General features: G+C 35.7%; 1 long non-coding RNA gene across 1 annotated transcript; it reads left to right on the top strand.

Annotated features, from left to right (window-relative positions):
* Window positions 1-3,938: 3,938 nt before the first annotated feature.
* On the top strand, window positions 3,939-50,079 carry LOC126825753 (uncharacterized). The gene is made up of 3 exons (XR_007682168.2): window positions 3,939-4,351; window positions 49,209-49,304; window positions 49,966-50,079. It is a non-coding gene; the product is annotated as an uncharacterized LOC126825753 (long non-coding RNA).
* The last annotated feature ends 22,010 nt before the right edge of the window (window positions 50,080-72,089 follow it).

A 72,089-nucleotide genomic window follows, 5' to 3' on the forward strand; every position in this document is an offset into this window, starting at 1 on the left:
AATAGGGTGCATTCGGTTAATAATATTTGTGCGGGAGGATTCGCCCGTTTGTTTTGCGTCAGTGTGAGAGTGTGTGTGTGTGTGCGTGGGTGTGTGTGTTTAGGTTTATTCAGTTACCGGTATTTTAATATTCCTTAGAGATATTCATAGTATTGCATGTCTCCTAAAATATTCCTCACAGAACACTTATTTTCAGCATTAGATGGCATGGTAACCTTTCTGATAAAGTATAAATTTGTACAATATCTTATAATTTTTTGGACTTAAATAGTTTTGGTCAACGGTATCTATTTTTATTTATATTCGCGTTTCACAGGCACACAAGATTTATTTCAGATATTGATGTAGAATAGATAGAAAAAACGAATTGTAGAAAATATAATCCCTTGAGTGATGGATCATTCTTTCATCACATGCATTTGCAAGTGCACGATGGTGTGTGTATATAACATGTGTATAAAAATGTGGTTCTCAACCTACCTTGGAACGTATGAAAACTTAGTGGCACACCTGGCTAAATACATATGAAAAATATTTGAATTTTGCAAAATAAAAACATGGTAAGTGAGACGGCATACAACATAGACACAGACTAGTCATAGTGTGCCGTTTAAAATTCAGCTGCACACTTAGGAAATCTTTGGTATCATTGGTATATAAGAAGGTGGAGACTGGATAAGTGATTATTGTTATTTACAATTTCAAGATGAAGATTACGCAAGATGTGAACCAATGTATCAATCATTTATTTACTTATTTTGAGAAACAGAGTAAAATGAATTATAGACGATATAAAAGTTCCCCAAAAAAGAGATTGCCTACACATTGAATAGGGGGGTGGGTGGCTGAATGGTTAGCGTATGCGCGCTGTATCATAAAGTCTGCAGGAAAATAAAAAAAAGCAAGGTTAACAAATGTTCAACAAAATTAGATAATTTTGACCTGATGACAATAAGAGAGACCATCCATAAACTACACGGCAATGGCCAGTATGTAAGTGCAGTTCATTTAAATATGTTTCATCATTGCTATTCGACTTTTACATATATGTCATGTTCTGCATTACATAACCTTGATTTAATAATTGTTTATATAGTCAAGATTAGTAATAGTTATGCCCTCAATACAGTAAATATTTTTTTGAATTTTGAATACAATTCACAAAATCTTGATGTCCAATAAGTCATTTTCCAGAGGATATGACAGCATATATGGGTAAACCCTATCAATATATAGTGTTCCACAACCTTCCATCACCTTTCTGAAAACCTTTTTAACGTGATAGAGGTTATTGTTTTTATAATGGATTTTTATACGCCCACATTTTCATGTGGACATATATTTTCGTCGCCACTGTGTGTTTGTGTGTCCGTCCGTTCACATTTGTTTGTGGACACTCTACGGGTCACAATTTTTATTCAATTTTGACGAAACTTGAAATATAGGTCTATCTTCCAAAGATCTTGGTTCCTTACGATATTGGCATGTATCACTATCAGACCATAACTTCATGGATTATGGCCCCTGATTGTATGAAAAATCATGTTTTTAGTTTGTGGATGCTCTAGAGGTCATAATTTTCATCTGATTGTGATGAAACTTGAAATGCATGTTTATAACCCAAAGATCTTGGTTCTTTTCGATATCTTCTCATATCAGATCGTAACTTCTTGTACGAAAAATCGCGTTTTTAGCTTGTGGTCCCTCTAGAGGTCACAATTTTTTTCCGATTTAAAAGAAATGTGTGAACATATCACTGTTACACCCTAATGATGGTTCCTTTTGATATTTGCACATATCGGACCTTCACTTCCTGGATTATGTGGACGTACATGTATATTGCCGTCACCCCTGTCTGTGTGTGTGTGCGTGTGTGTGTGTCACCTTTCCCCAGCATAGCCTCAGTCTCGTGCTTTATCCTACACATAATTTACATGAAATGTAGAGTTAGGTGTATGTTATTCACAGAGTTATTGCTGTTGAACTTGAAATATTAAAATCGCTCTACAGGTCTAAGTTTCTTAAGAAATTTTTTATACAGGTCTGAGGTTTAACTAATAATGAGTATGAATTGTATTGAAATTGATTTTTTTTCAGAGTTATTACCCATTCCATTGAAACTTTTTAATCACTTTATATAGCACAATCTAGGTGATGCCAACAGGTTAATTGAATACCTGTATAGGTATTTACTTTAACAGGGGTGAAATTTCTAATTGTCCCCCGCCTTTCGAAGAAAGCAGGGGACTATTAAAATGGGTTCGTCGGTCTCTCCGTCCGTCCGTCTGTCCATCACACTTTTTGGGACACAATAACTCTCCTTCTAATTGAACTAGAATGTTCAAACTTGGTGTGGGTGTTTATTAGGTCAATGCCTTGATGGAGTTCGAAGAGGAGCATTTTCTAATTAAGTTCTAATTAAGTGAGAGTGATGAAACTTGGTGATAGTTTCATTACATCAATACCTTGACTAAGTTCGATAATGAGTATTTTCTGCTCGGGGAAATCAGAGCAATAACCAATTTGATTGGCCGAGACTTTGGAACACAATAACTCTCTTTCGAATTGACGTAGAATGTTCCAACTTGGTGTAGGTGTTTATTAGGTTAATGCCTTGATCAAGTTTGATGATAAACATTATCTGCTTACGATAAGCAGAGGTAAGCAATCTGATTGGTTGATGCTTTGGGGCACGATGACTTTGGTTATAATTAAGTGAGAGTGATGAAACTCCAAGTATAGATTCATTATATCATTACCTTGACTAAGTTCGATGATAAGAATTTTCTGCTTAGGCTAAGGAGCAATAAGCAATTTGATTGGTCAAGACTTTGGAACATAAAATCTCTGCTTTTAATTGAGGTAGAATGTACACATTTAAACTTGATATTGATGTTCATTAGGTGAATGTCTTGACTGAGTACAATGATTAACATTTCGAGCTAAAGCTAAGCAGGGCTAAGCTATTTCATTGGTCAATGCTTTAGGACAAGATAACTTCGATTCTGTCTGATAGAGAGTGATGAAACTTAGTGTATAGTTGATAATCAGTTTAATTGATTGATACTTTTGAAAAAAATAAATGTGCGATAAATTAATATGTGTCATTTTTTTATTTTGGGATTTCGGCGGGAGACATCAGCCTCCCTTTTGGCTTGTTCTCCATTAAATGGAGGAATACGCAGGTGATAAGTAATTCCTCCAACCATCTTTTCTTTTGACAGATGGCTTTTTTGTACTTTCCTGGTATGTGTTTGTATGTATTGTGCTGACAAACAAGGCAAGTATTTTTTATGTTAGTAGCTTTGATCTTATATTTAGTTGTTGCTAAATATAATAATAATAATTTATTCATTTATTCAGCGCAACAAAAAAACCCCAATGCTTGCTTTAATGCATTGTTTAGCTCATAACTGCTCATATCATGTAGCTGCTAGTAGGCATATGTTTCATTGACTGGCAACCTATTATAGCTTCAATGCTGGTATAGGGCATATGATCAGTGGTGCTGTGTGTACAAATACAAATGTAAGTAAGCTTATACCTCAGACAATAAGCTGCTATTATGCTTGTATATGTTGACATCCAATACTGCCAATGTAAATCACTGCCCGCACCTAACACAAACAACAAATTTCAACATGCATGTTGTCAACTATTTATAGGCCTATAAAGGTAATTCTAATTCCAACATGATAAGAAATACTGTGTATAAACATAGAACTAAAACATAATGTTTGGATAAAGTCTCATTATCATCCTTAAACTAATTTTAGAATACTTGTCTTTTTTATGTAGAATAATTTTTTTTAAAGAATGTGAATATAAAGAAAAGTATTTTAATCTAGCAAATAAAAGTAAGAAAAGAAATGAGAATTTAAAGCTGTGAACTTTAGCTGCAAGGTTTCGTCATTTAATTGGAAAGTCGAGTTATTATTCTAGCATTGCTTGCAATAGACTTTCATATAAGGGTGTTTCTTTTCTTCTCAAGTATCACAATTAGTTTGTAGCCTGAAAATATTTCCAGGGTAATCTTGCCCATGGGCAATGGAAGATGTGGACTCAAAATAGTTGTGACTTTGATATAACACTCTGCCAAATCGTGTGATGCACATTCTACGTGTAATATTGGTTATATCAAGCCTTCATTTACTGCTTAAAGATCTATGTTCAAATGGAAATACCTGACTGAGTCTCAGTGCCAATATATCGTCTGCTTTCCTGATATCCTACTTCCGTTAATGGTATTATGTGGATACATGAAGTCTCTCTAATGACAAGAATTGAAAGAAGCGTGGAACTATTTGTTAGTCTAGGATTTAACTGTTTTATTTCTGTGTAATCATTAATGGTGAGTATTTAATCCATAGGAACTTTTTGTCATTTAGGTGAGCTCTTAAGATCAGTTTTTCTTCAAAAAAAAGATTCACAAGAATATATCCATGAATTTGTTTTTACATTTTCTTTTTCGTAAGAATAGCTGAAACAATTTCAACCAAATCTTGTGGGCATTGGCTATTTTGATCATATGAAGAAACTTACACCATTGGCAGGGCAGGGCAAGGTAATGGCTCTTGAAAATGTGAAAATTTACCAGTACTCTTATCCGCTAATTGTTTAAACATAAAGTGTGGTAATTCAGATAATCAGTGTCTTTGAACTGAAAAGGATTTTTATCTTAGCTTTTGTCTGACAGTAAATTACAGTCATTATTTTAATAAGTTTTAATATCATGAATTCACATATTCTTACTTTGAAATCTTGAAAGCCTCTGAACAGTTACGAGCAGGGGTTTAGGAGTATATTTGTTTAAATTTCATTTTGTTTTAGTGGTTGTTTAATTGTTTTGCTGGAATTGCGAAGTAACTCTATGTATTAAAGAGTGTTGCCAGAGGCAGTGGCTTCAGTTTTCAAGATTTTTGGATTTTGCAAAATGCAGCTTTAATTTTGCCAATTGCAGCAGTTATGCTGGCATGCCATCCAAGGGTTGATAGTTGTACTTTGCTATATCTCATTTGCTTGACATGTTCTAGTGGCAAATTCCACAATCTACATGTATTACATAGATTTGTCATTTTGTTTTTCATAGTACTATGTTTAATTATACTTTAATATTTGGGATAAATGTTACTATATTTCAAATAACTTCAATCTTTGGGATAGAATCTTAAGGATACATGGAACTATATTTCATTATACATCAATCTTTAAGAAAGATGGTACTATATTTCATTATGTTTTTCATATGCGCTATGAGCATAATTAAGACAGCTAAAACTAGCTTTTGTTCTACTGTTGTATTTCCAGATTAGTTGAATATTATCAAAAAATAGAGAAAATCCACATTAAAAAATCATAAGTAGAAAATCTGAAGTAGAAAGTCAAAAGTTAACAGTAGAAAGAAGAATGTTGAAAGTCAAAAGTTGATGGTAGAAAATATAAATTCTGTCCATGAAAGTAGAATCCTGACATTTTAAAGTTTAAAAAATTTATGTTTTTGGAGATTAAATGCCTAAGGTTATAGGTTGGAACCACAATAATACCCTTTTAGCTCATAATTTTCTCTTTTTGGTAAGAATTTTTCTTTTTACTTTTGCTTTTCTTCTTTTTTACTCTAGATCACATTTTCCACCCAATACCCCACCATAAAATGGTACTTATATTTCATTATACTTCAATCTTTAGAATAGAGGGTACTATATCTTATTATTCTTCAATCATTAGGATGCATAGCACTATATTTCATTATAAATTCAAGCATTAGGATCGGTACTATATTTTATTATAATTATAATTCATTAGGATATAGTACTATATACATGTGACACTTGCTGGCATAATGAGTCACATTGAGGAAATTTTAAAAATTGAGCTATTATAATTTATCATATTCTTCATCTTAATACCCTCAAAATGGCGTATGTTTTGTTTGAATCAGCCAAAAATCGACTGAGCTGTGTCTGTTTAAAGCTGACTAAGTCAAGGAAATAAGTTTTGAGAAAAGCAAGTTAAAGATGTCATTATGTTCCCAAACAAAATCACATAGCAACCATGTCATTTATTTGCTATTGTATCATTTTTGTTGTATCATTTATGTATTAACTATTGGCTGATGAAGGGCGAATAGCCCGAAACATGTTCCTGAACTAGAATACAGTTTTAAAAATTCTACACAGTGTTTTCAAGTTTGTTGCCAGGGATATTCTTTTTTGATATTTTTCACGGATCGGTTCCTGCTCATCCCCGGATGTATCACTGAGATCCAGACTTGCCTTCGCTGTTTCAGGGAATCTTCCGCCCTCCTTTTTTCGAGCGTGGGGTTTTTATCGTCCTTCTCTTGGATTATATTTGCTATTTTGTCGATTAATATATCTTTCTATAGGTTTTCAGGGGTGCTGAAGATGATATTCGTAGTAAAAATTTGATTCGACAATTTCCGCCATATTTTTTATATAAAATAATGTTTATATATTTTGTCCGCTAACCGGTATATTTCTCTCACGCAATTAATACACTATTTTTGTAACAAAACATTCACATATTCTCATTTTCTAGCGAGTGTTACAATTTAGAACAAATAAGAATACTCCATACATTAGTAATCTGTGTTTTGTATAATATACTCTTCAAAAAAAAGTAGGGGATATTGAAATGCAAATACCTATTCAGGTTGTGATATGATAAATAGTCATGGACACTTGACATGCTTTGAGGGTATGTTCACAGATGAAGAACTTATCGCCCCAACAGAACCACTGAGCTGCACATGCGACACGCAATAGCGCCATAATCGTGGGAGGGGTTCATTGTCAAATTTGACACGTCAAGGAAGGGTTGATGAAAACTGCTGTGTGCTGGTTTATCTATCCATGTTTGCTTTCCTTTTGGTTGTTGCATAAGATTTACTGTTTAGCATATCATTGCTTTAGTGTGTTATGTTTAATTTGATCGGGAGACGTGTTCATCGACGTTAACGTCAACCGACAACACTGCAGATTGCCCCAAATCGTGATTGGACAGTTGATAAGGAGCAAAATCAAAAATGTCCATTTTCACTTTTGACGGTGTATCTCTTTGCGAGTGAAAGGGGGCCGTCAGATATGGCGCCCATATGAACTGTTTATGTTCATGCGTTATTAACATACACTAGTTACAGCAAATAAAAACAGCAGTGTATTTCCGCAGTTTTGTATTGTTTCAGAATATCCCCTACTTTTTTTGAAGAGTATATAACTTTGGTGAGAATAACTTCTGTTAATCTCATCAATTAATTAGCACCTTGGTCAGGAGATTAAGATTGTTTATTGGGTAATCAAGTTTAGTTTCTTGCTCATTAATTTAGCCGACATAGCTATATGTGTGCCCTGTTATCTTCGTCACACGACAAAATTAAAATAAAGTTTTGCGTGTATAATAGGTATTTTGTTATTTAAACAATATCCATGTATATTTTACATGCCGTATAATGCCACAGTAAACGGAATTTAACTATCAAAATTTGATTTTTTTTTAAAAGGCAAATCGAAATATCAAATAAACACCACTTGGATTAATTGTTCAGAGTCAATAATGACTCAGGGAAGGCTTCATATATATTACTGGCAATTATCAATCAACGAAGTGTTAATCTATGACAATTGATTAGTATTACTCAATTAATCAGAAGTACCCCAAAACATTATTGCAAAAATCAAATTTTTATCGCCACTTTCATTTTTTTTAACGTGAGCCCTGGACCCAGCCATGTTACCACAATGCACACCATGGGATATCTTAACCAATCAGCGAATGAGTTGCTATGGATTAAAAGCAACAAGCTGAGTTTACGTAATGTACAGGTTTAAAAACTCATTTGAATTCGTTGAACATTTGGTCATCAGTAATACTTTGGTCATATTTATAAACTAGAGATTCATCTCTTCACAGCAATGCCAAGCATTAATTAGGGGGATTGACTTGTCGTCCCGCTGCCAGTGAAGAAAGATAACTAATTTCGCTGAGAATATTAAGAGAAAAGAAAGATTTATGAAACAGTACTCTAACAAAATGTCAAAATAAAGGTGTTTTAAAATGTTTTGGTTGATAGACAGTATATTTTTGTGAAAATCTCAATTACGATCAAAATCAATATTTTCACTTGTTTTGTCTGTAGCTCAATATTAGACTTTGCGCATTCAGACTCATTTTGTACTCCAGTCTTGAGGGTAGATGGTAGGCCCTACTATATTGTATTATACTCCAGTCTTCAGAATTCAACAGACTGTCGATATGCCATGTTGGAAAGTAACAATGAAAAGGAAAGGAAAGTCAGAGCAGCCTAAAATTTCATCCAAAACCTTTTATTCTCCTCCTGGTAAAAGCCATGCCCTACGTCATGCAGAAAAAAAAAAAAAAAACTGTACAAGGGATCAGGACTGCATTCACTATAATACGTGCAGACGTTGGTTTCATTCCACATGTGCACATATTGAAGACTTACTTCCAGCCTGGGGAAAGGCAGGTTATTTATGTGTGGACTTGAGTGATGACTTTACTTTCAACTATGGTGGATCAATACTTAAATAAGTACCGGTAGATTACTAGTTTCATTTGAAACTTTAACTCTTGTAATCCCCGAGTGAAAGTTTCAGATGTTAGCCATAAAATTTAGCTGGATTAAATCAGTACAATGCTGGTGGAGCATGCTCGCAAAAGGGTCTGTGGATAAACTTAAGTGGTTATCTCACCGCCTGCTATTGAGAGACCATTTAGAACCATGAAAGTGTCAAAGTCTTATAGAGCAGTCAAGATAAGACATATATGACCGATTCCACATTGATAGCGGGCTCAGTTGTGGAAATATGGACTTTTAAAGTTACCCTACTCAACCCGATTTCAATTATGGATGCAATATTCAGGCGAACTGATCAACTTTTAAAATCAGCTTTGGCCTTTGTGCACTAGATTATATTCAATCAGCTTATACCTCAAATTATTTATTTTCTAATTTTGCCTGAAAGTGATGTCACAAAATACAATCAATGGTGGACTGGAACACATACAACAATTGGTGGAATGTGCCACAGACCATCATTGTGATGTTTTATAACTAGTTCATAAAGAAAATGCAGTGCCGAATGGTGTAAATGGGAGAAATTGTTGTCTGCAAAACCCCTAATCCATGACCAAGCTAGAGTGCCCCACAATTTTTATAAGGGGCCTAGCCTGATCCTGTCACCCAACTAAACAGTGCCCTGCAAGTCTTATGCAGGACCTATTGTGATCCATGACCAACCTAGATTGTCCCACTATATATATGTGTTGGCTAGCGTGACTCATTACCCACCTAAAATGTCCACCATTTCATGCGTGACCTAGTTATAGAGTTCTCCACATTTTTTATGCATGGCATGGGGGTAATTAGTGTTTTTTCAGTATTTAGGTTTTTTTGGAATTTTCGGAAATTAGTATTAGTATTTTTCAAATCTTTCCAGAGTTTTTCTGTATTTAGTACAGCCCTGTTTTATATTATGTCAATCTTTAGGATAGAGGGTGCTATATTTTATAATACCGGGTGACATAAAAAAAGCGTTCATCACCTAAACTTGAATAACGAAGAGGGGTCGTCAGGGACCTCCAGTGGTTCCAGCGGGATGGTGCCACCCCCCACACCTCAAACGAATCATTGGTACAGGGTATGAAATAAGCCTCTTATATGGTAACCTCAAAATAGGTTACGCTAATCTGCATCAAATTTGAACTGGTAACCTATAGGTTACGATGCCATATTTGTTTAGAGCCGACCCTCGAATTACCTAGGGGGATTTGGGGCCAATTAAAAGATCAGCCAGCTACCCCTAAGCTTATTAAATCAGCAGGGCCCATATCCCTAAGCGAATTAGTGGATTATTGTTAATCCTAAAACTCTCTACAAAATTGCAAATAACTAAATAAAAAAAATTTTTATACAAAAATGTACAGATTGTCGTGTTCTTTCCAATGATATAAAATTCAATTGTACAAACTAACAATTACCGGTATATTACTATAAATAATATTGAAAAGTCAGTTCCACTAAAATTATGACTTTTCTCTGTCATAATAAACGTGAACATTTTATTTTAAAAAAAAAGAACAGTGTTCAAAGTAAATATAAATATATAACTTTTAGAAAGAAATATCGCCCCAAATGACCGTCACTTCATCGCTATGTGACATTTCTGCCTTTGTTGGATATATGGTGGGAATTGTCGTCTTCTTTGCTTCATAGCATCGAAAATAAAAATATATAGTTGAAATCTTCGGCAATGTAATATTCCTCTATGTAGCTTGTATTAAATCCTAAAAGTTTTGATTCAATTTAGCTTTCCAAACTCTAGAATTATTATCCGTAAGTTTTGTGGTATCGTCTGTCTGGAAACGTATCCAAGATATGGCGGCCGACACGCTTGATCTCGGCTGCCTCGCATCATTCATAACGTCCCCCAAAAATAACAAATAGTTGATTTCTTCGACATTATCATGTTCTACGATATGCCTGGCAGTAAATCATAAAAAATCTGATTCCATTTCACTTTCCATGTCATAAAATTATTAGCCTTGAGTGACAACGTGAAAATATTGGAATAATGCCAAAGTCATTGACACGGTGTGAATTTTCACCTCTGACCTATTACGTAAATACCGGAAGATCCATTGTTGAAAAGTATGTTTTTTATTTGATAATTTGCGAATATAACATTCCTTTTCATTGGGTGTTTTATTTTTATTACTCAATCACCATTAATTTAAGAAATAAAAACAATAGAAATCAGTTGATTGATCTGGCGCTTTCGTTCGCTAAAGAGGCAAATGAGTATGTCGTTGCCAGGTATGATGGGTCCGCGAGTTGATTTGCTACCGACAAAATGACAGGTGCGAACTTAACGATCTTTCAGGCATTTATTTATAATTGTAAAATGTTTTAATGTAGTAGTGGAGGGAATATTTTAACTGAAACCTTTAGTTTATAAATTATAGCTCGGTGGTCGAGAACGGAAGTCCGTTCTGGTGTTTCCAGGTCATGGTAACCGATGCGTAACCTGAACGACCGTTCGCGTGTTATTTCGTACCCTGTTGGTATGGCTACAGCAGCGTTTCCCTGACCGACTGATTAGCCGCAGGTGTGACCCGGAGTGGTCGCCGCATTCACCGGACTTGAACGCCCCAGATTTTTATCTGTGGGGATACCTTAAGGACAGGGTGTATGGCAACAACCCTCAGACTATCCCTGATCTGAAGGCAGCAATCACAGCAGCAATAAAAGCGATCCCAAGGGAAGAATGTGGGAGGGTCATCGAGAACTTTGCCCGCCGGATCCAAATGTGCTGGCAGCACCGGGGAGCTCATTTAGAGCACATTTTTTGAGCGCCAGTTAAACAAAGAGTTTTTGTGGTACAGACTTGAAACTTTGGAGATGTCTGCTACATAGACTTAACCTAATGTAGCTCAATTTTTGTGTTAATCTAAATAAAATTTTGGAAGTTATTCGATTTTTATTGATGAACGTTTTTTTTGTGTCACCCTGTACTTCAATCTTTGGATATTGGTGCTAAGCTAAACTGCAATCAACTGTGAGGCCAACATTACCAGCTCATTTTTAGAAGCAAGTTTTAGTGTAGGTTTCCAAGATACTTGATAATCAATTGTCAGATACCTGTTTTGAGATTCATTTAATTGTGTGACTAGGCTACTTCAAGTTCGACTATCAATAATTCAGTGAGGATTTCTAGACCAAACGATGTTGGACTTTTTAGCATAGATCACAAATAAATGACACATGAAATTATCTGAAACATGAAATGTGTGTAAAACATTTATAGTACATCAACCAGAAAAATTATGATGATATGTGGCACAAACAGAATCTAAAATAAAGGAGAGGAAATCATTTAACATATGGCGTATGAACTCTAAATCATACTCAATTTATGAAATCTTATCGGTTCCCACTGCCCCCTGTCACTAATAATTTAAGATCATTTATTTGAAATCAGCATTCCTTTTTCTTTATTTCTGAGTACTTGCAGATCGAAACAGAATTAACACCATTAATTGCCTTACAAATATGGCAAAACAAGAATGATGGCAGTTAAACAGTTGTTAGATTATTTCGATATCCTGTTAAGATCATTTATATCTAAGCATAAGAAATTAAACTTAGTCATATTTTTTATATATGCCAGACACTTTTTCCTAGAAAATGAAATAAAAATGATAATTTTGCTATATTTATGGTCAATCGCGGTTTGATGTATGACCTTTTCCATTTTAAATAATGAATTATTATAGGATAATTTTATGTTAAAAAGATTGTCAGCGATATCTGCAGTACCAGCAGACAATTATCTTCAACAAACCATCAGGGTTTTTAAAGCTATTTTTAAGTATACATGCTTTGGTAATTGTGATTGTCTATTTATAGTCCCATGCCTACATGTATAGATTTAGTGCATTTCACTGGTTCACATGGGTGAGGTTGGATCATATCATTGTGTTACGCTACTGCAGCATCTATATGATATCATCGATGTAAATTTACAATATACTATAATTTACACTATGATATACATTTTTATACGCTTACATTTTGATGTGGATGTATATTGTCGTCGCCTCTGTCCGTTGGAATTTCGTGAATATTGGACCGAAAATGTCCAACAAAATGGGCGCTCCCTGTACGCAATAGTGTGAAAGTATGTACTATCAAGGTTGTGGACCCTCTAGACATCACAATTTTTATCCGATTATGATGAAACTTAAAACGTGTTTACATCCCAAAGATTTCAGTTCTTTTAGATATTCACACATAACAGACTGTAACTTCCTGGATTATGGCCCCAGATTGTATGAAAAAATTATGATTTTAGCTTGTGTACCCTCCAGAGATCACAATGTTTAAAAATCATTTAAATATATCACTGTTACAACTTGATGATTATTGAGTTCGAATTTTTTAAAAATCGGACCAGAATTGCCGGACAAAATGGCCACTCCATGTACGCAAATAATGTGAAAGTGTCTAATATCAAGGTTGTGGACCCGCTAGAGGTCACTATTTTTATCCGATTTTGATAAAACTTGAAACATTTGTTATATCCCAAAGATCTCGGTTCCTTACGATATTCACGCATAACAGACTGTAACTTCCTGGATTATGGTCCCTGATTATATGAAAAGATCGCAATTTTAGCTTTTGTACCTAGATGAATATTAGACCATAATATATGTTTATGTTCCAAAGGTCTTGGTTCCTGTTGGAATTTACGCATATTGGATCGTAACTTCCTGGATTATGGCCCCTGATTATACGAAAAATCACATTTTTAGCTTGTGGTTCCACTAGAGGTCACAATTTTTATTTGATTTTAGAAACCATTTAAGTATACATATCACCCTTACACCATAATGAAGGTCGAGATTGAATTTCAGGAAAATTGAAATGAAACTGCTTGACAAAATGGCCGCTCCTTGTATGCAATTGTGTAATTAAGTGTGTAATACAAAGGTTGTGGACCCTCTAGAGGTCACAATCTTTGTTTGATTTTGATGAAACTTATATCTTTATATACTGCTTTTAATGTTTGCACATTTCAGGCCATAACTTCCTGGATTATGGCCCCTGATTGTACAAAAAATTACATTTTTCTTTAGCTTGTTCTCTATCCATCTCTTGCAAAATGTGGGTGTATTTTGACTGGCAACCGCTGGTTAATTTTTGGGAACATTCTTATTTCGTAACTTTGGCCCATTTTGACTATATATGTAATTTAATGATACCTTGTGAACGTTCATGTAGGGATGTGAATAATATGATGCTCATGAAGACAAAATTTGACCGGATTCAATATAATATTACTTTAAATGTACATTTAATGTAATGTAAATGTACATGTAAATAAATATAGTAATAAACCATGCAGTAATATAACGTCCCCACCCTGACACTATAACCCGACTATATTATAAGAAAGTACTAAATAATAATTTTGGATGTTTCAATAGTTCACAATTGCTATGTGTTTACAAAGGAGCAGAAATATATAGTTATGTTGGTAATTTATATATCTGTATCATCAAATTGATTTCCAGATGTAGTTATTTTTGTAAAACTACATTACTATATTTACAAATCTGATTACTATATATTTGGCAGAGATATTAGATCAGAACTGTACATTATATCTCAGACAGAAAACTGAATGTCAGTGGTTGTGAGGCCTCAAGTGAATAAAAATGGTCCGTATTCATACATATAGGAAAGGTTGATTGATTTTATAATAAAGTAATTTAGTCGAACTGTGTTTTAATATATGAGCAATCAAGCCATGAGTATGATATGATATGTAGCCTGTTTTGGTTTTAATTTGTGTGCAATCAAGCCTTCATAATGGTTTAGTTTAGGTCAAAGCTCTTTACAAATTCATTTCAAATTTGCAGGGATTGTTCATTGGGTCATAAACTGGGCTTGTTCATTAGGGTATTTGGAAGAAATGTAGTTGGCCTTCCGTTGGGTGAAAAATAGTTTGACACCAGCCCTGCTTTCTGTACTTGTACACATTCTAGATGTAATTATGTATCACATTTTGCACACAATGGATATTTCTTTCATCAAAAAGTAATGGATGATAGGCCTAGCTTTGTTCATAATGGACAGTTTGAGGATTTTATCTTATTTAAATTATAACCTTCCTTTGTCGTAATAATAGACAGCTCACATTTACTGAGTTGATTCTCAAATTACTGTCTGTTCCAGGCAACACTATGACACAAATGTTCCTTGATATTTCTTCAATTTTTGATTAAAATGGTTAAAACTTAACGGCATACCTGGAATTGTCATCCCATTACTTTCTTCATCGAGCCGTTAAGTTTGATAAAACACATTATTGGTTAATAATGTCTAGTGAACGAGAATTCGCATATTTCTTTTGAGGCAGTAATACTAATTTTTGATTATTTTCAGAGCTGTTTCTAAACGTTTCTTAAAATATCAATGGGGTATTTGGTTACCACTATTTTAATATTCTTTACAAATATTCATAATATTGCATGTCTCCCAATATGTTCCTCACAGTAGGCTACACTTTCAGCATAAGATGACATGGTAACCTTTCCGATAAAGTGTACATTTTGTATAAAAAAAAAAGAGCCTTATCCTTAAGCTACATAGACAATTTCTTTGATTTTGATCATAATGCTAGCCAACACCTTAGATTAAAATTTCCAAGAGTTCTCAAGGCATAATTTAATTGAAGTAATAATTATGCAAACAGCCATTACTATTGCATATAGTCCGGTGGCTTAAGAATGGGGGATGGGGGGCATTGCCACCCAAGAGGAGAATTTATGAGACCATGTTTTACAAGAGCTATTTTTTGTGTAGATTTCAATTCTTGGGGGAGATCAGGTGTTTGAGGTGGCTTTTACAAGATGTGGGGGAGGAGTACGTCCAGTGACTTTAATTGCCTGGAAATGTGATACTGTTGATTATCATTTTGTAGGACTTTACATCTCTAAATAAGTATAAAGGACCATCTTGGATGACTGTTTTGTTTTGTGTGCCGGCCCACGAGGAGGGTGGGGGTTGTAGGCAGATGGTCTGATGCCCTAAAAATGACGGGAACTGTGATAATGTTAATATAAATGATCATCATATAAATTAGTAAAACATTAATATATAGCACTGTACATCTCTAAAGAAGTGTATATAAAGCTATTGTTTTGCTTTGTGAGGGGTTGGTGGAGGGCTGTAGTATGTCTGTGGAGGGTTGGGGGGGGTGAGGGCAATGCTAAAAATTGGTGTTAACATTGATAACATGGATACAAATGATGATTATTAGTAAAGCATTAATTTTGTATAAAAAATGCACTGTGAATCCTAGTATATAGTATATAGGATGCCCTTAGACAACTGGGTTGCTTCGTGGGGGAAGATTAGGGGCAATGCCTACAATTGCGGGAAATGTTATAATGTTGATATCAATGATGATTATCCTGTAAAACATTGCTTTCTAGCACTGTGATTGTACATATCTAAAGACGCTTATAGGTTGCCCTTTGGACAACTATATAGCCTTGCTGGTCGAGGACAGTCCCCCTACCCGTACCCGCTCTCTGGTTCCCACAGGGAAATATTGTCCAAGGAGACCCTATACACTTATTTAAAGATCCCCACTGCTGAAAATTAAGGTTTTCCTAATCTATAAGATGATAATTAGAAGATTATCAAATGCCAAAACCTTTTATGTCATTGCCCTCCTACAACCTCTCCCATTCACTAGGAAAGGCTGTGAAAGATGTTTTGTCCCCAAAAATACAAGTAATTGTCCAAGTGACATCATATTACATTTATTTAGAGCTATGCAGTGCTATAAATTTTATGTTTTACAAAACTGTAAGATGATCATCATGTATATCAACATTATCACATTTCTCGTGGTATTTTATAGACACATGTTTTGGCTAAATAACTCCATCGCCAATTGTTTAAGGCATACCTGACATCAGTATTAATGCAAGGAGGAAGATCCCATCACTAATTGTGGAAGCCATATCTGACAGGTATTAATGCAATGAGGAAAATCCCATCGCTAATTGCGGAAGGCATACCTGACATAAGTATTAATGCAAGGAGGAAGATCCCATCACTAATTGTGGATGGCATATCTGACATAGGTATTAATGCAACGAGGATGATCCCAACACTAATTGCGGAAGGCATATAACACAATTGTACATGCTTTGCGGAAGGCATATCATACATCAATATTAATGCAACGAGGAAGATCCCATCACTGTATTACCGAAGGTACATCTTACAAAAGTATTAAAATACCCCAAGCATGACATACCACAAGAAGCAGACTAATCATTACATGTATACAAGCGTGGGAAACGTAGGCCTATATTCTAACCGTCTAGAAAATTACCCCAGACAAATGCCTGCACATAAATGATCCTATCCCTTAATTGCACACTATTACTTAATGAGGAACGTCTGACATAGGAGTTACCCATCTAGGTGACATAGAACAGAAGACCTTTGGATGAAGCCTTGAACATAATAAACATGCATGTTTATATCTACAATTTCCAACACATGTGTTGTTCATATTATACTTAAAGGGACTGTCCCGAATTGAACTAAATATCATAAATAAAAGTCTGAGTACGTATGAAATTTAAGCGCCGAAATATAGAGGAATGGTGTATTTACCCTGTCTCAAAATTTCTGCTCAAAATATTGAGTCATTTGGACGTGAACGTCAAAACTGCTTATCCGGACACGTAACCCTTTTAAGATTTTAAGTCAATTCTTTCGTTGGGTGACCTGATAATCGATTCCCGTTCCTTTAGAGGTTTATACAGTGAATCACCCATCAGCTGTACTTAATAACGAAAGGTAAATTTCACCTGCACATTATTTTTATAAAATATAAGTCTGGTTATATCCAGACACAGTATATAATACAGCTTGGGGCAACAGTCCCCACTTCCAGATTAAGACTGACGGGTTTAAGTGGTTTGAAAACGTATCAAATATATTGAGTTAGTTGCTCGGCCCCTAGGTAGAGGATTTTAAGGGATTTTAACACAAAATTAACCAGTTTTATTCTCCAAAATATTATCGGGATTGGCCCTTTAAAACAAAATCCCAGACTATTTTGGATTGGAGAAACTGAGGTGGTAGGTTTCGATAAAGTTGCCAATTTATTCTTGCTACAACACTCATGCCACAACCCCCACTCCAGGACAGGTGGGGTTTATTGGCTTTCATCCTGTGAAAATGTTGATCATAAAATCTCAATTCTCCATCCATGTCTGCCATTTTGCGTATTAAAGTTATGTACTTCAACGAACTACATGCCTCATCTGGGTATTTCTGAAGGCGAACAGCCATATAAATATAAAACAAATTGATCCACTTGTTAATACTGAGAAGTTTGCTTTTTGACCTTTCAGCCCAATGAAGGGTAGGGTGACCATCATCATTTGTGGTCAGTTGGAGATCAAAAGAATTTTGTGAGTCATTAATACAAAGACTGCTCAAGACAACAAATTGGTTGGACCCAATTTTTTGCTTTAATTGCTTGGGGACCATGTCTTGAAGTGGGACCGAGGAAGACATGAAGGTGAGGTTCTCAGTACCATGCCCGGGAGAAATGTCAGATACCAAATTATTTACAAATTCTACAGCAGAACAATTAGAATTGGAAGGCAAACTACTACCATTCATATCAGTAGCCGACGAGTCATTATTGGTAATATTGTTCACAGTAGCTTCCCTTCTTCCTCTCTCTTATGCTTTCTGAATGTGGTCCTCTATATTGGTAGATGTTAGCGCCGGGGTAGATGGCAAGGCTGTAGCTGGTGTGTGATGTATAGAACTGGCTGCTTTGTGTGTTCGAGAAGGGCGAGATTTAACTTTAAATGTTTTACCAGCTGAATGGTCTGTTGCCTTTGATGCCGACAGATCTGCACGAATCCATTTTTCAATGGAGAATACTGCAAGGTTGACCAAGGCTGCTTTCCGCTTAGGCATGAAGGCTCTACCCGGTTCTAAAGCTGTACTACTGCCGCTTGGTTCCTGAACCGATCCAATATTTGAATCAGCATTATTGGAGATGGTTAGATTTTCTTTTTCATGCTGCAACAGACTTAACAGTTAGTAATATGGGAACCGCCATGTGTAGGCCTACATTATTGACGCATTCTTGTCTAATTCGCATGCCTTTAATCATATAACTCCAAGCATAACCAATGCTTCCAAGTTTATTCACAACATAACTTACATAACCAATACTTTCCTGCTTATTTACAGCATAACAGATGATTTCCAGTTCATTCATGCTTCAATATTTATTAACAGGTTGTCATATTTATTCACAGCATAACCGATGCTTTCCTGTTATAACCGATGCTTTTCATGGTATTCACAGCATAAGCGATGCTTTCATGTTGATTCATGGTATAACCAATGCTTTCATGTTATTCACACCATAACCGATCCTTTTCATGTTTTTCAAAGCATGAGCGATACTTTTCATGTTTTTCACAGCATAACCCACGCTTTTCATGTTATTCACAGCATAACCAATGCTTTTCATGTTATTCACAGCATAACCGATGTGTTCATGTTATTCAGTGTGAAATGAAATAAAATGGGGTTTAACGTCCTATTGTTCTGCTCCAAACTGGGCTAGTGAAGACGGGCATACACCATACAATGTGCTATGAGGGGGATTTTGCCCGGGCAGCGGCGCTACAACCTACTCTTATATCGAATTACAACTGCCAAGGGATCTTTTACGTGCACGCCAATGTGTACACGGGACCTCGGTTTTCATCCCATTCGAACGACTAGACAGCGGTCCTTGTCAGGTCCTCCGTGCTGCATCACTGACAAGGGGAAAAAATAACCACGCCGGAAAATCTGGATGACCTGTTCATGGCGGAGAAGGTAGCCATTTTCCGACATGGGAAGACACAGTTAAGGAAGAAGAAAAATACGACCACATCTGCTGTAGCAATTCATATACATCCCAAATGTGAGCTTTATGGATTTGTCTAAAAAGTAGCCCCTGGTTGTCCAACAACATGAACACAGTCTGTGGAAATTTTAGATTGTTTCCTTCTAAATATTGGTACGGCCTCAAGTGATAAAAAACTTAGGAAAAAAAAAAATGACAATTTTTTGACAGTATATATGTGAGTAAGTAGCCCCTGGTTGTCTAACAACGTGAACACGGTCTGTGGAAAATTTAGATTGTTTTCTTCTAAATATTGGGACAGCCTCAAGTGATAAAAACTTGGAATTGACATCCCGTCGGTCTAACAGACCTGTTCATGGTGGAGAAGGTAGCCCTTTTTCCACGTGGGAAGACACTGTGAAGGGAAAAGGAAAAGAAAAAAAAAATGACAATTCTATGACAGTATATACGACTAACCTCTACCAGGATAACCGAGCTACTATAAACCCCACGGGCCGCAAAACAACCAGACGACTAAACTTAATAAGAGAATATAGCTATAGGCAAACTTGATGCCGAACCTGTTCATGGCGGAGAAGGTAGCCTTTTTTTCGTGGGCAGACGCTGTGAAGGGAACAAGGGAAAAATGACAATTTTATGACAGTTCCACCAACCTCTACCAGGATATGGCCAATATTCTCGTTAACCGAACTACTAAAACCCCGGGAGCTACTAAACAAACAGACGACTAAACTTCATAGAGAATATAGGCACACTTGATGCCGAGAAAGAAAACAAACCGCTCACACGCTTCAAAGGTTTTTCAAGAAGGGAGTCACGTGGTGTGGTGACTGATCACGTGACATGTTTAAAGATAGCTTAAAGCTGCATACTCACATAAAAATTCGTCTTTGGCAAGACGTTTTTTATATGTCAACTGTCAGTTACAGACTAAGTTGATTTAGTACACTCTATATATAATATATATGTGAATATGTGTGAAACTATTAATTTGCCAAATATATTAATTAATGAAATATAAAGTCATCTTATTTTTCTATTCTTTGTCTATAAATTTAAAAACAATGTCGCCACGACTATATTGCTACAGAGTGGGAAGTTAAGGGATGGTGTCTGGATTGTTGTTGTTGTTGATGTAATTGGTACCGCTGTTGCTGGTGGTTCTGATTGTTGTCCAAGTGAAGATGCTATGTGAGGCGGTTGTGAACTTGACGAGCTTGAGGGTTGTGACGGGTATTCTGGTGGTGGTTGAACAGAGCTTGGTGGCTGTAAGGGTGAAGGTTGAGTACGTGGAGGAGCAGCGACTTGGCACAACATGGGTGGTTTGAAAACAAGCCCACGTTGCAGCAATTTGTTGATCAGGATATCAGTCAAACGATCCTCCGCCGTTGACATAGGTACAACATCTGAGGTGTTAGGTACTGACACCTCGTCTGGAACGGTAGCAGGCTCATGATGTCTCTAAGGCATCCTGAAAAGAGAATTATAGATATGGGTCATTCTACAGATTGGGTGCCATTTTGAGATTAAAAATTTTCACAAATACTGTTACCCGATTTCACATAAATGAATTACATTTCAAGTGTTGAACCATTTTTTAATGTTATTTTGTATATGAGCAGTTTACCTAATGTTTACTTTCGTAATTGTATGTAAATTACGGAGACGTCTCAGGTACACTTCGTCATTTCCGCGACAGCATCAAAACAGCGAAAAAATAATATATCAATTTATAATTGTGGTCTAATTGTGTGTCGAATCAATTAAATGCTTGATGATTTAGATTGTAATTTGTTTTCAAGAATAAAATACTGCAATACTATGTCGTTTTATTGAATGTTAAAGTGTTAACACAATGAAATTCGTAACTTTGCTGACATTAATACTCAGTCACGTGGCTCTATCGGCAGTGGTTGTCACATATACTGTTCTAAATGGTGGATATGTATGTTGAGAAAGTAAAGACATGAAAGGTTGGACCATGTATATTGTATGTTTATGTACTTTTTAATTTAAATCCCAATCGCGGTAAATGACTGTCAGGAGCGATGTTGACCTATACTCGTGGAGATGACAAATCCACTCGTTACGATAACCCCAAAAGGATAAAATAAACAAATTTCACATGGAAGTAATATTATTATGTGTTTTAATACTTTTAATTCAGTATACAATTTCAATTTACAATGATTGTTCAATAAGAAAAAATAACACATGCAATGACTCGCGGTAATGACTAAGATTGATTTGTATATTTAAATTGTGTCTAACGTCCCACTACAGCTCCTATATATCTGGTTAATTTGGGACGGGTCCATTAAAAGAAACAACTGTAATTTCTATAACATATAATTGTTAATGGTAAAACAATAACGATTGTTTTATTTTGTGAACTTTTCAAATTTAGGGGCGATCTTTTCAAAGATTTCATGATCTACTTGGAAATGACGACCAGTAATTGGTTGAGGTTCTGGAATAAGGGCTAAAAATTTGTCTAGACTATACCATATCCTATCTTCCATCCTTGGCCAAAAGTATCTGTTTCTTCCAGCACTGCTCATTGCGGTGACCTCAATCTCTTCGTCATCGACATCATTTATTATTCCCGGATATAGGTAGCCGTAATAATTTACCAGACACCACTTGTTAATCAAAGTTTCGTCGATTTCGATAGATGTACTCTTAAAACCATTGCTTGTTTCAGGAGGGTTGGTGACATCCTGAGTGCTCGGTTTTTCCGTGTATTGATGATTAGGTAGTATGGTAATAATTCGTGGTTGAAAACAGCTACACATTAATCCCTGGCAAAAACAGCTAACATCTCTAATCGAAATTATACCCGGTGATCGAGATATTATTTGATGGAGTGCCATGGTTCCTTTTACTGGGGAAACGTGTGAAAACGTGCTAGATTCATCTGGAATACTCTCAGGGTCGATATAAAATAACTTTACCGTAGTTTTATCCTTTAAAACTTGATACATTGTCCTGGAATCCGGTATATCGTGCTTCTCAGCTATTAATCTGTCTGCAGTACGTTTAACTACCGCACCAATTCCATCTGGGGCTCCTTTTCCATGGCTTGTTTCCAGAAAGTTCCAGGTTCCACCAATAAACCCATAGTCGTATATTTTCCTCGAAAACATTGCCATGTTGGTTTTATTTTTGTACTGACCGTTTGGACCGTAACTTAAAAAATTAATAATCTTTACTTTAGGAAAATCTGATTTAATTATATCGAAAACAGGACTTAGATGAGACCATATTGCTGCTGGATCTTTGCGAGGTGAACCCGATATGGTACAGATGGAAACAGTCGAGGAGGATGTATAAAGGACACATGTGTGAAGGGACGCTTGGTGATGACTAGCGCCGAAATGAGCACTTTGAACTTGCGCATGATATTTGCATCCATAATTCTCGCTAAAGTCCATGTGTATGAGGCAGTTCTCTTCCCCAAGGTTAGATTTAAGGTTTCTGATTTGACTATATTGATGCTTGATGTTAAACACATGCTTACACGCCCTCTGAAGGTCTTTATTAAAGTCCTCCAATAACTCCCACATACTAGATTCGTCGGTAACTTTAGCTGTAAATACGGCTGTATAATCTTTCATTGATCCATCTGCATTTCTCTTTTGCCTTTTTTCTGAGATTTTCGACCATTTGGACCAGGTAATAAATTTCTGCTGACCTTCTTCGTCTATGTCGGTTTTAATAGCGAATAATTTACAGCGATCGCATTCTCGATACATACACGCTTTGTTTTCAACATCACAGCAGATCTTGGAAATTAACTCATCAATATCAGAGGTATGAATTGCTCTGGCATGTTTCAGGGCAGTAGCCGTAAACGCTAAATTGTCGTGAATTTGACAAATACACGTGTCACGTTGACTCAAGTCCGGTTTTAACACCCAAAATGGTCTAAATCTACAAAACAGTGAATATGAGCATACAAAGTTACTTTCAGATAGAAATTTCAGGTGGAGATTTTTAAGAGTGTCAACTAAATATCTCCTTTGCTTCTTTATCTTATTTTTGGTTATAGTAGATTTTTTTCCAGCACTAAGTCGACTAGAATCGTCCCTTTCTAAAAATTCTTTTACTGAATTTTGCAGCTGCTGTAAGCAGTGTCTTTTCATGATACGTTTGTTATTTCTGTTGCCTTTCTTAATTCCAAATGTTTCTTTGACCAAAGATTTCATTTTATAACTACCCATAATTTTTGATTTGAAAATTTGGACAATACTTTTGCTTTCCCTCCTTTTCTGCAACTTCTTTTGTAATTCGGATGATAAACAGTAATGAAAAATTAAAGTTTTTTTGACTTTACTAGAAACAGGTCTTCCGCCGAGCAGTCTTGCCGTTTTACTCCTGGGGGTTTCGGGTGCTGGGGTACTATTTTGTTGCTGATGTGATAGTGTTCGGTAATATCTTTTCTTATATCTTTCTAACAATCGCGTCTTCCCTTCCAGCTCGCTTTCTAACTTCTGTATTTTCCTGTACGATGCTGACCTATCTCGACGCACTCGCTTTCTTCCTCTTGAAGGTCGATCAAAATGATATACATTATTAATACCACCACTGGGACCAGGACCGGGATCATCGATAGGTGATGTAGGGGGTGTTATCAAATTACTGTTAGTATGCCTATCTTCACCAACTTTATTTCTATGGCTATCCTCCACTGTTTTCTTTTTTGTCTTTTTTCTCTTGTTGTTAGATCTTTTATCAGTTTCACTTGTTTCTTTTCTTTTTTTCTTTGATAGCGCTCCCTCTCACGTTTGAGGTATTCGGCATACCTCACAGGGTCTTCTTTAATTTTATTTCGATATTTTCGGTCCTTTTCCGAAAAGTTTCTTTGTTTACCCATCTATAGCCTGAAATAAATAAAATAAATGCTGAATATTTTTATTATTATGTTAGTCGTATTCTTAATGTAACCCCTACCCCTACGGTAAAATATTATATTACCATTGGTTGACAAACGTCTTCTTGGTTATTCAGTCATTACCGCGATATTTAATCATTTACCGCGCTGTTTGTCATATCGCGAAATATTACTGAATATTATTATTATTATGTCAGTCCTATTCTTAACCTAAACTCTAACCCTAAGCTATGCAAAAATTATTATTACCATTGGCTAACAAACGTCTTCTTGGTATATGTAGTCATTACCGCGATATTCAGTCATTTACCACGCCATTGACCATATCGCAAAAATGACATTCGCGGAATTGACGAATCTGGACAATAGATAGCCTGGAGATTCGAGTCTAATATTTAGCGCCAACCATCAGATACCATTTAAAAGAAAATCAGATGGTTTCTAAGATACATGCAAAAATCAACAGCTTTGATATATTTTTGACACTAAAATCTACGTCGCCAGATTGACATACAATAAATATACTCATAAAAATTACTTACAAATGTGTCGGTATCTCTACTATCAATTTGCTGATGATGTCGGCGCCATTTGCCTAGGTTAATAAAGGTCGGTAACTCTATGTTACAAAAAAGGTTTACCCAGACAGCAATTAATTCACTTGATAAACTGGTGCGACCCCCACTTTCGCGGAAATGACCATTTTTTGGGGGAAATGTTAAAATTTGGTATATTTTTAAAATATCGAAAGTTGACTTCTAAAACTCAAAAAAGGATTGGACATGTACATATTATCTACATAATCAGACCAAAAAAAAAGGTAAGTTTCCAAATATGATAGGTGGTATTATCTTATTTTAAAAAGCATCCGGTCCTGGGACATTGAGTATTTAGATACACTCTATAATGTGAAAATGCCTTATTACCTCCCAGAATATAAAAATGTCATAAATGTATTGTTTATTGCATTATATGTATTGTAGGATGTATATGATTACAAAAAAACTCATTTGACCTTTTTACTATTTACTACAGATCTGCTATAACTGACGGGATCTGGAATGGAACCCAATCTGTAGAATGACCCATATCTAAACCAAGGTTTTGCAAGGTAGCTGCAGTGTAATCTTGCAAGGCAGCTTTGATTACAGCCATAAAGGTATGGCATAGCACGACAGAACATAAGTTGAATAAGCATAAAATTGCAAAGCAGCTTGCGTTAAACCGTAAAGACGGGCATAGCAAAAGCATGACAGTATATATATAAAATAATATGCAATATTTAAAGAAATAAACGATAAAAATAATAGGCAATAGAGCACATGCAGCAGGCAAGGTTGAATATAGCAATATATAAGCAGTCACTTTTTTTTTCTCTGCAATATGTAAAGAAATAAAAGCAATATGCAATAGAGCACAGCAGGCAAGATTCAATATAGCAATATAAGCAGGGTGGGTTTTTTTTCAATATTTTTTTTTTTTTTGCAATATGTAAAGAAATAAAATCAATATGCTATAGAGCACAGCAGGCAAGATTCAATATAGCAATAGAGCACAGCAGGCAAGATTCAATATAGCAATGTAAGCAGCCCAAACACGCAATGGTTATGGAACGGAGGCCCACAACTAGAAATGGAGTACGGCCACATCATGCTTTTGCTCTCGCTGTCAATTCCTGGACTCCAGTAGGAATTTCTCAGCAAGTACCGGGTTCTAAGCCAGGTTTTGATGACAGGTATTGTACCAATTCTCGATCAGTGCAACATGTTCGCACTAATGCGTTCATAGATAGGATGAAGCGTTCCCGACGCGAAATGTCCACATCTTTTTCTTCGTCATCTGAGGTGGAAACTAAGACCATTGCAGATGATAACGTGTCTTCCCATGAAGAGGTAAAGTTTTCGGGGGATGATTCATTCAGTTGGTTGCTGTTTCATACCCAATTTGAACGTTTGGCACACCAACAACATTGGAGCGAGAGAAAGAAGTTTTCCCTCATGGTGGATTGCTTGCACGGTAGTGCACTGGAATATGTCACCAAGATCAGTATTCGTCCTCGCTACTCATCACTGGTCAAGGAGTTGCACAGTCACTTTAACAAAACAGAAGCTCCTGTTGTCTCTGGGAGGGAATTACAATTGGTCAGACAAAAGGAGCCAGGTCGTGCTGAGGGGTATTATGCTACTTCCAGACCAGTGTCACCTGATCGAGCTAATGCTTTCGATGCACCAGATGTAAGCAGATATAATAAAGGGACTTGGCATTGCGATGAGATGAACCCGACACACCACAATTCTTGTAGTCACTGAACGAAATATCAGTCTCTAACTATCCATTCATGGGTATGGTTAAGAGCCATTCCCTTAATGAACTGTCTACATCTTCGGTAAAGTACACGAAGGAGTCTTTGTCCAGTTCAAATGTGACAATTTGGGTGCAACCCGTTTCCTTGCATCAGTGTCAAGTTTCATTTCAGGCCGAGTCACCACGAGCCAATGAAGTTCGTGGCGTTACTGTAAGACCAGCTCATTTTCGGACTCTGTTTCCACAATTGCGGAAGGATGTAGCTTGGATTAAGGATGCAATGTGTGACACTCGTATGCTGTGTTATAATACGCGGTCCACCAAACACAAACTGCTTGAATGTCAACGTCCTTTTTATAGATTAAGCTGTCCAATGCCGTTTCGGGGATATCAGAATTCAACTGGTCGTAATGCTTCGGATGCAGCTGGTCTCCACCTTCCAATTGGTATGCCTATCCATCTCAGGATTCACGTAAAACGTTTGACCGCACTTATGGTCAGTCTTTCATGTCACAGCCCAGGTCTGGTCTTAATTCTCCTTACCGCAAACAAACTTGGACTCCTCGACATTCTCCAGGTAATGCTGTCGCTCAACGGCGATTTTCATCATCTCGAAATCGGGATCACCATACACAATCACTATCAGCTTCTGGAGTTAAACCTGTCCCAATGCAACAGACGGAGACAATATCAACCTTTAAAGTTCGCGGTGTTGCTGAAAGACCAGCAATGTTCGATATTCAACAGAGTATGCTGCGTTATGACACGCGGTTCATTCAACAGAATACAATTACACCCCAACATCTCTTTCCCAGATTCAGCTATCCAGTGCCCAATCGGGGGTATCAGAATTCAGATGATCGCAATTCTTCTGATCGTAGCCAGTCTCTATCTCCTAACCCTTATATCCATTCATCTCAAGATGCGCGCAACATGGTTGACCACCCTTCTGGCCAGTTGTCCAGGTCACCATCTTGGTCTCGTCGTCGCTCTGCTTCACCAGGTGGTGCCACCGTGGCAATCAATTTCTGGGGATAGAATCAATCCTTTAAACTTCAGTCGACTGGCTGTGAGGATGTTCAACCAGTCTTAAGAACAGAAAGCCCAATTCATACTAATCCGATTTGTCATGTTTGTAGTGAGCCTTCTGGAGTAAATTTATTGTTACCCATCTACTTGTTTGAACAGCAAACTGATGCCGTGATAGCAACATCTTTTTTGAATGGGGTGGAGAAAGTAGAGCTAGGCAAAGCTGTTCGATTGAAGGGAATCGGTTCCAAGCCGTTTTCTGGTCATTTATCACCTGGTAATACTACAACATTTGAAAGTTCTTTCTTGGATTTTGGTGTGGTTCCTATGTTCGACCATGTTACTATTGGATTGTACTCTCCAGTACAGAATAACTGTGTGATGAAAAGTGCCCTTTCGGATGGAGTAGAGATTCTTGTTGCTTCCGTAAACCACATACCTTCTTCCGAAGAAAATATTTCTAGTGTAACCAGTGCCGGATTTGTGAAAGACACTAATTGCTTTGTCGGTTTAGGACAAGGTTCTGTGCTGTCTGTAGATCCTGATACCAAAGTTGATGTTCAGACAGGTTTCATAGGAGCAGAAACTGGTGCTAAAAATGTTATGTCATCTCATTCTGACTGGAGCCCTACAACAGTTCTGATACACAAGCAGGTGGGGACGATTCGAAGGTGTGCCAACTTTCCTATGGTGCTGGTTGTGTCAGAGATGAGTGACCGTAGCTGGGTCTCCTGTTATACCAGCGCAGAAATAAGCATCCAACAATGTAAAAATCAGATCTCTGCCACTTGGTTTGGTTGCTCGTTCCAGGCCTTTGCGGCACAACATTATCAGGTTCGTGCTTGTTGATGTTGAGTATGTCATTGATTCGCCCTAGAAGACTGGACAGCGTATGAAGTTGCCACCTCCTTGGGAGGATCCTTATCTTGGTATTGCTACAAACCTCACATTGTATCGGTTGGATGCCAGTAAACAACAAATAGTTACCCACCGTGATCGGATCAAGAAAGGCTTGAACGACTTTCCATTATGGTTGGAGCGATACAGACATTCATCTCCAGATCTAGAAACTGGTGTTGTTTTGTCCTGCCTGGAGTCTATTCACTTGGAATCAATGATGTTCTTGAAGTTAACAGGCTTACAGTTGATGAATTGGTTCCAGCTGATTCATTCCTTGGGCAAGGCGTTGCAGGATGTTTTTACTCTGACCTGAAGTCTTCGCCAGAAGTTTTAATGATTTTACTGTGTAGATTAGGTTAACAATGTCTGCTATTCTTCCAATACCTGCATTAATACATATAATTTATTTGTTTGCACATAAGAGATATCAGAAGAGATATCGTTATGTATGTTGTTTAATAGTTATATTATAAAAGCTTATTTCTCAAATGTAAATAGATATTCACAGACATTTCAGTGCTCATAATTTCAGTTTACATGTATGTATACCATCATATCTGTTTCAATAAAATTAGAGAAAATGTTGGTACTTTGTGTTGATGATCCTTTTCTATACGGCCACATTTTCTAGTGGACGTATTATGCCATCGCCCCTATCCGTCCATCCGTTTGCCCGTCCACAATTTGTTTGTGGACACTCTACAGGTCACAATTTTTATCTGATTTTGACGAATAACTTCATAGATTATGGGCCCTGATTGTACGAAAAATCACGTTTTTAACTTGGGGACACTCGAAGATCACAATTTTCACCCGATTTTGATGAAACTTGAAATACATCTTTATAACCCAAAGGTTATCGGATCGTAACTTCCAGAATTATGGCCCATGATTGTACAAAAAATCCCAATTTTTAGCTTCTGGTTCCTCTAGAGGTCACAATTATTATCTGATTGAAAATCAGGCCAAAACTGCCAGACAAAATGGCCACCCCTCGTACGCAAATAGTGTAAACATCTAGTATATCAAGGTTGTGGATCCTCTACAGGTCACAATTTTGATCCGATTTTGATGAAACTTAAAATTCATGTTTATAACCCTGTCCATGTTCGTAACTTCGTGAATTATGGCCCCTGATTGTACGAAAAATTGTGTTTTTAGCTTGTGGTCCCTGTAGAGATCACAATTTTTATCTGATTTTAAAAAAAAACAACGCGTGAATATATCACCGTTACACACTAAGATCTTGGTTCCTTTTGATAATCGCGCATATCCGAACATAACTTCCTGGATCATGGCCCCTGACTGTTCGAAAAATCGCCGTGAAGATTGAATTCAAATTTCGGGAAAATCAAAATGAAACTTGTGTGCAAATTGTGTAAAAGTATGTAATATGAAGGTTATGGACCCTCTAGGTCACAATTTTTATCCAATTTTGATGAAACTTAAAACATATCTTTATATCCCAAAGATCTCAGTACCATATTTGCGCATTTAAGACCATAACGTTCTGGATTATGGCCTCTTATTGTACAAATAATCACTTTTGTTTTTAGCTTGTTCTCTATCCATCTCTTGCAAAATGTGAGCGTATCTTGCCGGGCAACCACTGGTTAACCATTGGTGTTAATGCCATTTTTAATCCTTACAGATATCAAATGCAGTCTGCTCCAAAACATGTGCCAATCCGCATGTAACATGAATAAATATAAATATAGATTGTAAATAACATAACAATACATATTGCACCATATTCTGGTTGAGGCATCCTTTTAGTTGTTGTTAGCCACTACGGTGGTGATCAAAATCGCCAATAAATAGTCCTGTTGTTAAAAGCATTTCCCCTGATTCAAGAATATTAATAAATAAATAATAATTAATTTAGGATGTAGTGACGATTTAACGGAAAAGTCACAATTGAAGCGATACTAATAATTTATAACAATACTCCCCAGTAATTTATATAGTTAATGATTTCATGCTCTACAGACATGGCTTACAGTAACTGATGGAGATAAAAGAAAACTGTCAGTTTGACCTAGATAGTGAATGATAGTCTCAATAGTGATGTTTGTCATATTCTAACGTAAAGTTTACATCATTTTCTGCATAAATTTAATGTAAGTGGCGTAAACTTTACGCAAAATTTATGTTAGATTTATGTCAGAAAATGACATAAACTTTACGTTAAATTTACGTCAGAAAATGACGTAAATATAACATAAAAATTCTTAACTCCTAACTATCCATTCTTAACACCTATTTCTGACAAAATTAAAGCATCAGTTCCATTCTTTGTATTCTATGCACATATAATTATGTATTTTATAGGTTTAATAAAACAAGTATTTATGACTGAGATTTTTCAATATCAATATTAATATCTTGTCAGCCAAACTGTGCATACCTGTCCATTAAACCAAAAAGGCTTCAATGTCTATCGTTTCATCTTTTGGAGATTTTCTGAGAATAAAAATCTGCTATGTAGTAACACCACAAACTTTTATTAACAAAGTTAATATCTTGTGTAAATTAACCTATGCATATTTAATCAGTTTCAATTCTTCCCACGATTGTTGTTATCCCACCTTATTCTACATACTTTAATTTAATTGAAATTATTTGACCTTTGGATTCCCAGTAATTTGCTTTATGCCCTAAGAGATCTCTACAGGATTTGTTATCTTTTTGTCTTTCTTCATCTTTCGATGCTAATGTTGCTGGCTGCTATGTCAAAGATAGAATCATGAAAGATTTTTAGTGAAATTGACTTTTACGGTTTCTTGTTGGAAGTGATTGTAGATCATAAATTATTTCCAGTATTATGGATCGTTGAGTGTCATTAGGTTTATTTTTTTAGGAAATTCTGAAAATTAGAACATGAATATTTATGAAATTATAGCTTAGACAAAATGCTTACTGAGGAGAAAAATCTGGACAAGCAATTTTTTTTCCTGAGCCCAAATTACAAAATTTTGGTAAAACTTTATGTTTCCACAGGGTAGTCAAAATTAAAAACGAGGTCTGATGTATACTATTGGTTGGTGTTAATTCATTAAGTCCTAGTATCACTAGCTGTCAGCCTAATTTAGCCCCTGAATTTCACCGGCTTACGCCACTAGATGATGACCTAGTTTTATTGATCAGTAGAGTTATAAAAAAAAATTCCGATTGGCTTTCCAAAAGTAGTTATCCAGTAAACATATAATTTGAACTAATGATTGGAATCATAAAATGTATACGTCACAACAGTCATTCGTTGTACTGTTTTATTGATTATAAACAAAAGCCGCTTGACTTTCCAAAAGTTGTAATCCCATAAAACAATAGTTTCAACCAGGGCTCTTGAGAGGAATATAATGTACTTGGGCAAGATATTTTTTGCCCCCCCCCCCCCTTCTTTCAACACTAGTCATATCTAGATGATTCACTACTTTTGTACATACTTATATAGGCTTCCAAGGAACAATAAAAAAAATTCATGCATAATTGCCCATTTCAATTTTGAACTTTCCTGAGGCCTGGTTTCAACTAATGATTGAAATCATAAAATGTATAGGTCATATACTCGCAAGAACATTTTCCCATGAACGGCTGCTGTCGACCTCTTTCATGCACTGTTTTATTGATCCAGAAGTAATTAGCCAATAGAAATATAGTTTCAACTAATGATCAAACTTGATTGAAGTCATAAAATGTATTTCACAACACAGGTTTTAGGGATTATAATTAAGGATGTATGTAGAAAATTATACTCTTTAAAAAAAAGTAGGGGATATTCAGAAACAATACAAAACTGTGGAAATGCCCTGCTGTTTTTATTTGAGGTAACCAGTGTATGTTAATAACATGCCAATTGCCTACACATGAACATAAACAGTTCATATGGGCGATGAACACGTCTCCCGATCAAATTGAACATAACACTTAAGCAAAGATATGCTAAACAGTAAATCTTATGCAAGAACCGATAGGAAAGCAAACATGGATAGATAAACCAGCACACAGCAGTTTTCATCAACGCTTCCTTGAAGTGTCAAATTTGACAATAAAACCCCTCCCATGTCACTTGTCCAGCTCAGTGGTTCTGTTGGTGCGATAAGTTCTTCATCTGTGCACATACTCTCAAAGCATGTCAAATGTCCATGACTATTTATCATATCACAACCTGCATAGGTATTTGTATTTCAAAATCCCCTATTTTTTTTAAGAGTATATTTTATACTGGTATAACCCTGGACAGTCCAATACTGTTTCTTGGGCGTGCCAATGCTATTTTCGTGAATCGAGCGGCCTCAAGAGCAAGAATCAATAAATGCCATCCAGGAAATGACCATGCTATTATGTCTTTTTTGAAAATCATTGTTTTGTTCTTTATTTTGAGTGAAGCCTGTATCATCAAAGGCCCATGACTGTCCAGCACAATGGGTGCTTATAGCTGTAGTCCGGTGGCTGAAGGGGGGGAATCGCCAAGTTTTTCTAGACCAGTTTTTTGCGTAGATTCCGAATCTGGTGGTGATCAGGCATTTGAGGGGGCGTTGTCGCGATATGGGGGTCCAATGTCTACAATTGGGGGAAAATGTGATTATGTTGACATAAATGGTGATGATGTTATATATAAATAAGACATAGATTTCTAGGACTGTCCATCTCTAAATAAGTGTATATGATGCCTCTGGACAACTGTTTTCATTTGTGGCAAGGTGGGGTGGGTGGTTGCAGGTATGCTTGTGTGGAAAGGGGGGGGGGGGAGGTGTAAATTGGCGGGAAATGAATTCACATGGATTTAAATGATGATTTTCTTAGGACTTGATGAAACATCTCTACAAATATGTGTATAAGAATCCCAATGAGTGTGTGTGCAGGGGGGGGGGGGGGGCAACATGTATCTTTGTGGACAGAAATTATTTGGTTCAATATTGACCTAAAACGTGGTTTCTCGTTCAGTACCAATATTTCGTTATTCAAAATATTAAATTATGATGGTACTTTTCAAGAGATCTGGAAATGTAAATCAAAAACACAGCAAATCAGAGGCATGTTTAGATATTAGTTTATTCTTAGTCTTCATCAGAAGATTCAAAATCAAATGAGCGAGATAAATATCTTCTTGGTTGCTTACCAACAGCTCACATATGTCCTTTGGATATGCTTCAGATACCAGTTCACAATGTAAATCTTCATTCCAGCCATGTTATTTTTTCACCCAGAAAATCTTTCTTCTAGCGTCATCTACTGATGTAAGTCGCCTTCCGGAATATTTTCTACCTTTGCCCGTCTCATTATCGATTAAAATGTGTATTTTTGGATCAGCGTTTTCATCGTTTGCGAGGAGGACGATTTGGATGTCTATTTCGCCCGAGCAAAAACACAAAATACAATTTGTTTCAGCACCTCCATTAATTTGCAATGCGAAGAGGAGCAGGTAAGCTATTTTGGTATCCTTGTGGTTTGTTGACAGTTCTAGGATATTCTCGACACTTTCAATACTAATCTTGATTTAAGTGTCTAGGAATATCTAGGCCTGCATGCTTTCAGTGGTAATGACTAATTGACTATCTGTTTTTCTTTTACAAGATAATTCCAACTTTCTAACAATTTTTAAAGAGCAGGGACAGGCAAATGATGTTTCTGATGATGTAATTACTGGAATAGAAATAATTGTTTGTACGGTGAAAGGCGACTTACATCAGTAGATGACATTAGAAGAAAGATTTTCTGGAGGAATTTTAATTGTTTCTTTCTTTATTACCATCATGCCTGGCTAGTCTTTTGCTGCACATTAAATGATCAAACAAGATCACCTTGCGATACAATACAAGGTTGGATTGAAGATTTACTATACAAATGGGTATCTGGAGTATATCCAAAAGATATATTATGCGAGCTGTTGATCACCCATAAAGAAGATATTTATCCCGCTCATATTATGAACTTTGATTTTGAATCTTCTGATGAAGAATATTAGAATAAACTAACATCTAAACATGTCTCTTGTTTACTGTTTTTTCCAGATCTCTTGAAAAGTACAGTTACAATCAATCTGATTAAAATACAGATCTATATTTCGTTTCGTTTTTTTATACTTTCGGTGGCATACATTACATGAAGATCTGACCGGTTGTATAATGGGGGTGGCGTCAGAGGTCATACGATCATTTTTTGACACTATGACGTCAAACATTGATTAATCAACCAGCGTTGACAAGAACTCGTCGTAACAGTCCGTTTCATTGGCTAATCCCTCACATTAACCAGAACGCGGCTTATATAACAACTCTTCCAGATCCTAGTGTTATGAAGACAAAATTTTGAACTATAAAAAACGGAACAAAATAGGATCTGTGTTTTAATCAGATTGCATTATAATTTAATATTTTGAATGACGAAATTGGTACTGAACGAAAAAAAAACTAACGAAAAGTCACTTTTCAGGTCAATTTTGAACCATGTGGTTTCTGTCCCCAAAAATACATTTTATCCCCCCCCCCCCATACAATGGGAATCTGATACACATATTTAGGGATGTGCAGCGTAATTAAAAAGTAATGTTTTTATCAAGCTCTAAGAAAATCATCATTTAAATCAACGTGAACTCATTTCTCGCAAATTTTATCCCCCCACTCTTCCACATACGCCCACCCCCACAAATCAAAACAGTTGTCCAGGGGCATCATATACACTTATTTAGAAATGGACAGTCCTAGAAATTTATGTTTTATTAATATATAACATGATCATCATTTACGTCAACATAATGCCATTTCCCCTCAATTGTAGACATTGTACCCCCTTATCTCGAAAATGCCCCCCTCCCCCTCAAACGCCTGTTCACATTTTGCCCACACTGACACCCCCATTAAATGGGAATTTATAGTCATATTTAGAGATGTGCAGCGGAATTAAAAAAAGTAATGATTTTATCAAGCTCTAAGAAAATCATCATTTAAATCGATGTGAATTCATTTCCCACCAATTTTACACCCCACCCCCCCTACACACGCGCACACCTGCAATCACCTACCCCACCTCGCCACAAATAAAAACAGTTGAACAGGGGCATCATAAACACTTATTTAGAATGACCAAATATAGGTACTGAACGAAAAGCTAATGAGAAACCACTTTTAAGGTCAATATCGAACCAAATGATTTCTTTCCACAAAGATACATGTTGGCACCCCCCCACCCCCATGAGCACCCATTCCCGTCGCCCCCCCCCCCCCCACACACACACACATTGGGAATCTTGTACACATATTTCTAAGAAAATCATCATTTAAATTAACGTGAATTCATTTCCCCCCTTTCCACACAAGCACACCTGCAACCACCTACCCCACCTTGCCACAAGAAACGACGTTTAAGGTCAATATTGAACCAAATAATTTCTGTCCACAAAGATACATGTTGAAATGAGCACCCATCCCGTCCCCCCCGCACACACACACATTGGGATTCTTATACACATATTTGTAGAGATGTTTCATCAAGTCCTAAGAAAATCATCATTTAAATCCATGTGAATTCATTTCCCGCCAATTTACACCTCCTCCCCCCCCCCTTTCCACACAAGCATACCTGCAACCACCCACCCCACCTTGCCACAAATTAAAACAGTTGTCCAGGGGCATCATATACACTTATTTAGAGATGGACAGTCCTAGGAATCTATGTTTTATTTATATATAATATCATCACCATTTATGTCAACATAATCACATAATTGTAGACATTGGATCCCTCTTATCTCGAAAACGCCCCCTCAAATGCCTGATCACCACCCAGATTCGGAATCTACACAAAAAACTGGTCTAGAAAAACTTTGTCTCATAAATTCACAGCTCGGGTGGCGATTCCCCCCCTTCAGCCACCGGACTACTGGCCCTAGTATCCATTCACTTGATTTGATACTTGTTGTTATTGCTTGCAATGTTTGGTAACATGCAGGTACCTTATTTTGACTGGAAAGATCTTAGGTGGATAGTTGACCATCAAGTTTATCTTAATTTTTTAATGACAATTGTACTGGTAAGTTACTACAGTAAATACAGTCACTTGGACACATTTGATGATATTTGTGAAACAGTAGGCTAGAATTCAATCTAATCGTTAAATACTACTCTACAGATAATTGAAAAACAATGCAGCCGATAAGGTCGCACTAGGGGTTCTTTAGATAATTGATAAAGTTGGCTATTGGCTGGTCGCTAGAAAGGATTCCACTTTTGTTTGAACTTCATTCCTATGTCATATACATCCAAGGAATCGCAAAAATATACGATGTCTATATTGGACGATGGTTAACATGTACAATTTTGAAATTATTAGATAGCACATCGTCCAGTGAAGTGGTTAACCAGAGGATATGTAGACATTAATAATGTTAATGATTTACACAGTGTATGAGGAATCATTTGCTGTGTGCAGGTGAAATATATTGGATATTGCAATAATGAATTGGGGATATTGAAATACTGGACATGGATCTAGGTATCTTGACAGATAAAGTATTATATTATATGTCTTTTATAATAGTAAATAATATGTACATTATAACAGCACATAGCTCCATGCTAGTATGCACTACAAAGTCTAGGTGCCATAATAGGCCATAAATAAATGTGACCCGTCATGACATAATGAGTCGCAATGAGGATATTTTTGAAAATTGAGTTATTGTTATTCTTATTTTCACATCCCCCAACTCATTAGCTTCAATTTGATGTAATGTTTGTTTGAATTGGGCAAAACTTGACTGAGCTCTGTCCATTTGAAGCTACCCGACTCACATAAGTAAGTTTTGAGAAAAAGCAAGTCAAAGATCTGGTATGTTTCAAAATAGCAACCAGGCCATTTATTTGCTGTTTTGTTGTTGAATATATCTTTCCTGAGGTTTTCAGAGGTGCTGAAGGTGAAAATCGTTGTTAAAATTTGATCGGACAATTTCCACCATTTATTTGCTATTTTGTTGTTTAAATTTTTTTATTTAGGATTTCAAGGGTGCTGAAGACGAAAATCGTAGTAAATGCACTCTTTTCGTAATGAAACATCCACAACACACGCGGCATATTCACATGATAGTGTTATTATACTGAAGAACAATCTATACATTAGTAGTCTATGTTTTGTATATTATAACTTTGGTGAGATTAACTTCAGCTAGTGGTCAGGAGTTTAAGTTTGTGATTGGGTAATCATCAAAGAAGCCGCCACAGTTGTACGTGTGGTCTTTTAACATGTGAATGAAAATAAGGTTTTGTGTGTACGATGGGCCTATTATTATTTTCAGGTACCGTAGCGGTATCAAAATATGAGTCCCTATAGAAATGTCAATTTCATTGGCAAGAAATGCTTACGTTCACTTTCATGCATTTTGGCTTTAATGTAATTAAACAATGGCAGACTGTTTTTCCCACTCGAGAATTGTCGCATTTCGGCACGTTGGTCGTTCTCATTTTTCAACCCATGGTGATAAGAGAATTTTAAACAATGATTTCTAATATGCATTCCTTACTTTGCATGTGGTATGAAGAAGCGACAGTAAACAGAATTCAACTATCAATAAATTATTTTTTTAAAGATGAAATGAGATATCAAATAATTACTGCTTCATCTTTAAAGATGAAATGTGATATCAAATAATTACAGCTTTATCATTGATCTGTGATATTACTCAATGACACACCGGCTTGTTGATTATTTTACATAATTCTGCAACATGGTTTTGACTAAAACTCAACGGCAATCTATATATGATCAGAATTAATTTTTTATTCTGCCACTTATCAGAGTGAATTGCATGTAGGTACCCAAAAAACTTATTGCCAAAACCAAATATCTATCGTCCGATCGAGCCAGCCACGTAACCATAATGCTTGCACGCGGTGTTTGGGCCAATCAGCAAACGAGTTGTGTAGACAGCATAGCAACAAGCGGAGTTTGTTTACAATTTTTAGGGGTTTTAAAACTTGATTGTATCCGTTCAAAATGAATTCATCGGCAATAAATATATTTTGGTCATATTTTGGTCATCTTATCTGGAGAGCATGCGCAAAAGACTGGAATAACCAGACGCTAGAAATTGCCATTTGGTTGAGACTCATGCTGTATTTCGCTGGACATAACTGATTTGAAATTAGAGACAAAACGGAAATAATTGAATGTAAATCAGTTTATATACAATCAGATTACATTATTATAAGCTTTGCGACCCATTTGGGTCAACCCCTACGCGCAAGCGAATTATGGAAATAAAATTGAACCATATGTTAGTCCCGAAATGACCTAGTTTGTGTCGAGTGGACGATAAACCCCATTTCTCTCTTTCTCTCTCTCTCCATTTGGGTCAATTTCTAGGTCCCAAATATTAGCGATTTAGCTCCTTTAAATGTCAGAAAATGATCACAAAAGTCAATTTACCATTTATATAAAATTATAATAATGCTGATCAAGTTTATTGATATATTATTTATCTATTCCATTTATTCTTCACATTTCACAAAAATATAACGACACTCACATGTATACTCTTCAAAAAAAGTAGGGGATATTCAGAAAAAATACAAAACTGTGGAAATGCACTGCTGTTTTTATTTGAGGTAACCAGTGTATGTTAATAACATGCCAATTGCCTACACATGAACATAAACAGTTTATATGGGCAGCATATCTGACGGCCCCATTTCACTCGCAAAGAGATACACCGTCAAAAGTGAAAATGGACGTTTTTGGTTTTTGTCTTAATAATGAGTAATTGCTCCACCAATCCTCAGACATTCAGCAATTCGCCGTGGCATGCTCCTAATCAACTGTCCAGTCACGATTTGGGGCAATCTGACCCACTCCTCTTGCAGTGCCACGGCCAATTCTTGCAGTGTTGTCGGTTGACATTGATGTCAACGAACACGTCTCCTAATCAAATTAAACGTAATACACTAAAGCAAAGATACGCTAAACAGTAAATCTTATGCAAGAATCGATAGGAATGCTAACATGGATAGATAAACCAGCACGCAGCAGTTTTCATCAACCCTTCCTTGAAGTGTCAAATTTGACAATGAACCCCTCCCACGTGTATGGTGCAATTGCATGTCACATGTGCAGCTCAGTGGTTCTGTTGGGGCGATAAGTTCTTCATCTGTGAACATACTCTCCAAGCATGTCAAGTGTCCATGACTATTTATCATATCACAACCTGCATAGTATATTTAGAGGAAAGTGACAGACATCACATGACTTTTCAAAGAATATGTACATTAACAGGGGTCCTGTGACATCAAGACCTAAGCAAGGGACCAGAACCGTCTGCTGGCATTGTGGGCACTATGGTCATACAATGATGCTTTCTTGGTTACTCTCCAATGTTCCAACAGTTGAAAACTCAATGTTTTTGGGTGAAGGCTGTAGTCTGAAAACCAGTCATCATATTGTGGGCACTTTGAACAGGTTACAAATATTTTTTATTGTCATCATCATTATATTCAGAAAGCCATAAGGTATTGATCACTGTCATGTTACCTTGATAGTTAAATGGACATTTTACCTATTGTACTTGCAGTATTTTGGTTTCAATCTTCTAAATGGCTATATAAGCACTATATGTGATAACATTGTGTCTTTCTCTAATAATTACTATAGTTTTTTTGCCAACATGGAGGTGTTGACCTGCTATGATATTATATGTGAGTTAATAACATCTTCAAAATGTAGTATTTTGAAATAATTACTTTAGGAATATGATCTTCTCACATCAGATTAATTGGCTTTAAGATACATCATGTATTGTATATTAAAAAGCTATATTGTAAAAATACATTATCTTTCCATTCATCTAATATTATCTGCCTGTTGATTTGTGTCATGAATACAATAGTGTAAATATTTTTAATATCTACATTTCTTGTCCCAAACAATACCAGGATTGATCCTAGAAAATTGTGGTGTGTAATGTCTTTTATTAAATAACAACTGAAGCATAGGTTCTGACAGTAATTAAATAAAATTAGATTGCATTAAAGCAGGGATGGGATTTCGCCTGTATATTCTGGACTTGTCCGACGCTATTTTCCAAACGCCCGAAATTGTCCGACCGGGAATATGCCAAATCGGACATCAAGACATGGTGAATAATATTCAAAATTCCAAAATTAATATAGTTTACTGGGTGTATAACTAACACTTAACCCGATTATCGTTGATAACATGCTGGATTGATTAGGTAATTGAGTGATCAACGTATTTATTGTGTTATACCGCCTATACACCTATCTTGATTAACTAGTTAATCTGCCTTAATCCGTTATCGAACAATTCATTAATCAAATTCTGAACAGAAGTCATTGCTTCTCCTTTGTCGTGATATGTATCAATCCAATAAGAATGATTATAAACTTAATCTACGTGATTGACCCATGATTTCCCCATTGTCAGGTGTTTTAATCTCCTTGATGTCGGACGACAGCATGTAGAAATTAGTCATATATGTCACATATCCTAATAGTACATAACACCCCAAATCAATATGTATCCGATAACTCGTCTGTGATATCACTTCGGTGGAAGGGAGTGTTAAATAAAGCTATTTCACACACCCTCACATCTGAAAAATACTAGACATTGCTAACTCTGTTTTTGATCGCACACGGTTATAGCACTCGGCAAACCTCGGCAGATTCTGTTACTCTACATCTAGCCTCGGCTGTATGACGGTAAGTGATATGTACCTACGCCTATACAATTGCGATGCGGCACCAGTATGCGCATTGGGAAAACTTGCTGCTTTTAAAATTGTGTCGTTCGAAGAGTGTTTAGAATTTTCAGAGCAAAGTTGTTCTTGTTTGAAGAAAATCTGATAAACTTGAAATATTTGTATGAAAAAACATTCTTTAAAGACATGGGCTAGATGTAGGGTAATGGAATCTGCTGAGGTTTGCTGAGAGGCGGTTATAGTACGATAAGTGAAACAGAAGTAGAAATCTTGCAAAATGCATGAAACTATGAAATGAATATGTGACAAATTTCACGTGTCCAATGTCGAAAAAAAGATTCTATTTTGATGGCATATTCTCGGATTTATGATAATATTTTGAATGGGGTTAATATTTTTAAATAGAGAAATAAGCACGAATATGTCGATTGGAATAGTGTAAGTACTTAATTGTTTTAGACGATAGAGCCTGCTAGAGTCAAATGCCATTATTTAGCAGATGGTCTCACGCGCTCGTTGTGGTAGAGCGACGTTTACTGCCAAATAAATTTAGGGATGTCATTTTTTTACTCTCCGTATATAAGTCGAAACGGAGTATAAGACGAATGCCAGACTTCTGCTGAAAAGTGTATCGACTTATGACCTGAAAAAAAACGGTAATTTTGGAGGAATTTGAAACAGTATGGATCAGCAGTAGTCGGCACATCACGTAATTTTAAATATGAAAATAACGAGGTGCACCTATTTTTTATTACGTAGGAATTTGAATATTTTGTTGACACATGATTTTTGTTTGTGGTCTAAAAACTGCCTGCTTAAATAATGATAAGAGTTATGTCCCTTTATTTTTGGTAAATATGTCTGACAAGAAAAATTTTGAAATCCCATCACTGCATTAAAGATATGTGATTATGAAAAACTATTAAGCAATTACCCGAAGAACAAACTTACATAGCAACTATGCCATTTATTTGCTATTTTGTCATTTAACATTTCTTTCTATAAGTTTTCAGAAGTGTTGAAGTCAAAAATCGCAGTAAAAATTTGACCTGACAATATCCGCCATTTTGTTTTTCAAAATGGCAGCCAATGTGACAAATTTTTGCATATCAAAATCGCAACCAAAATGACAAATTTGTGTTTTTTCACTGTATATATGGCGTGCAAAATGTCATTTTATAGGTTTTTAGGGGTACTGAATACGAATGTTGTATTATAAGGGGGTCGATCTGTTTATACCCACTATCTTGGTTTTCAAAATGGCCACCAAAATAGCAATTATTGAAGTTTTTCACCTTATATTTGTTACTCTATCATGTAATATGTCATTTTAGAGGTTTTCAGGGGTGCTGGATACGAAAATTTGTCAGTCCACATAGTCATTCATTAAAGTGAATTTATATTGCCTGGAAGTTAAATTCTTTTCTTTACCATTGAAGAAGCATTGAAATGACAGTGTTTTCATTGTTATATGGGATTGATATATTAGAAACAATACAAAACTGTGGAAATGCACTGCTGTTTTTATTAGAGGTAACCAGTATATGTTCATATGGGCGGCTTTTCTGACAGCCCCATTTCACTCGCAAAGAGATACACTGTCAAAAGTGAAAATGGACGTTTTTGATTTTTGTCTTAATAATGAGTAATTGCTCCACCAATCCTCAGACATTCTACATTTCGTCGTGTCATGCTCCTAATCAACCGTCCAATCTGACCCACTCCTCTTGCAGTGCCACTGCCAATTCTTGCAGTGTTGTCGGTTGACGTTGACGTTGACGTTGACGAACACGTCTCCAGATCATGTCCCAGACATGCTCTATAGGGGAAAGGTCAGGACTTGTGCCTGGCCAAGGCATATGGATAATATGGTGATGCTGGAGGTAGTCATTCACGACACGAGCGCGGTGGGCACGGGGATTATCATCTTGAAAGATGAAACGTCGACCTGCACGTTGAGCAAAGGGCAGAAATATCAGTGCCAGGATGTGGTCACGGCAGTACACACCAGTGACCCTTCCTTGAACAATATGCAAGTCCGTTCTGCCAGTCATGGTGATTCCTCCCCACACCATAACAGACCCACGCCCGAATCTGTCATGTTGTCTGACGTTAACGTTAGCATGACGCTTATTTACACGCCTCCAAATCCGGAGTAAATCTGGACTCATCTGAGAACATTACACTTGCCCATCGACGATTACCCCAATTTCTACGCTGCCTACACCATTGACGCCTGTTTGCCATGTGCTGGCGAGTTAATGGAGGAACAACATGCGGTCGTCGCGCATGCAAATGGGCTGCTTGTAGCCGATTTCTAATCGTTTGGGGTGTAACTCGAATTCCTGTAACTTGGTACAAGTTTACAGAAATCTGATTGGCCGTTTGTCCTCGATTTCGCAATACCTGTGAATGAATGTATCGATCCTGGGCTTGTGTAGTGGCTCTAGGAGTAGGACGACCTAAATGAGGTCTATGATAAACATTGTGTGTTTGTTCTTGTTAGTACCGGTTCCACAGTCTGCGGATAACACTGTATTAACAGACTGTGACACATTAAGCATGTTGGCTACTGCTCGCTGTGTAGAACCCATTTGAAGGATTCCAATAGCACGTAGACGTTCATCATGTTGAAGACGTCTCATTGCAAATTAAGAGAGAGAAAGAGAAATGGGTTTAACGTCCACTCGACACAAACTAGGTCATTTCGGGACTAACATATGGTTTAATTTTATTTCAATATTTCGCTTGCGCGTAGGGGTCTTTAGCAGTGGGAGGAAACCGGAGGACCCGGAGAAAACCCACGAGATTGGACAGGCGACCCTACTCCTTGTCACGTACAAATGGGGATTCGAAACCATGCCAGTTGACTCAACACACTAAAGCAAAGATATGCTAAACAGTAAATCTTATGCAACAACTGATAGGAAAGCAAACATGGATAGGATAAACCAGCACACAGCAGTTTTCTTCAACCCTTCCTTGAAGTGTCGCACATTAGCTCAGTGGTTCTGTTGGGGCGATAAGTTCTTCATCTGTGAAAATACTCTCAAAGCATGTCAAGTGTCCATGACTATTTATCATATCACAACCTGCATAGGTATTTGCATTTCAATTTCCACTACTTTTTTTGAGGAGTATAAAAATCTGTAACATCGTATGTAATGGCATCGTTGCATTTAACTTAACTATCAACACAGACACTGACAACAAAAAACCTGGGCGTGAATAGAGAGCTATTTACTGTGGAAGTATTACATTACGATTTTAATTTATTATTTACAGGGTATGGGTGACTGTTTAACATTCTAGAATAAAAAAAAGTGTCAGTCGTGAAAGCACTCAGTTGCACATGCATTAAATAGACTGATATCTGCAAAGCGTGACAGAGTTTCGCCAACTGGAATATTTCTCTCATACAATGTACTCTTTTCATAAGAAAACCACCACAACACATACAGCATATTCACAGTTACTATGGCAGTGTTACAATTTAGAACAAATACTCCATACATTCACGCCTGTAACTAGGTGGGGTGGGCAAAGATGTACATGTACATTGTCCGTCAGTTTTACAGTACCCCTGAGAACACTTCCTGCCCCCCCCCCCATTGCTCTGAGCTAGTTACTGCCCTGCTTACATTTGTAATCTATGTTTTGTATATTATAACTTTTATGAGAATAACTTGTGTTAATCTCACCAATTAATTAGCACCTTAGTGGTCAGGAGATTAAGATTGTTTATTGAGTAATCAAGTTAAGTTTCTTGATTATCTGTGTTCTGTTATTTTAGTCACACTACTGAATAAAAATAAGGTTTTGCATTTACAATAGGGCTTTTGTTATTTACGAGTACTGTAACAATATCAGAATCTGAATCATTGATAGAATGACAGAATGATAGAAATTTCAATTTCATTTGAAAGAGATGCTTACGTTAACTTAAGGGGAGGCAAGGGTCGACAAATGTCAATTTTGACTCAAATTATCGATTTTTTATATTTGCATATTTGTGATGTTCATTCATTTTTATTTCACTTGTAATTAAAGAAAATACGTATAAAGTGGTTTATGATAGAAAAAATGCACTTTTGAACACTCTTGTAATTCAAATTTTGCTGTTTTACCTCTTTATGTCTTAATTTCTCAAAAAGTAAAATATCAACAGTCGACAACCTTACAAAAAATTGTTCTTGAAAAGTTTACAACAGATATGTCTGAAACTTACACACATACTTAAGTAATGTTAGTTCCATGCAAATAAGGATTTTCAGTACTCTAAATGAATTTTTAGTGTAGTAAATTGGCATTTGAAATCTCTCATTGAAAACAACATTTTTCATAATTTTTGTTTTGTTGAATAGAATGACATGTAAGGACACAATAACAACACCATATTGATAATTGCACAGAGAAATGTCCTAGGAACATTTTAAAAAAAGTTCCAGGCTTCTACCTTTGATACTTTCAGAGAACGATTTTTTTTAAGCAGTAAAAATGATTTTTTTTGTTTCCATGGTAACCAGTAAAGCAGATTCGCCCAAAACTGCTGATTAGCCTATTTTGTCGATGTGAACAATTCCTGAAAATTTCAAGTTGATAGCATTATTAGAAGCCAGTTATTTTAAAATTCATATTTGTCGAGCAGTGCCTCCCCTTAAGTGCATTTTACATGCTGTAATGCTGTATGAAGCCACACTAAACAGAATTCAACTATCAAAATATGATTTTTTAAAAGACGAAACGAAATATCAAATAATCACCACTTGGATTAATTATTTGGGTAAATAATGACTTGGAGAAGGCTTCATATATATCATTCGCAATTATCAATCAACAAGTTATTAATCCATGACAATTGTTTGGTATTACTCAATGACAATCCGGTTTTTCAGCTAGTTGATTAATTTATAGTATGCCGCCTCTTGGTTGTGACTGACACACAATGGCACTCTATATACAATTAGAATTTTAAGATATTTTTCTGTCATTTCTCAGAAAGAATCAGAAGTACCCCAAAACATTATCACCAAAATCAAATTTTTATCGCCACTTTCATTTTTTTTATTGCAAATTGCCAATGACAACACAATGCACCGTGCAGGCAGTGGCGGTGCCATGGGGGGGGGGGCAAGAGGTGGCATTTGCCCCCCCATAATGCCCCCCCATTAATTTGCTCTACCCTCTGTTTGCCCCCCCCCCCCAATAATTTTAGAAAATAAAAAAAAGGATTTGTGATACGTTTCGGTAATCAATACCTTCTATGGTGAATAAATCCCACATGCCTACTCAGTCATAAACTTGCATGTTGTAGAGCATTTCCGACAGTCTATTTTTCAAAATTTTCTTGGCGAGGCCCCCAATGGACTCGCTACTTTGGCGCTCACAAGGGGAATTCGTTGAGGTTCGCAAGTCCGTTCGTTTGACATTTTGTTCTGTAGTCGGATAAATTAGTGATCAGGCGACGGACGGTATCTAGTCAGATCTATTTATCTCGACGATCGGTGCCTGGGAATACTGTAAGACAGCATTTCCGGCAGTCTATTTTTCAAAATTTTCTGGGGGAGGACTCGTGAGTGGGCTTCGTCGTGATTCGCAAGTCCGTTCGTTTGACACTTTACCTCATCGATCAGTGCCTGAAATACTGCCAGGCTGCATTTCCGGCAACCTGTTTTTCAAAATTTTCTGGGGGAGGCCCCCTACCCCTAGTTGAAGCTCGTGCCTTTGCCCCCTTAACCTTGGACTTTGCCCCAGCTTTGCCCCTCCAATCACCGGCGGCTGGCGCCGCCACTGCGAGCAGGGTATCTGTGCCAATCAGCAAATGAGTTGTGTTGACTTGATAGCAACAAGCTGAGTTTGTTTACATATTGTACAGGTTGTAAAACTTGTTTGTATTCATTGAAAATGAAGTCATCGGTTATACATTGGTCATATTTATAAACTAGAGATTGCCAAGTATTATGTAAGAGGATTGACTGGTCATCCCACTGCAAGCAGAGAGAAATAACTAATTTTGCTGAAAATTTTAAGAAAAAAAAGATTTATGAATATGGTACTATTACAAAACATCCAAATCAAGATGTTTTACAATGTTTTATTGCTATTTTGATCTTTTCGTTCGAAAGATAGTATATTTATAGACTCATTTTTATGAAAATCTCAATTTCGATCAAAATCAATATTTTCACTTGTTTCGTTTGTAGCTCATTATTAGACTTTGCGGATTCCATCTCATTTTGCCTGCAGAGATCACGAAGATGTGGATAAAAAAGGTTTAGGAAAATTTATATGCTCACATTTAGGTATATGCTTTATGCCTATTGTGACAAAATAGTTTTAAATATTAATTAAGCTGCAACTGTTTTGTTATGTTATGCACATACATATACAAACCATCTGTTTTACTTGAATTTGAATAATACGTAATGCAACAACAGGAATGTGTAATTGTCTGGTTATTACATCTGGGATCTGGCCATTATCCACAGTGAAACAACTATAGCTTTGGCTGTTGAACTGTTTCCTATAATTATTGCTAATGATTGATTAGATTATAGAGAAAAATGGCCATTTTTTTTACCTTCAGCTTTTGACAAGAGAGAAGGATGAGTATATATGGATACCTCTTCATTTTTCTCATTATTGAAGACAATATAAATGTCTTGTATGTTGAAGATAATCAATGATATTTCATGTAAAGAGAGATTCTATTATCAACAATATATCCTTTCTTACAGTTTAATAGTATCTTGTTGATTCAATGAACTGATTTACAAGTGGTTTTGTCTTCAAGATTATGTGAGTGAATTTTTGAAAACATTTTGGAAATTACTATTTTTTAGGTGGATGTTTTGTTGCTATGGATGCTGTTATCTTTATTTATTGATATGGATTAGCCATAAGCCATACATGCAGTTCATTAAAAGATTTTTTTGTAACAATTTGCAACTATTATTTTATATCAAGTGTCATTCAAATCAAATTTCCATAAAACAGTTTTATGTAGCCATACGGTAGTAGGCTATTGTATTGTATTTTACTCTCAACATTTCTTTACAATCTTCCAATGTTGTCAACCAAGATACCTGACAGGTAATAACAACTCATTAGTTAAAATAGTAACATAATGTCTACTTCAATTTATTTGTCTATCCGTACATGTCTCAGTTCATTCATTTATATCTATTATCATTTCATTCATATCTATTATCATATATTATCATATTTTCGGAAAATAGATTTTAACTAAAACCGGGATATTCAGCTCATTTTTGAATTCTGAAAAACTTTTGAGGATTGGTAAGATTGAGATTGGGCCGATGGACGTTAAAACTGCATTTCTTTCTCTCTCGCTCTCACAAATATATAGTAATTTGGTTGTTGACCATGACTTTTTATAAAATTAAAAAAAAAAAAAAATTAAATGGCTAATGTCGGGAGCCAACCCCATCCTCCCGTGTGCTAATTGACCAACCACAAACTAGTCTAATGCAGATGGACATATGTCATGCAGTGTATTACTGTAAAACATGAAATTATTGCGACATGAAATTATTGCGAGTTGGGGTGGTGAAACATAATTGACCTTTCCGTCGACTCCGCCCACAATAAGACTTTGACCAATCAGCTCCGATTACAGTTTCCCGCGAAATGACGTTGCGTTCCTTCGCTTCATCACCTTAGACAAACTTCGTGAATTTTGACATTTTGTCGTGTGTTCAAACGTCGTCAATTGTGGTTAATCATTGCTCACACGGACATCGTATCAGCAATAGCTGCTATCCAGACAGGTTAAAGGGTGGTATAGTGTGCTTCCCTTCCCGAAACAGTTAAAAAAAAAAAAATATGGGATGTGTCTTAGTTCTAGGCCTAATGGATAAGAAGACTGTTGTCGAAGTCACTCCCACCAGTTAAATGTAAACAAACGTCAATGCTAACCGGTCAAGTGTGGTCCAAGGTAAGTAAATTAGTTTTCTGGAGGCCAAACAACATTTAATTTTATGTGAACTATTCCAAGGGTAATAAAGTTGTTTTCATTTAGCCAAGTAACAATAAAATATTATGTAATCTACGCCTTTATCGTATAACACGTCGTCTGCTAACATCCGCCATTTCAAGGCATTTGTCAAAACGCCGGGAGCAACCTGTGTACTGTAGTGTATGTTACCGATACTTCCTCATCTTTTATGGTGTTTTTACGAGTTGTCTCACATTATTCCATAACATTCCTTCATTTTATACGCTTCTCTGTTCCCATTCCGTATTGCAGAATTCGCCAACAAGGGAGAACTTTCTATCTATGCCCACCTCTTCCAGCTTCAAGTTCAAGGCCCACGTAGGCTAGGCCTAGACTGTCTGACCGGACGGTTTGTAGTTGTACGCTCTTATACTATACGGTAGGCCTATTACCACAACAAAATGAAGGCTACACTAGAGGCCTAGGCCTAATTCTAAGATGGTTTGTCAAGGTAGGCAATTTAGGCTAGACGAGATATCTAGAGGTGTTATTATTTGGTTTGTTGAACTAGGCCTAATAATAGTAGTACTACTAGTAGTCTCAAATGTAATGCTTGAGTACTTTGTATTTCAAATGACATGTTAAATTAACTGATTTTCAGTACTTCCTGAAGCTGCCTGGACCAATAGAAAATAATCCAGAACCATATTCAGGTGATCATAATGGAAGTATAACATGACATCAAATTTAACAAGAGCTGCAGCAATAAAAAGACAGACAAATTGTTGCCAGGTAAATATACCAGCTTGTTAACTACTTTAATAATTTTATTATCAAATCAAATCAAGGGTTCACAAGGGACATTAATACAGATCATACAAGGATAGAAAAGTGTTACTCCCATTTTTCTTGTTAATACTAGGCCTATTCTTTCCAAATAAATTTTTCCACTGAAAATTTGTTGTTTTGTCTTGCTAGTCATATTAAGGCGAAATTTCAGGGTAAATATTCATCATTTCATGACACAAATTTGTTGGGGTTCATTGAAAAACTCTGATATGAAATAGCATGTTTTGATTTTTGATGCTGGTGTCATTTAAGTGGAATCATACTGCAATTTCAATGGATAAGCTTACATCTTGTACATATAATTATTATTACTTTAGGCCTATATAGACACACCACATTATTAATTATGTATTAATCAGTCTTTAAGCTTATTACTTCTTTATTCTTTTACAGCTACATTCCTGAAGAAGAAAAAAAAATTCCAAAAATTAACAAAAAATGTACAAGAAATTTAACATGTGATTTCAAAATTTCACTCTCTGCAAAGCCTGTCACCTTTGATTCAGAACATACATTGTAAAACTGTATTTTTAAATAAATAATATTACTTACCGGTATCTACAATCTTGAATTGTATTCTTTCATGAAATATCAAAATGATTGTGTTGATAATGAGAATGCGGTTTACTACAACACGATCAATCTTGTCACCTCTTAGTCTTAGCGGTTCTTCATGGTTGTGTTAGGGAGTGCAATCACAAGCCCGACGGCAAGGGAGAAGTAGCCACATGTACATCCTACAAATTATAAATCATCATGATAAAAAGAAAATCTCGCCATGTTTTCTCTATTTTACTAGTTGAAAGAAACATAATATGGGTTGGCCTGGCCTACTATAGACATACTGAACCACTTATAAAACGTGTATATACTCGCGGCCTAAAGTTTTTGTATTTCACTATAGTAATAGTATTACAAGTCACGACAGTAACGTAACTTTGTGTTTATGATGACCTACTAGCTAGTACTACTAGTTAAATGGGCCTTATAGGCCTTGCAACCTACAGAAGTACCCATATAGCCAAACTTGGTTTTCTCTAAATTTATATCAAATCCAGGCCAGACTACAGTATTTATAATTGTATGTACCCCCCCCCCCCCACTTCCTCATTACGCTTCACTCACTTTTATTCCTAAACCATTCTTACATTTATCGACATAAGTGATAATAAACAAGTAGAATTTGCTTACCTAGTCTGGCAGCAACAATGCTAGTCTGTTACTTCCTTCACAGGCATTGATAATAAGCAGGATGAAAAAAACGCCTAGAAAGTCATAAACTTTATTACAAATAAATTTCAACGGAAAAACCATCCGCCGATGCATACTTTCACCAGGAATGACCCACGTTTCGCATTTCCTTTACACTACATTTAATAATATCGCAGTCCTCTACGCCATAGACAAGTTGTTTTGACGATGTGGTCTAAACAAACACGTGATTGTTTTACGCTCAGAGTATCATAGCAAGACGCACGTGTAAATACTATTCCGGTCGTCTCTCCACTGCGAAATCATTCTACCATGAAATGTAACGTCAGGCTCAGAAAGGGATAAATAATGAAAGAGCAGAAAGTATTTGTCACTTTTCGGTTGAAACGACTCGATAATAAATACAATTTTTCACATTTTGCTTCACAATACTCGATAGAAATGTGATGTAAGTAACTTATTAGCACCTTTCCTCGGTGTATCGGTGAATATCAGGACAGTTTTGGTCGAGAGCCGCCTCGGCTGGGCCCCTCGACCAAAACTGTCCTGATATTCACCGATACACCTCGGAAAGTGTGCTAATAACTACTACTTGCGACATAAAATTATTGCGAATTTCTATAGTGGGGAAAAAATTATTGCAACATGAAATTATTGCGAATTTGAATAAATTTTTTTAGTAAATTTGTCTATAAAATGTGGTAGATTTTTGATTTTGAGGTGACAGTCGGCTCTTCAAAACATCGGTTGATTGGTGATCATTAGTAACAGTAAATAAACAACTATTGAGGATTATGGCTTTGAGTGTGTATTCAACAGATCAAAGAAAATTAAATACCTGTTATCAAACTCAATTTTTAAATAATTATTGTTAAATTAAATCCCTTGATTAACTCCAAGCTGACGAACGACTATAAAACACATGGCATGCGACATTTTTATTACTTTCAAAATGGCGATGTTTAAATTTGTAACTAAAACGAAACGAAATGTGAATTGTTTTACTGAGGAAATTCTCGGGTTGCCAAATCCCGATAATGCAAGCACTGTTGAGGAGCGTGACAATATTACTGCCGCAAATAGTGAGATTGTTGAAGTGTTAACTCCGACTAAATCATCGAAAGATTCAATAACTAAACGCGGTGTTAAACGGAAGGCCGAAAACAATATGTATACACCTGAATTGCGGGTGAAAATTGCAAAATATGCGACAGAATATGGATAATTGTTATTGTTATTGATGATATATACATTATAAAATATAATAAACACATATGATACTGGTATTAAAATCTTTATTTTTATTTCCTTTACGCCCCAGGTTAATATTGGTACTTATTGGGACTCTTTCTTGTGAAGAGTAATGAAGAGGGGATAATTCAATATGGCCGACATTTTAACGAATTTTCACGAAATTATTGCGAACATGAAATTATTGCGAGAGGGCCTCGCTCGCACTTTTCGCAATAATTTAATGCTCGCAATAATTTCATGTTTTACAGTATGTGGGAAATTTAATTCGGACAGCAGCGTTCTGGCCTGCTTTTATTTCGAGTTCCGTCAACGATTCTTACATGTGGTTGCAATATGTGCACGCGGAACCTCTGGATGCCATATCATGCAGTGTACTAAAAGGGAATTTTTTCACCAGACAGCGGCGCTACGGTTCCTACATATTTTGAATTCCAACTGGTAAGGGGTTCCTGTCTCGGGCAATACTGGTAGCGAACCTCCTGGTTAGCCCCTTACTCACTGAGCCACCACAACTGTTTTGAAGAAATTGAAGTAAGACTAGGTAGATTTTTAACGTCACCTGCAAATCCCCAAACTATGTTACAATCATTTTATTTTAAAACAGTCTTACAGGAGAGCTTTAGTTTTAATGTACATTAATTACAAATACACAGTACTGTGTGTTGTTGACCTTGACTTTATAAAATTGAAAAAGTGAAAAAAAAATAATTGGCCAACATCGGGAGCGAACCTTTTCCACCTGGTAGGGCCTAGACATTCTGGTATATTGCAGACGGACATATGTTATGCAGTGTACTATGCAGAAAATTTTACCCGGACAGCGGCGCTCTGGCCTGCTTTTATTTTGAATTCTGTCAATGATTCTTTAACCCGAATGCCATTGTGTACGCAGAACCTCTGGACGCCCTATCATGCAACGTACTGAAAGGTAATTTTATCCCCGGACAGTGAAGCTACGGTCTACTCGTATTTCAAATTAAAACTGCCAAGGGTTCCTTATGTTTCACGGCAATATGTACACGGGACCACAGTTTTTGTCCCATCTGAACAACTGAACACTGTATCTTGCCAGGTCCTCCAATCTGCACCAGGGACATGAGGAAACCACAAGGAACTGTCTCTGGGGCAATACTAGTAGCGAACCACCTGGTTAGCAAAGCAGCGTCTTACTCACTGGGCCACAACGTCTCTTTTGAAAAAATTCTTATCTTCAAACTATGATATAATCGTTTTACTTTCAAACAACGCCACAGGAGAGCTTTATTTTTAATGGTATTCAATGAAGACATCATGTAGACAAAAGACATGTTATATAAATTTGATAGCAAACAATTACATACTCAAATGACTTATTTTCACTGAAGAAGCCAAAAGCACATATTTTGGTAACCAATATTAACATTTGGTAACCAATATTAAAGGTGCTGTGCCATAATCTATCAGATTAATCTTTTTCTTAAAGTTGCACAGAACCTTTGTTTATAAACTGATTTTGATAAAACTTTCAGAATATGCACCAAATGACTCAATTTATCATTTGCCGTTGACATTTTACCTGATTTCAAAGTCTTACACTATTTTAAAAATAACTTCAGTTTTATGACGTCACTTTAAAAAAAAAACTAGGTCAAATATAAAAATTCTAAACGCTCCAATTGATTGCGAATTTTGAATGCTTTCCAAAAATATGACGATATTGAAAATTGGATAAAAATTGTTGCACAAGTAGAATTTTAAAGATTGACTTACATTTTCAAAATGGTGGCACTTCCGGTGAATTTTAACTTCATGAGATTACTCTAAAAAGATGATAGACAACTTGTATTGACAAATATTTTTAAATAAGTCAATATTAAAGAAGTTGAAAATCTGACTTCATTTTCAAAGGGGTGATAATCAGAATATTTTTGTTGACATTTTTGGCATAATTAACCCATTTGTAATATATTCTGAAAGTTTCAAGTCGAAATCTCCCCCCCCCCCCCAACAAAAAAAAAAAAAATTTTACGTTCAGAATTTTCACTCTTTTCATATTTGAGCTCAAAATTGGACCATATGCATGCGGCGTAGAGGCCACAATGCCGCGACATAAAAATTGTGAAATACGAACAGCTACAAATTGGTAAAAACCATATTCAAAAAATTGGTCTATTTTCGTCGATGATGTCACTTCCTGTTATCATTTTTAAAGTTTTAGTTATTCATTCACGATTTCAACTAAATACCTTTCGGATAATATAGAGTTTAATTCTGTAGAATATTTACTTTTTCCAAAAACGCGATTGGAAAAAAAATTAATAATAATAATCCAAACAATAAGACTTAAAGCTGTGTGAAAAAGGCTAATTTTTGGCCTCAGTGCATTCAATGATATCTGTAATTTTCTCAAACAGTTTTGATGGAAACTTCAAGATAACTTAATGATGAACACTCATCTACTTCATTCTGGTTTGTTTTTACGAATCTAAAAAAAATAGAGGTTTATATTTTTGCCATTTATCACAGTTATTTATAATTATTTGTACAAATCAGTTGAAATATAATATAAACATTACTAAACATTATATTGCTGGGCTACATGAAAGCAAACTCTCATGAGAAACAGTTCGACATACACTTCTAAAAGGTCTAACTTATCCCTGCCTTTAGTCTTCCTAAAGGCTGGGGAATAAGTCAAACACTTTAGAATGGAATCTATTTGCTATGCACATTGTATATTCTAGATTTACAAAAGAATCGTTCAAAGATTCATTTTAAAATACCAGCATGTCGGTATCTTACAGCATGTCGGTATCTTAGGAATGGTTAGCATCAGAGCAAATTTACTACTCATTGACACATACCGACAAAGGATGCTCGTATGTTGTCTTAATCAAAATTGACTGTTTGGATCTTCTTCTTCTTGAAAAGCTATAAGCTATAATGTCAATTGATATACACTACATTGTGATCATGATATTAGACATGGAATTGATGGTGTTTATGATTTTTAATCCCACGTGTTTCAGATACTTTTTATAAAGAATAATGTTCTATTTTAGTTAAAATTGCTTATGTTCATGTTAATTTTTCGGTCAGTATCTTCTTTTTTCACAGCTTAATTCACACTAACCTGTTGGATTGATTATTTAAAATTAATTTAAGAAAGAAAAAAAATATATCAACGGCAGATAATTTCCTAACTTGGATTGAAGCAGATTTAAAAGTGGTCTATGAAAACCTTTTATTGTCCCTTATAAGTGGCACTGGTTTGTTTATATTGTCTGAAAAGTATGCAGCATGTTACTATTTTATCATACTCTTGAAAATATAGAACAGAATAGAAGCATTTTTCAACAGATATTCATTTAAGAGATTCGGTTTTCATAAAATTGTAGTCTGGTGTGGATTAAACATCCCTCAAATAATGATCAGTGACTTTAAAGTGAATTTAACAAGAAAGTTGTTTTCATTATTTAATTATATACACTGTATTCCTCATTTAGTTTGTCTTGTGTGCTGATCCCAGTTAAATTCTGCTCATTTTTACTGGAAAGGAATACAGCATCAATCAAGATAGCCTTTAATTCATTGTAGTTTCAATACCAACTCTGGTTGATTCTGTCAATGACAAAGACCAAGGCAGTATTTCTATTTTGATGATCACTTACAGAAAAATTGAATTCTAAAAATGTCCTTTTCCATCAATTGTTTGCATCCAAGGTGTAAAACAGAAATCTATCTGTAAATTAAGCTATTTTATTATCAAGAGCCATACAATGGATTGCTCATTATTGTAAGATATTAACCCTTTAACCGTCAGACGTTCCATATGACCTATAAGTAAAAATGAAAAATAATGTTAAATATTTAATACCACTGAATAGGGAATTCAAGATCTTTTCAAAAATATATACATTTGTGCGCCTCAATCAAAGAATCAACAAACACATCTGGGTATAGTGTAAAATGTCATTTATTATTCATAAACAAATAAATGACTGTAACAAAATTAAAATAAAAACATTTATAAGAGTTACAGGATATATTCTTAACTATATGCTTTTCCTAGTCAAAACCCCAAAACAATCCAACGGTTAAAGGGACAATAACACTCTTGCTGGCTTGAAAGCTCCAGAAAATAAATAATATCTCTATCTAGATTACTAGATGTTTAAGTGTCCTACCTGTTGTGTAAATTATCCATTACGTCCCATTTTACTTGTCAAGAGGGTTCGAAAATATTTTTAAATCGAAGTTCCATTTGAAAAGGTTTACGTTAGACGTTTCAAACCATTATGTTGAATTTTTCAAAAATTTTAAATAAGGTGTGTTAAGATGAAATTTGTATCATCATCATGTTAAGGAAATCAACATATTATGTGGCCCATGAGGAAAACCGAGTTGCAATGAGAAAATTTTAAAAATTGAGTTATTGTTATTTTCACATTCTCAATCTCAGTGCCTTCAAAATGATGTATGGTTGGTTTAAATCAGGCAGAAATTGACTGAGCTATGTCCATTTGAAGCTGCTCGAGCAAGGAAAGTAAGTTTTGAGAAAAAGCAAGTTAAAGATGTCGGTATGTTCCAAAACAAAATCACATAGCAACCATGCCGTTTATTTGCTATTTTGTCGTTTAATATTTTATTCTCTAGGTTTTCAGGGATGTTGAAGACGAAAATTGTAGTAAAATTTTGATCCGAGATTTGTATTATATAAAAATATGCTTTTATATTTTTTCTCGCCAACTAGAGTATTTATCTCGTGCAGTGAACCCTTTCGTAACAAAACATCAACAACACATTCGGCATATTTACATTTCCTATGATAGCGTTATTATTTAGAACAAATTAGAATAGTCCATACATTAAACATGTTTAAATCTAGCTGTTCTTATAAAACCCCTATTTCCATATTAAATCAAAGATCGGTATTTTGCATGCAAAGACAACCATGGCTATATGGACATGTGTCAAAGATATTAGGTCATACATAGGTCTGTATTTTGCATGCAAAGACAAGCTGGTTACACAGGTTTCGACAATGGGCAATATCACCCTTAGTTGACGATCTATAATTATAATTAACTTATTAGACAAGTTGACATAATTATATACTCCAGAGAATATATATTTAATAAACAGTGCCTATTTAACCATCTTTATTTGTTTTTTAATACTTTAAAGTTATGGAAAAATTTCCTTAAAATGCAGGCCTAGCGGAGTCGGGGGCAATAATTTGGCCGCAAGTACTACTTTCTCCAGGTTATTGCACGCAAGTAATTTTGCGGTTAGATACAAGTACGCCTGATTTTAACATAGAAGTGAGATATTTCACATTTTGCTTAAAAGCATTGGCTATAGCTCTAGAATGTAAGATCTGATGTGTACGAAAGTCAAACTCATCCAAGAACTTTTGATCCTTAATACATAGTTTAAGTTTCATCTCATGAATCAGACCAAAATTGTTGCCTCTGGAAGGTCCACAAACTTCATTCATATTTCACATTTTGCGTAAAACACAGGGAGCCAATGTGCACCAAAATTGAACTCAACTAAGAACTAGTGATACTCTTTTAAGTTTCCTTTAAATCAAATAAAAATTGTGACCTCTAGATGGCCCACAACCTGGGCTTTTCATGCTTTTATACTATTTGCGTAAAGGGTGGCGGTCATTTTACTGAATGCTTCAGTCGATTTTCACGAAATTCGGACTCAACAATAATAATTATGTAACGGTGATATTTGAACGGTTTTGAAAATAAGATAAAAATGGTGACCTCTAGAGGGCCCACAAGCTAAAAACGTGATATTTTGTAAATCAAGGGTCATAATCCAGAAAGTTACGGTCCAATACGTGTCAAAATCGAAAGGAACCCAGACCTTTGGGATATATCAGATTGAATGAAAATTCAAACTTCTGGGTGGTTCACAACCTGGGTATTACATGCTTTTAAGGGTAGCAGCCATTTTGGCGGACAGTTTCAGTCCGATTTTCACGAAATTGGCACTCAACTGTAATTATGGTGTAACGGTGATATATTTGAACAGTTTTTACAATCAAATAAAAATGGTGAGCTCTAGAGGGTTCACAAGCTAAAAATGTATATATATGAAGTGACGATCCTCAATGCGCCAATATCGAAAGGAACCCAGATCTTTCGGTTATAAACATACATTGTCAGTTTCATCAAAATCGTATAAAAATTGTGAACTCTAGAGTGTCCATAACCTTGGTATTATTATGCATTATATTTTTCAAGTTCAGTATCGCAGGAAACCACCGTCGACTGTGTTTGCATGGTAAGGGATTTAGAAAAATAAAATTTCACGTCATAATGCTGAGTAATTTTATTAGCTGGAAATCTCTCAGAAAGCGCTTCTGACGATCTAGACCCCAAGGAGCCTCCGGGGTCTAAGCGGCCCCTGGACCCTGCCAAGATGTTCTTTAGGTCTAGCTGGATTGTAAATAGTAACAGTCATGATCAGAAGTTAATGTTCTTTATGATGACATTGATTGAACTCATATGATGAAGGACCTAACAACCTGCTATACCTTATAATTATTTCTGTTACATTAATAGAGCGGAGCCGTTTCATAATTGATATTCTATGTATTCCATACTACAGACAATATAAAATCAATATTAAAGGAGGAAAACGAGAAAAGAAAAATTATGGCATTAAAGGAACAGTTCTTTAGTTATTAGCGGTAACATGGATGATAAGCTTGGTCAAGTCAGGCAGTATTTTTAGCATGATTGATAGAAGTCAAATGTTATGTATGTGCCATATAACATCAGATTTTACAATTCACCAAGATTCAATTGGTGTCATAAATGTTATATTTGAATCTCTGAATTAGGACCTTCCTAATGTCAATGGTAACCCCAGGCATTAAGAGTAATTGACATTAAACAGTACATCTATCTGTATGTTAGTTGATTTCTTGTTGTTGGATACTTGATTTTGTAAATTATACAAGTAGCCTATTGCATACACAATATTGCAATCTTATGCATAATTTTGTTAAACTGAAGTGAGAAGTGGTATATGATGTTCTAGCAGTAAAAAAATGGTGTCTAGTCGATGTGATGAAAAACTGTGGTGCCCTGCAAATGTTGGTGTGTACGTAAAATAACCTTTAAAAAGTAAGCAGAAACACAACTCCTAGAAAGTGCTCATTTTCATTAGCCCAGTTTGTGCAGATAAGTAAGACTCTAAACATAATTTTTATGCATTCACATTTTCCTGTGAACTTAAGTTTTGGCTTCGTCCATTCATATTTGTTTGTGGACAGTCTACAAGTCACAATTTGTATCCAATGTTTATATTGGCAAGAGGATAATAAAATTTAGCACAAGTTTGCCCTCTGCTTTTTATGCAAAATGTGAAATATGTACGTAATTCCATTATCATTTCAATCTTCATTAGCCTGAAGAAAATGGTGCCATACAGTAGGACATTAAACCCCATTCATTTCATTTTTATACACCCACATTTTCATGTGGACGTATATTGTCGCCGCCCCTGTCCGTCCCTTCACAATTGTTTGTGAACACTCTACAGGTCACAATTTTTATCCGATTTCAATGCAACTTGAAATATAGATTTATCACCCCAAGATATTGGCATGTATCTGACTGTAACTTCATGGATTATGGCCCTTGATTGTACGAAAAATCACGTTTTTAGCTTGTAATCACTGTAGAGGTCACAATTTTTATCCAATTTGTGTTTAAATTTGAAATGTATGTTTATAACCCACAGATCTCGGTTCCTTTCGATATTCGCACATATTGGACTATAACTTCTTGAATTATGGCCCCTGATTGTACGAAAAATCTTGTTTTTAGCATGTGGACCCCATAGAGGTCACAATTTTTATCCGATTTAAAAAAACGTTACAATATACCACCGTTAACACCCTAAGGATGGTTGAGTTTGGATTTCGTAAAAATCGGCCACTCCAAGTTAGCAAATAGTGTCACAATATTGTGTATCAGCCTTGTGGACCCTCTGGATGTCACAATTTTCATCTGATTTTGATGAAACTTGAAATGCATGTTTATAACCCACAGATCTCAGTGCATTACGATATTCGCGCATATCGGACTATAACTTCCTGAATTATTGCCCCTGATTGTAGGAAAAATCACATTTTTAGCTTGTGGACACCATAGAGGTCATAATTTTTATCCGATTTAAAAAAACGTGTGAATATATCACTGTTACACCCTAAGGATGATTGAGTAGGAATTTCGTAAAAATAGGACCAAAACTGACAGACAAAAGGGCGCCCCTCGTACTCAAATAGCATAAAAATATGATATATCAAGGTTGTGAACTTTCTAGAGGTCACAATTTTCTTCTGATTTTGATGAAACTTGAAATGTAAGGTTATAACCCAAAGATCTCGGTTCCTTTCTATATTCGCACATCTCGGACCGTAACTTCCTGAATTATGGCCCCTGATTTTACGGAAAATCGCGTTTTTAGCTTGTGGACCCTTAGAGGTTATAATTTTTATCCGATTTCAAAAACTGTTTGATTATATCACCGTTACACCCTAAGGATGGTTGAATTAGAATTTCGTAAAAATTGGACCAAAACTGACAGACAAGATGGCCGCCCCTCGTTCTCAAATAGCGTAAAAATAAGGTATATGAATGTTGTGGACCCTCTAGAGGTCAAAATTTTCTTCTGATTTTGATGAAACTTGAAATATAAATTTATAACCCACAGATCTTGGTTCCTTTCGATATTTGCGCATATCGGATCGTAACTTCCTGAATTATGGCCCCTGATTGTACGAAAAATCGCTTTTTTTTTTAGCTTGTTCTCTATCCATCTCTTGCAAAATGTGGGCGTATCCTGCCTGGCAGCCGCTGGTATTTACTTGATAAAGACAATAGATTCGCTGTCAATGATAATCACTGTGAATAAATCTAATAGTAGTTTTCTATAGAATTGTGTCATGTAATGTGTTTGTCATGATCTATAAATGCCACTTAAAATATTAAAGGTCAGTCGGTTCCAATGAACACCTCTACTCTTATTTAAGATTAAGAAGAGTGTTGGATTATTTTTCATTCTTCTCTCCACCCACGTAGGCTACAGTCTGACTTTTGTTAATAATTTCTTCCTTTTGTTATATTTTTCACTTCATTGCTTTGTTTTTTTTACAATGTACATCGTAATGTCATTATCCAGCAAAAGTAAGAAGTAACCAAAAATGTGTGGAATTTTCATTGGTTATAACTGGAAAAATTGATACAATTATTTTTCCAAGTTTGATTTTTTAAGGTGGTTGCAATAAATTAAATTCATCAAATATTTGTTTTCTTTACTCCATCCTTATCTATATATTTTGCCTTTTCCATTTGAACTAATTTAAGATGTTAACACAGCATCAGGTTCAATTTATAATGAAGGTGATTTGGACTGGATGTCTGTAGACATTAGATAACACACACACTGAAAGATACAAATATATTATAAATGTTTTTATAATGTTATTGTTATCCTACTGGGAGCAAATGATTTTCCGTGTACATTGAAAATTAGCATCCATTCTTTCCTTTACCTAAAAAAATCTAAATAGTGATACATTACAATGGAACAGATACTGAGACAAGTTCAAATATATCATGTGTTTGCTTGATCAGTTGTTATCTCTAGCTACAATTTATTATTTTAGAAGTTTATTTCTAGTTTAGCCATTTAGGATCTATTATATCTAGGTAAAAGCCTCTAACTGTGTATATTTTTAAAATAACATTGAAGTTTTAGATAATTTGGTCAAACCATATTTAGATATGGCATGGTAGGCATTATTTGTTAAGTATATTGATTTTATGTTTCAGTGATGCGAATGAAGGGTTGAAAAATGGAGAATCCATTAAATCTGAAAGATGGTTTCCCACTCCCAATGGATACATTACATCCTGATTACAATTCTGATGATTCCAGGCGACCAAGTTTTGACGATTCCCACAGGTCAAGTTGTGATACTTCTCGAAGAGCTAGTCACACAGAAGATTCTGATTTACTGAACCCAGATTTTGGTTCAGTGAGGTAGGGTTATTTTATCTTTGTACAATATTGCATATTGAATAACCAATTACAATTATTTCACTAGAAACTGTCTATTTAGAAATTCACATAGTAATTTGGCTGGATGTCGTAGTGTATTAGTACCATCTAGTACAGTGCAGGACAATAAAACGAGTTGTTTAATTCACATTAGAGGTCATGTAAGAGTGACCTCCCCTTTACCTATTGATGACCATGGTGACCATGATACTTCAGTATAAACAGATCATTACTTCTATTTGATTTTATCTGCGATATCACCCTAGGTGGAAGCGTACGTAAAGCCACAAGGAACCAACTATTTCATTTAGATGTCTCATTTGATGCAATTAAAAAACAATCATTCACAGCCAGGCAATAGGTCAATTGTAAAACCTGCATCAGCCTTATAACGTTCTTATTTTAGAGCTAGACGCAAAAGGTACAAATTTTGATCTAAGGGTAAAAGGAAAGCCTACTACCGGTCTCATTGATCAAGATGTTGACGAGCAAATGGCTACATTGATCACTTTAGGCTTATCAGCTGAAACTAAATCTAGACAGATACAGTTATAGATCCATTGCATTAAAAAGACATTGGGTTTTTTTTTAATTCGAACAGAAGAACAATCAGAATTTTTTAAGGCAATACAAACGGTTTAGATTGATCCTTCTTCACCATGACCAAGAAACTGGAAAAATCTTAAGATTTTTAGTTTAAATTTAATATCAGACATATTGTATAAGTGCATGGAATTCAGATATGAATAATGATATACATATATACAAACGAACAGTATATATCTATATTTATAGTTATTGCAAAGAAAATCCCTTAAATTTACCTACTATATTTAAAAGGAGATAAAACTTCTTTGATTTATTTCAAAATAAATTATTGAATCAGGTTGATCTAATGCGTTATTTCAGTTAGTAATAGGTCAGTCTTAATACATTGAAATTTTGTTTTGAAATAATTAAGCGTAAGCCGGCTTGTTTGCTAATTTTAGTTTACATTTAGGCATGCTGTGTCCACTGGGGAACATAAAATCAGTTACATCCGGCTGAATACAATTTTAGTCTGTATTTTTCTGCCAAATTGTTGTTGCAGATTTAGGTAATTTCTGTTCTATGTTTCTATATGATAGTTGAATTTAAAAAGCAGTTCTATCTGCCTGATTGTCTTTATTTCTGAAAGTCCATACAGTTGTAGCCGCATTATTCTAGAAAATTGTTTTGACACATGGATGATACAAAAGGTGCTCATTTAGAGACTTATCAACATTGGACCTATTCTCGTCAGTCGATAAGAATTTCACATAATAATTATTTTTTATTGTTCTGCTATGGGACCGAAATGCTAGTTTTATAACATGTAAATTAATCAATGAGTCCCAAACAATTTCACTCAGTTTCTAAGACAAACGATCCCATGGTCTAGTCACTTTAAGACTTTTTCTATTTTTGATTTATAATCAATCTCTTACAGAGATTAATTTTTAATGATGGCATCTTAACACTGACACAACACTGGATAGCAAGCATTTATGTATTTTGAATTTTCTGTTTTTAGAAATATTTTCTTTTTTGAAAACTTCCTTTGCAAACAAATAGTATCCTGCTTACAGATGTATTGTGAAGAAGATATGTGTTATGTTAACTATGATGGATGATAACAAAATTTCACCACCTGCTATCTGAAGATAAATATCATAGTTTACTCTGTCAGTTTGTCTACTTAAGTAGCTATACAACCATAATCTATCATTTGATAAGAAATTATTAATTTCTGTGTACATGTATCTCAAAATTGTGTTAATACACCTGGCTAAAGATAGTCATATATTTGTTGGAGGAACTAAACTATTTGGTCGGTCTATTGGAGGGGGAATGTAGAGGATAGCACCTATTTATCATCTGTGGCCTTAACCTCCATAGTCTAAACATCGCTTTACCCTTTAAACCACTTCAAGAAATTGTGAATAAATGTAATAAAATGATAACTTATTAATTAACTACATCAATTCTACCATCATGTTGGTATTTGTGCTTGTTGGTATATAAGCAACCATCCTCATCTGTACGATCCAATATTTTAAAAACTATTATGGATATACACAAATAATAGTCAATTCTAGGCATTGGACCCCCCATATCTTGAAAACGCCCTCTCAAATGCCTGATCACCACCCAGATTCGGAATCTATGCAAAAAAACTGATTTAGAAAAACTTGGTGTCATAAATTCAAAGCTCAGGTGGCGATTCCCCCCCCCCCCCTTCAGCCACCAGACTATAAATGATATCACACCATTCGTAGTTAAATTAGCTTTCTAAATTCCAATTATTTTATAGAATTTGTTTAAAGACAAAGGGGTGCAGATAATTCTAATTCAAATTTCGTCTGCCCTTATTTATTCTGATTAAATTATTCTGATGTGCTGTTTCAATTAGTGGTGTGACAATTCTCTACACCATTAAATTTCATTTAAAAAGTGGCAGTCAGTTTGTTGACTGATTTCATTTACATCCTTTAGCTTAAACCTTCAACTAGACTAGAAAATATTAAATGTACATACTAAATATTTTATAGGAGGGGTGCATCCTCAGAAGAGGGGCAGGGTGTCAACTGTATACATAAGTATCACAGCACTTGGATTTTCAGAATTCAAATAACATAGGTCAGTTTAACAATTCAAAAATCTTGTAAAACAAGATATACATTGTATTCAACATCAACTGTAATTTTAAGTCAGATTTCATGGAATGAGGGAATTATTAATGTCATCAATTTCAGGTGGCATAAACCAAATGGAATTCATACACCAAATGGAAGGCATACCAATAGAAGGGAAACATTGTGGTTGTTGCTAATTATATGTGGTCAAACGGCTACTGTTAGTATTAATTGGACACCATTGTTATTGGTATTATAAAATAGATATTTCCATTAGGTTGAACAAGAAGGCTGAATGGAAGAATTTTTTTTATCTCCAGCTTATTTTTGGTTTCCTTAGTTTTGTTTATATTCCAATCTGATTAAAATACCAATCTATATTTCATTTCGTTTTTTATACTTTCGATGGCCTACACACAGTTCTGTGCATGGCAGAACGCATGTTATATAACAACTCTTCCAGATCCGTGTAGTACAGACAAATACCGGTAGAACAAAATTTTAAACTATAAAAAACGAAAATGAAATAGGATCTGTGTTTTAATCAGATTGTTTATATTCTCAGATATGTTGAAAATGACATTATGGATAAAGAAATTTTTGATTTTAAATGACTATGGTAATTTTATTGTCGGTGATATCAATTTTTTTAAATTCTATGTTAAATACTGGTACTGCTATTACGGAAAATTTGTTGGTCTCAATAAATACAGTTGTTCCCTATGTGACTACAATGAATATCAGTCTGGACAAAATAGTATCATTTGTCTATATGGTAACTTGCTCTCTGTTCACAGATACAGTTCACCTTATATTGTCTTAATCCACTAGTTAGCAAGGTGATGGTCATTGTTCCCCAACAACCAATCCTAAGATGCGTACACAAATCTCTGTATTACCTTTGACACTATACAGATTTGACGCTGTTTTGACCAGACTAATTTCTAATTTTATTTACGCTCACTACGGAGGACCCACCTGCTAAGAATTTCATTAACTCTGGTCACCTCAAACGAGAAAACGAACCCAGAGTCAAACATTACCTAGGGAGAAGTTTACCCTTTACCGAAGCGACTCAGATAGATTTTAGATCCGGAGCATTGCCAAATCAGAAAGCGTTTGTTCTGCCATCAGCCATTATACTGGAGTACAAAATACTCCGTAAATTGAACAACAAATTTATACTGTTATATTGGAGTAAAAATTCTATGGAATTTGAATAGCAAATTTAGCCAAATTCATTCCCAAATAGATTACCATCCTCATATAGACCGAAAAAATATTCTGGTCCTACACCTTATAAAGATAAGTACGCTCAAATTTGAGTGAAAACTATTTTTACCTCACCAAAATTAAATTCGATCGTTTATATACCGTATTTTTCTGTGTATTAGGCACACTTTTTTTTACCAAATATTTTATTTTCTAGAAGGGGTGCGCCTAATACATAACGTTAAGCAAATCCTGGCTTTTCCCGTGTCGACACCAAAGTTAGAAGTTTAAGAAATAACTGCCCTAGAATCAACACATTTAAGTTATGAAACAATGCAATTGAAAGTTATATAATTAATATAAAGTCTTATGCAATTCAAAAAATGTATATATAGTTTTTTATTTCATAAAGAAATATATATAAAGCTTGATACAGCTAAATATCAGTAATTATTATAACTGTAAACAAAAGAGTTTGGCCCAGTTACTGGAGATCGCAGGTGTATTTAAGTCACATATGGTATGGCACATGTTCCACAAGGTGCTGGAGAAGGGTTCACCTAAACCATGCACTTTTATTTTTTCCTGATACACCTCTGCCAAACTCGCCATGTGCCTAATATACCGAAAAATACGGTATCACGTAACTTGCAAATGTTTTTATTCATTCGTCCATGATAGACACACGACACTGTAATCATGTGACAACCATAATTGAAATAGCTTTACGACTATGCCATATAGCTTTCAATAATAATGACAACATTTTAAGAATTAAGCCTCTATCAGCATGTGTATAAAATAAAAAATTATAACGGTAAACGCTATTTAAAACTAAAACTAGCATCGCTGGTTTATTGACTTAATTCCAACCGGTGTCATCGGTATTGGAGATTCATAAATATATTATTAATGATGGTTTCTTGGTGTATTTGGTGTTCTATTTGAGGATTATATTCAACTGGTCAGTGAAACCATTTATCTACCGGTACACCTGGAATTCATATGTAGCTTTGAAGGCACGCGATATGTGCACAATCCAATCCAAGATTGTCTTTCTTCGATTGTCACACGGCAACTTACTGGACCTGTTATGAATAATCAGGAAGCTTGTTTTGTTTTTTACCGAAATATCAAAATCACCGTTACTCATGCTAATTACTAGGATTATAAACCACATGGCCGATTCTCACTAAGGTATGACTGTTATTGTAGCCGACAAGCAAGTTGATTGACTACTTAATTAACAAGTAAATTAGTAATAATTAACCTGTTGTAATTTAGCCGAAAGTAGATTGATTTATGATACCATAGTGGCCGATTCATTGTTTTACCAATCGGCTTGATTGAACTTCAAGCGGCTAAAGCAGACAAAAAACAGCCAATTAAGATCCCTGAAATGTATGGTGCTAAGACTACCTAAAGATAAGTTTTAATTAGAGCAGGTTTCACTTTAGTTTTTATATTTTACACTGACATTTTATTGCTTTATTGATTACTTTATTGATTACTTTCGATAATTTTCAGCATATTTTCACGACACAAGAATGGCTGCACATTCACTTTCAGTGCAAATGACCTCATTTGACCTTTGACTCTGAATATCTCGAAAACGCCCAAGCGGAAGACTGATTACCACTTGGCATCATATTCTACGTAAAATTTTACTATAGAAAAGTTGAGTCTGGTTTTGTGCCCATTTGATGGACATCCCCCCCAAACTGAGCCTTTGGTCTATAAGCAGAGAGAGAAATGGGGTTTAACGTCCACTCGACACAAACTAGGTCATTTCGGGACTAACACACGGTTCAATTTTATTTCAATAATTCGCTTGAGCAGTGGGAGGACCTGGAGAAAACCCACGAGGTTGGACAGGCGACCCTACTCCTTGTCACGTACAACCGGGGAATCGAAACCCCGCCAGTTGACTCAATGACAGACTGTATGATACAGCGCAGCACGCACGTGCTAACCATTCAGCCATCCAACCCCCCCTATAAGCAGAGATAAGCAATTTGATTGGCTGATATGCTTCAGGCATGGGCGTCACACATGGGAGGGTCCGGGGGCGGGGGGCGGACCCCCCCCCCCCAATTGTTTTTCTGGGGGGGGCCCTAACTCCTATTTATTTACAACAATTATAAGGATTAGTTAAGATTCTATCTGTATAAAACCTGTACATATCCCAATATGGTTTACATTACTAAAATAAAACACAGAGAGAATCATCCTGGAAACATGTGTGAAGTGAAAAGTAACTGTGTTCCATAAAATTGTGTCTAGTTAGCCTGTCAGTAATATTTTGTTAATTTTTTTCTGCCACTTATCAGAGTGAATCGCATGTAGGTACCCAAAAACATTATCGCCTAAACCAAATATTTATATTCCACTCAGTCAGCCACGTTGGCGGTGTCTGGGCCAATCAGCAAACGAGATGTGTAGACAGCATGGCCACATGGTGTTTGTTTATATTTTTTAGGGGTTTTAAAAAAGGGTTAGGGTTAGGGTTGCGGACCCCCCCAATATATATTTTACGGCTACGTCTCTGGCTTCAGGACACTATGTGTGAAATAGCTTTCTTTAACGTCCGCTTCTGTCGAGGTGATATCGCAGACAATTACATGTTATATATACATAGTGAGATATCTACAATGTGATTAGTGGAAAAAGGATAATTAGATTTTTATATATATGTACAGAAGACAGTAGGTAACAGGACAAGACATGAGATAACAGTAGACATTGACAAACAGACGAATTTGTGACAAAACATACATGAATGTGGGCGAACATTTAGACAAGGACAATGATTTACAGACATGACAAAACAGACATAAGTTTGGATGAACATTTAGACATAATATGTACATATATATATTTACAGACATGACAAAACAGACATAAATTTGGACGAACATTTAGAAATAGTATGTACATATATGTATTTTGGTCGTTTTCGTCGGTCTGGTAGATTTGTCCGGTTGAATGGCAGGGCGGTGCAACTCATCCTTGGGGCTTGTTGGTGAGTGTGTGGCCTGGACCATTCTTCCTTCCATTTGGTTTTGTTGTTGTTGTCCGGTATGGTGGTTGGTTTCATCTTTATTTCTTGTTTTCATTCCTTTGTTGTTGGTTCTCTGAAGGAAGAATCTAGCAACTGGAAAAAAATAAAAAGAGGGAGTATCTGATCTTTGATTTGGGGTTTTCATTTTGTCTGGTAAGGCTTCAGTACGGGGGGGGGGGGGGGGTCATTCTAAACAAATAATAAGAATAATTAAGTGGGAGTGATTAAACTTGGTGTATAGTTTCTTTACATCAATACCTTGACTAAGTTTAATGAGCATTTTTTGCTCAGGGTAAGCAGAATGATAAGTAATTTCCTTGGTCGAGACTTTGTAGTTCGATAACATGGATTCTAATTGAGTGACATGGGTGAAACTTCATTTATAGTTTCATTACATCAATACCTTGACTAAGTTCGTTAATACACATTTCCTATAGTTTCATTGCATAAGTACCGTGACTAATTTCAATAATGAACATTTTCTGCATCAATGTTTTGGAACATGATAATTTTGATTCCAATTGAGTGAAAGTGGTGAAACTTGGTGTATAGTTTCAATCAGTACATCAACAATACCTTGACTAATTTTGATTATGAGCAATTTGTTGGTTGATGCTTTGGGACACGATAATCATGCTTCTAATTAAGATAATCAGTTTGATTGCACGATACTTTTCAAAAAGATAAATGTGCAATAAATTAATATGGGTCATCTATTTATTTTGGGATTGCGGTGGGGACATCAGCCTTACTGTTGGATTGTTACTATCTAAACTGTTGAAATTATTGCTTCTAATCAGCTAGCCTCAGTATTAGACCTTTAGCTTTCTTAAGATTTAACAGCCATAACTTAATTAAAACATACCCTGAGGTCTATATTTGGTTCCAGTTAGGGTTTATACAGTGCCATCTACACATGGATCCAGGGCTATCTACAATTGACTGTATTTTATGTTAAGGCCTGTCCAATTTTAAAATGTTAATTTTAAAACAGCACATGTGGTTGCATGTTCAAATTGCCCTGTAAATATTTTTGTTGCTTGGTAACTTTACCTGAAAAAGGAAAACAAGCTTTGATTAAAGAAACTTTAATGGTATTTCTTTATTTTCTCTCAAGTGTTGGTGCCAGTGTCATGAAATTGGTTTCAACTCAAATAGCATCTGCTTTCCTTTTGTTTTGCTATTTCAACAACCAATGTGCAGCAGAAGACAGCCATCTCAATTATGATAATTTACTAACAAGTGTTTCTATTTATCCCCAGGACCACATTTAAGGTTGCAGATCTACAGGAACAAATTTGAAAAAAGGTTCACAGCATATATTGTGAAAATTAGTTTATTAACCTTTCACTGAAAAAGAGCAGAACATGTAGGTGCCATGGAAATATGTTCAGAGAAAACCAAGCAGGCTAGATAAAAAAATCCAACTTCTTGTCAAATACAAGCTTGCCATCCAACCAATGGCTTGCATTGATAATGTGTCTAATGATCTTCTTTACGTGTGATTTTTGGCTCCCGCTTTTCGAAGAAAGCAGGGGACTATAAAATTTGGTTTGCCTGTCTGTCTCTCTGTCACACTTTTTGGGTCCGTTGTTCTGAGCTAGAATGCAGGTTGTTCAAACTTTGTATATTGTTTCACTACATCAAAACAAAGACCAAGTTCAATCATGACCATTTTCTGCTTATACTAAATATAGATGAGCAGTTTGTTTGCTTGATGCTTTCCCCAAAAAATAATGAGCAATTAATTAATATATGATCATCTATTTATGTTGTAACTTTCTGGATTATAATAATAATAATAATGAATTTTTATGGTGCCTCTCATCTAGAACTGTTCTACTCGATGGCGCTGAGCTGCACTGTCACGTTTGCTATTCACAGTTAAATAAGTGAGTCTTCAAGGATGATTTAAAGGACTCTAAAGTTCTGGATTCCTTTAATGTTGCTGGGAGTTTATTTGATGGGTGCTGCCGCTGAAAATGCCCTATCACCACATGACACTTTCAACGTTTTTGGAACAACAAGGTCGTGTTTTGATGTTGATCGAGTTGTTCTTTCTCCACTTTTGATTTATATAAGATCACTCAGGTAGTTAGGAGCTAAACCATGGATGCATTTGTAAGTGAGGAGGATTATCTTATATTGAATACGTCTGTTTATGGGGAGCCAGTGGAGGGATTTGAGCACAGGTGTAATGTGGTCGCATAGTCTTGTTCTGGTGATCAGACGTGCAGCAGTGTTTTGTATCTTTTGTAGTGAGTGAAGAGAAGAAGCTGGAAGTCTGTAAAGTAAGGAATTACAATAGTCCAATCTAGATGTGATTAAAGAGTTCACTAACAGTTTAATTGAATCTGTATTTAAGTATTTTCGTATACGACAAATGGTGAACAGCTAGAAGTTACATGCCTTTGATACCGCTGCAACTTGTTTTGACATATCCATGGTAGTGTTAAACATAACACCCAA

The sequence above is a fragment of the Patella vulgata genome, chromosome 6 (genome assembly GCF_932274485.2).
Source record: "Patella vulgata chromosome 6, xgPatVulg1.2, whole genome shotgun sequence".
NCBI classification, from domain to species: Eukaryota; Metazoa; Mollusca; class Gastropoda; family Patellidae; genus Patella; species Patella vulgata.